This window comes from Phragmites australis, chromosome 18 (assembly GCF_958298935.1).
Source record: "Phragmites australis chromosome 18, lpPhrAust1.1, whole genome shotgun sequence".
NCBI lineage: Eukaryota > Viridiplantae > Streptophyta > Magnoliopsida > Poales > Poaceae > Phragmites > Phragmites australis.
The window spans coordinates 19,345,367-19,417,455 of record NC_084938.1 but is presented as its reverse complement, the minus strand read 5'-3'; the positions used below and the strand labels follow the sequence as shown (position 1 = coordinate 19,417,455).

The 72,089-nt window shown below is 45.2% G+C and overlaps 2 protein-coding genes, 1 long non-coding RNA gene and 1 other non-coding gene across 4 annotated transcripts; 1 reads left to right on the top strand and 3 right to left on the bottom strand.

The window, feature by feature from the left end:
- Window positions 1–10,873: 10,873 nt before the first annotated feature.
- Window positions 10,874–12,611, bottom strand: LOC133898598 (uncharacterized). Its single transcript, XM_062339297.1, has 5 exons — window positions 12,604–12,611; window positions 11,685–11,800; window positions 11,558–11,617; window positions 11,373–11,491; window positions 10,874–11,299 (listed from the first exon to the last, which is right to left on the bottom strand). The coding sequence occupies exons 1-5, from the start codon at window positions 12,609–12,611 to the stop codon at window positions 11,024–11,026; spliced, it is 579 nt and encodes a 192-aa protein (XP_062195281.1). The 3' UTR covers window positions 10,874–11,023.
- A 24,595-nt stretch (window positions 12,612–37,206) lies between these two features.
- LOC133898772 (uncharacterized) lies at window positions 37,207–39,071 on the bottom strand. Its single transcript, XR_009906265.1, has 2 exons — window positions 38,105–39,071; window positions 37,207–37,617 (listed from the first exon to the last, which is right to left on the bottom strand). It is a non-coding gene; the product is annotated as an uncharacterized LOC133898772 (long non-coding RNA).
- A 3,240-nt stretch (window positions 39,072–42,311) lies between these two features.
- On the top strand, window positions 42,312–43,298 carry LOC133898597 (MADS-box transcription factor 27-like). Its single transcript, XM_062339296.1, has 4 exons — window positions 42,312–42,425; window positions 42,522–42,563; window positions 42,642–42,725; window positions 42,843–43,298. Exons 1-4 carry the CDS (start codon window positions 42,312–42,314, stop codon window positions 42,993–42,995), a joined length of 393 nt encoding a protein of 130 aa, XP_062195280.1. The 3' UTR covers window positions 42,996–43,298.
- Window positions 43,299–64,306: 21,008 nt separating this feature from the next.
- On the bottom strand, window positions 64,307–64,445 carry LOC133899828 (small nucleolar RNA Z247). The gene has a single exon (XR_009906438.1). It is a non-coding gene; the product is annotated as a small nucleolar RNA Z247 (small nucleolar RNA).
- Window positions 64,446–72,089: the final 7,644 nt, after the last annotated feature.

Genomic DNA, 72,089 nt, shown 5'->3' with positions numbered 1-72,089 from the left:
CTCTCGCGAAGTTGGCATCCATCTCCTCATCTGAATGACAACAAGAATGAGCACGGAAGGTACTCAGCAAGTCCAATACTACTTCAAGGGGTTAATAGATGTATAAATAATAATTCAAGAATAAGGCTTTAAGGTTTAGTTTTAAGCGTAAAGTAGTTTCATGCAGATATCTAGTTATATTCTCTACTATTAATTTTGGAACAGTTTAAAAAAGGTAACAAGGTATATCTAGGGTTTTCAATCCTGGAAGAAGCTATACCTCACTCTTTAGTCCCTATCAATGTGTCTGGTGTACCTTCAGTACCACTCAACTCTTGACAGATCAAGTTAGCAACCTCATCATACAGACATCTAGTTCACACACACACACATACTCATCAACGATACACACACCCCTGAATCTAACCAAGTGAGGTCATTGCTTTGCATGTCCATGACTTTAGACATGACTATTCAAATAAATTTACACTCTACAGAGGTTGTACACTGTACCCATACGATATACCCAGCCTCCAACCTTTGCAAGCGGAGGAGTGAATAATACTGAGACACTTCAATCCCATTCCCTTGCTAGACTATACTACGAGACATCCCAAGTGCTACAGGTCTCGTGCTGGGTGCCAAGGTATAACCTGGACCTTCGTAAAGAGTCTGGTTCAATGAACACCTCGCAAAGCACCCGACAGATGCTTAAGTTGTCATTGCTCTCCTAGCCTTCTAGTAAAATGTCTAGATTGGTCAGGAGATAGAAAAGTCAATTCTTGCCCATAACATGATGCATGGTTACACCAGGGTAGCTTAGCATGAAAACGTAATGATTCAATGCTTTATATGGTCGGGGCAGACATCTTCATCATTGGAAACGAATACCACATAAGTAACTCAAGCCCCCCAAGAGCATCCTCACCGGAGGACTACTCTACTTGCCCCCGCGAAATTAGTTTTCACCCAATTTACACATCACCTCCATATTCCACATGAGTATCAAGGATTCCATAATTACCAAAGATTCATGACATATGAGTTGAATTGATATTCAGTGAAGTGACATCTCCGAAGAAATATATTCCATAAGCGACATGTCTAAAGAGATGTATTCCATCCTAAGCAACCTAGATATCAAGGCATTATCCAACGTTAATATAGATAGCATCATATAATCCTAGGGTGACATGGATTTACGATAATGATATTTAAGGCATGGAATTGTCCAATAGGATTTAACTACTGCAAGCAGTTGAAATTGCACAATATACAAAACATGCGATAATAAGTCAATTTTTAAGTTGATCAATTAGAGTATTGAAAACATGGGTTTAAAATGATCAAGGAAATAGAACTTGCCTTCTCTGAAGTCTTCCTCTAGTTCTTGATCGAATTTAGGATTCTCTGGTTCCTCCACTAATTCCTCTGGTTTTGTAAAATGTGATTTATGATTAATGACCGCCTAAGCTAGAAGAATCGAATAACACCAAATGAAAAACCATATGAGTTCTAATGGATATCACACTATGATATAAAGATAGATCTCAAAATTAGATGAATTTAGGTGAAAGAATCACCAGAATCAGAGTCAGAACGGAGAAGTTACGACTAATGGAAGATCAAACCTAAAATTACATCAAGAAATTCTGAAATGTTACTATTCATAGGTGGGCCCACTTAACAGTACTAGTGGGTTCCACCTAACAATGCTCTTTGGGGCCCACTGTATAGTGCTTTAGTGGGGCCCACTGTATAGTGCTTTAGTGGGGCCCACTGAACAGTGCATGGGCTGGATCTAGGCCATGGGCCTGCGGTGGATTGTTCCGATCCGCCCCACTGGAGAAAATGGCCTCGGGCTGATTGGCTAATGGGCTAAGGCCAGAGGCCGACCCATGGGACGAATTGGCATCGGGCCTCCGAGTTGGGCTAGCAGGTCGATCCGTTAGTGGGCCGAGCTATTGTTTGCTCGGGTGGTCGCGCTGCTGTGGCCAGACGCCCAGACAGCACACGTGCGTGTCTCATCGGATGACATAGAGTAGAGGAGCCAGCAATGAGGGCTCACAACGAAGCTTCGTCAAAAGGCTCACCAGAGTTGTGTTCCGACCGGAGGTTCAAGACAAGGTTTACGGGTCGGGCATCTACGGGCTGGGGCGAACTTGTTCTAGCGATCATCGACAGTAGGCGGCGGCAGGAGATGGTCTTGGTAGCGGTAACAAAAATGGATAGCGCCTCCCTTACTGTTGCATGCTCTGAGCACGTGCAAGCCTACTTCCATGCCCACATGTACTAACACGTCATAAAGGATGGCTTGATAGAGGGGGATTGGGCGTCTTCGGCAAGAAGCTCGATGCCATGGCACTCACGGGTCACCAGCCAAGGATAACCGCACGATGGCGGGCTCCATCATCCCTAGCATGCTACAAGGAATGGGAAGGAGCAGGATAGGGAGGCTCACTGGGGTCTGCGGGGAAGGGAGGGCGACCGGCTATATGAAGCTTCAGGCGGTGGCATCAGCAGGCTTGGCTCTGTGAGCCCATGCTCCTCTCGGCTCTAGACGTCACCCACAGCTCCTTCACGCTCCTAGTGACGAGCTTCACGGCGATGGCTAGCAGATTGAAGAGGCGGTGTGACATGAGATGGTGGCTCTGTTGGACTTAATCCTTGTCATGGGCCACGGGGACTCGATTGAAGTCTAGAGTCTTGGTCGTAACTTGCAAGGTTTGATCGTGCGGTATGCACGGGAGTAGTTAGAGTTCGAGTCGGAGTTGGATCATGGGATAGCATGATTCATGTTAGGACTCGAAGTTAGCAGGTCGCTATAAATATGAGTTGTAATGTTAAATTTTTTTTAAGCAAGACACAGAATTGTGCAAGTCACAGGTTAATAGAGTCAAAAATTCCTCCAGAGAGCCTCACATTTTGTTCTTGTTGATCTTCGTTCTCGCCGAGTAGTAAGCGACTCAACAAGAGTTGCTGGGCGTTGCTAGTCGATTGGCGTGATCGAGAGCAGCACGTATGCGGCTGTTAGCCAGACTAGTCATGGTCGATAACGTTCGACTGGTTGCTTGAGGTGGTCGTGACTCACGGTCAAACTAGTCATGGTTGAATGCAAGCTGGTCGAGTGAGTCGCATGGTCGAAGCCAGCATGAAGCCTGCTCGAGTCCTGTGCTCGGATCCTGGTCGAAGCCAGCATTTGGTATCAGAGCCGTAGGGCACAACACTAACTTGTGAAGATGTCGATCATCCCTCAGGGCGAGGCCGAGTGGGAGAGCGGCGGTGGGTCGTTCCTGTACCCGCAGTTGATGACAACAAACTACACAAGCTGGGTGATTCATTTGCAGGCGATGATGGAAGATCAAGGAGTCTGGGAGGCAGTCGAGTTGGCGGTCAGTGAGGCCGTCGATGAGAAGAAGGACAAGAAGGCGAAGTTGCATCTCTTCTAAGTGCTCCCAGAGGATCTCCTGATGCAGGTGGCAAGGAAGAAAACTGCGAAGGAGGTCTGGGATTGTCTCAAGACAAGGTTCGTCAGCGCGGATCGCGTCAAGAACGCGCGGCTTCTAACGTTGAAGAGCGACTTCAACGCCATGTGCATGCAGGAGGGAGAGAGCCTGGACCATTACGTTGGAAGGCTCAACAGCATGTCCGTCAGGTACGCAAACCTAGGGGAGACGCTCGATGACACTGCATTGGTCAAAAAAAATTTCGACACTGTGCCGGATCGATTCCCGAGTGTGATCGCCGGGATCGAGCAATTCTACGACCTCGACAAGATGCCATTCAAGGAAGCCATGGGGCGGCTTAAGGTGTTTGAAGAATGTGCTCGCCCGCATGCATTCGATGGCAATAGCATCGACGACAGCTAGCTCATGTTGACTCGGGCCGAGTGGCAAACGCGACAGAAGAAGGATGGTGGCAACTCCTCATCAAGCAACAAGGGCAAATCCCACCTTGCTGCAGATAGCAGCAACCGCGGCCGGGGTGGTCTTGGACGTGGCAGAGGCCGTGGTAGAGGTGGTCGCGGCGGGATGTCGCACAATGACGAGGAGAGCGGCTCGGGCGGCGGTCGCCGCAACAAGAGCCACATCAAGTGCTACAACTGCTACAAGATGGGGCACTACGCGAATGAGTGCAAGGCACTGAAGAAGAAGGAAGAGGAGACACATCTCACTCGTGCTGACGACACCGAGCCGACCCTACTCCTCATGGTGTCAGAAGAGCCAGCACAAGAACAACAGCACCAACAGGGAGCCGTGCTGCTGAATGAGGAGAAGTTGAAACCAGAACTTCGTGACACCACGGAAGGAGGCTCCAGCTCTGAGGTCTGGTACCTTGACAATGGAGCCAATAATCACATGATCGGTGATAAAGGGAAGTTCAGAGAACTGGACGAAGGTGTCACTGGTAAGGTGAAGTTCGGGGATGGATCCATGCTGCAGATCATGGGCTTAGGGTCTGTCGTGTTCAGCTGCAAGAACAGTGACCAGTGGCTGTTGCGGGAGGTCTACTACATTCCAAGACTGTGCAGCAATATCATCAGCCTTGGACAACTTACCGAAGTTGGACACAAGGTGATCATGGATGCTAAACATCTATGTGTGTATGATAATAGTCCTGCACAACTCCTCATGAAGGTGAGGCGAACTCCAAATCGCCTCTACAAGATCGAACTGCATCAAGCGGCGCTGGTGTGTCTCTTAGCCAGCCTTGAAGACCCGGCGTGACTCTGGCATGCTAGGCTCGGTCATGTCAACTTCACTACTATGAAGCTGCTCCTCGACAAGGGGATGGCGGCAAGAGTGTCGCCTATCACGCACCCAAACCAGCTATGTCAAGGATGTTTGGTGGTGAAACAGGCGAGACAGCCATTTTCGGTAGCGGCAAATTTTAGGGCAAAGAAGCCACTCGAGCTGCTACATGCTGACCTCTACGGGCCGATCACACCTTCGACTCTTGCCTGTAATAGTTACTTTATGTTAATTGTTGATGATTACTCATGGTGGATGTGGGTGTTCATGATTAAGTCAAAGGACCAAGCTTGCTCCATGTTCAGAAAGTTCAAGTTGCAAGCCGAGAACACAATAGGCAATGGCATCAAGACGTTGAGGACTGATTGCGGTGGGGAATTCCTCTCTGCTGAGTTCACCCAGTTATGCGAGGAGGCCAGGATCAAACGGCACCTCACCGCGCCATACACACCACAACAAAATGGTGTGGTGGAGTGGAGGAATAGGACCGTGATGGCGATGGCGAGGTCCCTCCTTAAGAGCATGAATGTGCATGGAAGGTTTTGGGGGGAGGCGATGCGGCACGCGGTGTATCTGCTGAACCGCTTGCCGATGAAGGCGCTGGACGAACACACCCTGTTCGAGGCTTGGAACGAAAGGAAGCCACATTTGGCGCACCTTCGTGTGTTCGGCTGTACTGCACACGCGAAGGTGACAACGCCACTTTTGAAGAAGCTCGATGACCGAAGCCATCCGATGGTGTATCTTGGCGTCGAGGACAGCTGCAAGGCGCATCGTCTCTTTGATCCAAAGCACTGGAAAATTCATGTAAGTCGTGATGTTAAATTCAATGAAAGCAAGGAGTGGAGCTGGTGTACAAGTACAGGTGACAGGGAGCCATCTGATTTCGATGTCGAGGAGGCAATTAGCACTGAGCTGGCGGTGGGCGGCTCTATGCCACTCATGGGTGGTTCAGCAAGTCTGCCTGTACCCACGGCACATGGTGATCTAGCTCCTTCATCGACTGCGCTGGTCAGTGAGGTGACGTCGAAAGGACCAGCAACCAGGACACGCGCTGCGGCACGCACGGCAGTCGCCTCTCAAATAACCCCCACCAATCTAGTGGTGCTACAGACACCTGAATTGCCGGTGGATGATCGGGCCACACCGCTATCGAGCGGGAGCAACAGCACAGATGAAGGGCATGTTTGATACAGGCACATTGACGACATCATGATAGATGCTCCAAGGGTGGATCTCGATGAAGATTTGGAAGCAGAGGTCATGCTCGTGGAGACGGAGGAGCCATCCTCCTATTGCGAGGGTTTTGTAGGTCTGGGAGGACACCGTGGCTAAGGAGATCGAGTCCATAGAGGAGAATAATACATGGACTCTCACAGCGCTGCCGGCTTGTCACAAGCCGATTGGGCTCAAATGGGTTTACAAACTGAAAAGGAACTCAGATGAATATGTGATCAAGCACAAGGCAAGGCTGGTCACGAAAGGATATGTGCAGTGGCAAGGAATCGATTTTGAAGAAGTGTTTGCACCGGTGGCTAGGCTGGACACTGTACGCGTCATCCTTGCTGTAGCAACCAACCGAGGTTGGCAGGTTCAACATCTTGATGTCAAGTCGGCATTCTTAAATGGTGAACTCGAAGAAGAAGTATATGTGACCCAGCCGGAGGGTTTTGTAGTAAAGAACAAAGAGCATCTTGTGCTCAAACTCAGAAAGGCGATGTATGGACTCTATCAAGCACCACAGGCCTGGAATATCCGACTTGATAGAAGCTTAAAACAACTTGGATTTGTGACGTGTGCTCAAGATCATGCCGTATACACGAGAGGAACAAGCCGACATGGAGTTATTGTTGGAGTATATGTTGATGATCTCATTGTGACAGGAGAAAATCCAGAAGAGATCATGGGATTCAAGCAGCAGATGATGAGTGAGTTTGATATGACCAATCTCGGATTGCTCAATTACTATCTCAGGATTGAGGTAGTGCAAGAAGATGGGCGAATTACAATCAAGCAAACAACATATACGAAGAAGGTCCTTGGTCAATTCGGTATGCTGGATTGCAATCCCACAAAATTCCCCATGGAACAAAGGGCGTAGCTGCATAAGGATCCAGATGGACAATCGATGGATACAACCGAGTATCAATGCATCATTGGTTGTCTAAGGTATTTGCTCCATACAAGACCTGACCTTTCATTTGATGTCGGGGTGGCAAGCAGATTTATGGAGAAGCCCTCAGTGATCTATTACAAGGCAGTAAAGAAGATTCTTCGGTATTTGAAGGGCACCGTGTATTATGGTATTGTGTATACCAGAGGAGGAGAAACATAGGTGATCATCGGCTACACAGATAGTGATCTGGTCGGTGACATAGATGACAGGAAGAGTACTGGAGGTATGGCTTTCTACATTAATGATAGCTTGGTGTCATGGAACTCATAGAAGCAAAAAATGGTTTGCTTTGTCTTCCTGTGAGGCTGAGTTCATGGTGGCAGCATGCCAAGCACTGTGGCTTAGAAGTCTGTTGGGGGAGCTGACAGGAGAAGAGCCCAAAGCAGTCAGATTATTTGTTGATGATAAATCAACGATTGCTTTGATGAAGAATCCTGTGTTTCATGGCCGTAGTAAACACATTGACACCAAGTTTCATTTCATCCATGAGTTCGTTGAAGAAGGCCAGATTGAGGTAGATTTCATCTACACGGAGGAGCAGTGAACTGATGCTCTAACAAAGGCAATGCCGGCGGTGAAGCTGGCGGTCATGCGATATCTATTGGGAGTTCGTGATCTTGACCCACGAATGGTTAGGGGGGAGTATGTTGGACTTAATCCTTGTCGTGGGCCTCAGGGACTTGATTGAAGGTTCGATCGTGCGGTGTGCACGAGAGTAGTTAGAGTTCGAGTCAAAGTCAGATCGTGGGATGACACGATTCGTGTTAGGATTCGGAGTTAGCAGGTCGCTATAAATATGAGTTGTAATCTCTAATTTTTTTTGTAAGCAAGACACAGAGTCGTGCAAGTCACAAGTTAATAGAGTCGAAAATTCCTCGAGAGAGCCTCACGTTTTGTTCCTGTTGATCTTCGTTCTCGCCGAGTAGTATGTGACTCAAGAGTTGTTGGGCGTTGCTGGTCGATTAGCATGATCAAGAGCAGCACGTATACGACGGTTAGCCAGACTAGTCGTTGTTGAGCACGTTCGAATGGTCGCTCGAGGTGGTCGTTACTCGCGGTCAGACTGGTCGTGGTCGAACGCAAGCTGATCGAGTGAGTCGCATGGTCGAAACCAGCATCAAGCCTGCTCGAGTCCTATGCTCGGATCCTGGTCAAAGCCAACAGGCTCAACGAGGTGGTGGCAGGTTCGGGAAGAAAGGAATAAGGGAGGGTGGTCTTCCTATTTATAGAGTGGGAGATGGGAAGCAATAGATGGCGACACTGACTTGTGCTCCCGGTGAACAAAAAGGCGAGCAGGGCGGCGCCCATCGAAATTTTCATGGTGCATGGCCACATGGCCGCTCGCCACCCGCGTGTGGTGGACGCAAAAGTCATGGGAGTGTCAGTGGGCTGCCTCGGGCGGTGCTTACAATAGATGTGAGAGGGGAGAGAGCGGAGAGAGGGGCAATGAAATCACTAGCTTTGAATGCAGGGAACGTGGCGATGGTGACTATGAATAGAGAGGGGGTGAGTTGGAGGAGGGGGAAGCATCTGGGCAGTGGGGTCCTTATGCTGGTAGGAGAGGAGAGGGAGGAGAGAGCACACGGCTGGGCTGGTTCGGCCACACGGGCTCGTGCGCGCGTGTCATGGCACACAACGCGGAGGAAGAGAGGGGGAGGTCGGCTGGGTTGGCTTCGTTGGCTGGGCTGCGCAGAGGAGAAAGAAGAAGAGGGCGGCTTGGGAAAAAGAAATAGGATTAGCTATTTAGAAAAAGGTTTGGTATTAATTCAAATAGAACTATTATAATTTGGACTTGGATTTAGATTTGAAATTGAAGCCCTAATTTTTTGGGAGAGGTTTGAACTCAAAGGATTTGAATCGATTTGGATTTTAGCTGAATCGAATCTAAGGATTAGATTTGAGTTTGATAGATATTCAAATTCAAATATTCACTCAAAGAACCATAAACACAAATAAATTAAAGATGCATATGGTCATCTTATTGTAGGGATTAATTTAGAATTTAATTTGGCGCACTTTTGAATACTTAGCCAATCAACGGTTGCCACCCGATGGCGGATGTGGCTGACTGCCATCATTGGGCAGGAGGTCGACTCGGGTGGGACTCATCACTGTGCAAGGGACTACTTGAATGGATCCCTCCGCTAGGCAGGCCAGGCCGCCACTGGGAGGCCAGTCTTGGAGAAGCCGGTCGCTACCAATCGAAGGGCGGGTGCCGGCCGAATGTCGCCAATGTGATCAGCCTGGCCAGACCGTCGTCGCCTGGTGGCAAACACGGGACGGGGCTGGGGGGTCACCGGGCTAAGGCAGGTGGGCCACTACCACTCTGTGGAGCCTCTCGGGCTGATGCGTCACCGTGGAAGACACCACTGCTGGGAGTTTTTTTTATTATATTTTTTTGAGTTTAAATTTAAATAAATAGATTCCCGGAGAAAAGATTTGCAAAAGTAGGCGCCCACCGCCCTCTCAGAGGGCTGCAGCCCTCTCAGAGGGCGGGTACGAGTGCTAACTGCCCCCTGAGAGGGCGGTAGGCCTAACCACCCCCTCAGAGGGCGGCAAGAGGGGCTAACCGCCCTCTCAGGGGGCGGTTAGGCCCTGGGGGGGCGGTTAGCCCCTAGCCGCCCTCTGAGAGGGCGGTTAGGGGCTTTTTTCATGTAAAATTATTTTTTTTTCCATTTTATCCTATAAAAATGTATTATTTTTTAATTGAAGGAAAAAAAAAGAAGGGGTGTAAGGAAATTAAATTTGTAATAACGGGAGGAAAAAATCAGTAATTAGTAGTTGCAGCATTTTACGTGGGTATGCGGTGCGAACGAGGACAAACATAGTATTGAATACATGGTGAAAACATTACAATACACTGTAACCGCGACGAGACGATGAGGAAACAAAGGTGGCATGTACGGTTCGCACTAAGACCTTATTAGTGCGCCGATCCTAATCATAACATGCCTTAGGGAAGGAAAGTATGTCAGGTTACATTAGGTACTCTCTACTGCGTGCATCTAGGATACTTTCCCTTTCGGAGGGCATCAGGACCTGCCGCCTTAGCACGGCGGGCTCTCTCCCGCTTCCTTTCCCTCTCAGCCTCTCAAGCCTGAGCCACGGTACGGTCGTGCACCGCCTTCCTCATGCGCTCTTCTTCCTCCCGCTTGAGACGAAGTTCCTCTTGCTGTTGCTCGTACTCCCGACGTGCGTACGCTTCCCTTCTCCACCTCATGTTCATGTCGACCCACAGCTTCTGTGAGTCATTTTGCTCATTGTCGAGCCACTGAATAAAATCACAGAGCGGTGGAGGGGACTGAACAAATGGAACAAGATGAGCGGTTAGTAAAAGAGGGTGCGTAATCGGAAGAGATGAGGCGGACATCTGTTACCGTACCGGTCGATAACCAGTTGTTGCATTGCGAGGCTTGTCATACTCGTAGTTGGCACACATGAAGAAGCGTAGTCCATAGGTGTATGAGATGTCCTGCGACTCGTGGAGCTTACAAAGGTCACCACAGAAGCACATTGGTGGTTCGAGACCTTCAGGTACGGTAGTCCCCCAATGTTTCTTTGGTGGGTTTGATGGAGCTGAGGAAGACATTGCACTTGAGATATTTGAGAAATGAGCGATGCTTCTCCGTAAGGAGGTTTGGCTACTTATAGTTGGGGGAGGCAGGAGCATTGAATTCGCTCTTAAAGAAAGGAATTAGGGCATGGGCGTAGCTGGCGGGAGGAGCATCGGATTCCATATTGAAGAATAGGACAGTTTTGTCGTTGCCCATGGTCAGAGATTCCACGTTTATTGGTACCCGTGTTGTCATTTACTAATTTGAAAAAGCTGGGTAGTGTTGTCACATCTTGTTTAAAGCCTGCGGCAGGAGGCATGTGTTGTCAAGTCATGGTTAAAGTTTAGTGGTGTGGTCACTTGTTCATTGAACGTGTCTGAATATGCAATGCATTTACGAAATGCTAAGTCGACCATACAAAGTGAACGTGTCTTAATACATATGAGCACATCACGAAGCGAATACGCATATGTTAGTTACAAAAAATGTAAAATGCTACTCATGCCTCCCTCGTTGCCGTCGTCCGTGCGCCCCATCGTGGTCCCGATGCCGCTGGTTAACCCTCACGTGACCCCTGGAGTAGGTGAGGGGGTCAGGTGGGCCGACGTGTCTGCTAGGCCTAGTAGGGACCACCGGTGTCGAGGGCTCGTCATGCGTGGGCTGGGTCCGAAGCGGTGCACTGGAAACCTGGGACCGCTAAAGGACGTCGTAGTCAGGTGTGCCCCCGAAGAAGTCACGGACGATGTCGTATGCGGTGTCGGGGCCAGCCTCATCCTCCTGACTAGGGTAGGAGGACTGTGAAGGCTCGGCAGGCGTCCATGTGTACTGGCTGGAGGGGCCTGTGAACAAATAATCACGTTAGATACGAACAATATGGTATTGGAAGTAGTAGTAAAAAATGTATAATTGTACCTGCGTGGTACGACGGTGCAGCAGAAGAAGGCCACGCTGACGTGCCGTAGTACGTTGCGGGGGGGGGGGGGTAGGGTGTGGGGCCGCCGAAGACGGACCGGCCTCGTCACCGAAGTAATCTGAGCAAAGTTGTAACTTATTTTGCTGAAAGTACTAGAAATTAGGAAGAAGGGTTCCCGGAGTACCTGACTGTGGACGTACAGGGCTCAATCTGCGAGGCTGCGTCGAGACTTGTGCAGACGGACCTAATGAATGTTTAATAACAATAAGTAAAGGATATTGATCAACAATTTTCAAAAGTATAATTCGTACCATGTTGCTCGGACCCTCCAAGACGTGATAGAAGGGGTCGTGTGGGTGCCGACACTGAAGAACGTCGGTGCACGTCTGACGGCCGAGTCGTGCACCACTCGTCCTGTGAGGCGGCCCTGCTACATCTGTGGTAGATCGGCAGGAGGTGAGATTCAGGGCGCGCGTCGTCTTGTCGAAAACCCGTCTAATGAAGCTCGCAACATCCGACGCACTTAGGTGATGCCCTTGCCGGACGAGGTCCATGGCAGCAGCTGCATCCCTATTTACATCATAAATGATATCTGTCTGCGGATACGAACAATAGTGAACAATTAAAGTATACGTTTATGTTCATTCAATATGTAGTACGGACTTCAACAAATGACTTACTGCTAAAGCGGCTTCCTCGTCCCAATGCACCGGGTATGTCTCTGTTGTCGATGCGACGTGGCCCCAGACATCATCAGGGGTGTAGGTGGCACGAGTCCGCGTACGAGGTACGTACCACCGTAGGTACTCCCTAAAGTTTCCCTCAGTGTGGGGACGCGCCTCATCAACGACGTCCTGTAGCGCTTGGGCCCATGTTGCCACGTAAGGGGCCAAGCAGTCCGCCCAGAGGTGGCCAGCTGGCTGGCCTTTCCGCGTGTACCTGCATTGAAACCACGGTAAATGTAAGGCAAACTGAAACAAAGGTTGCTCAAACTAAAATTTATCAAATGTACCTGTGGACGTGCAAGGGGACTGTACGGATGGGGACGAGCGGGAATGCCTGGTGACGGCCAAACTGCCGCATGACGCGCTGCGGTGAGTACTCTTCGACGTAGATGTCGAAGACAAGGGGCGCCTTGGTAAGCCAGTACTCCTCGTCACGGGTGCACAAGGGTGACAATCCCGACCCTGCACGTGTATGAACGGCCCGAACGTTGTATGGCTCCCATACCACATCATTAGGACGTAGCCTGTCAAACTGGGTACGAAAATACTCGTACGCGCTGCGAGGCTGCTCGTGGGCCCAGTGTGGCTGAGTGACAAACATCAATACAGATATTTAGAGAGTAACATAGTACGAACGAAACTGTTAATGTAAATTATGTACCCGTCGACGACACCACAGCGAGGCCATTGTCGGCGCGTCCTCTTCCATCTCGCCGTACCACTCCTTTGGGTACGGGGAGCGATCCACCACCGGCCTACCTATGGCGAAATGCTCGTACGACCATAGCTGAAGAAGAAGTGGACACCCGGCAAAAGTGGCTAGCGCCTCCTTCTTCATGCATGCGTCGCAGAGCGCCTGATACGTCGCAGCAAGAACAGCTGATGCCCAGCTGAACTGCGGTACATCCTCTGCATGCGCGTCAGCTATCGACCGGGCGTACGGCACAAGGGTCCTCGTAACCAGGTGGCCTTGGCCACTAGTGAACATCACCCACCCAAACAACCAAAGGAGGTAGGCCTCCAAATGTCTCGAGACCGCGTATGCGTTGGCTTGTGGGTGGATGTACGTCGGCTGCATATATGACTGGTGTCAGAAATAATCATTATGACATAATTTGTTAGAAATCGATAGGTTGCATGTTACCATACCTGGAACTGTAGGATCCACTTCTTCGTTGGCCCTCGTGCATCGGCTAAGAACTCAGGCACGTACAAGGGTGCATCTGCCTTTCGCTCCACCGGCCCAAATCGCTGATGCATGTCGTTCATCCAGTCAGCCTGCATATCGATCACCCCAACCGCAGCTCCCGCGCAAGGAAGGCCTAAGAGGTAGGAGACGTCCTGCAGGGTCGGGGTCATCTCTCCGCACGGTAGGTGGAACGTATGTGTCTCCGGCCTCCAACGGTCGACCAGTGCTGCTATCAGCGACCGATCGAAGTAGAAATGACGGGCCGCAACCTCGGGGTCCTCCGTCGTTCGGGCCTCGACCAACCGGCAAAGCGGTAGGAGTCCCGCCGCTCCCAACCTATAAGTATTGCAGTACATCAATAATATGTAACAACAGCAGCGAAATGATATGTAACACCATCAGCTTTTCTAAGTACCTGTGGATCCAGCGCTCGTCTACCGTCAGCAGCTCTCTAGGGCCTCGTGGGCGAAACACTCCTAGGTCCGTCTGGTGCTCGGCGGATAAGAAGCTGCGATGCTTCTTGTCCACGGCAGGGTCCAAAAGCTCTGGGGTCGAAGGCTGAGCCATCTCTGCATTTGAAAGACATGTACATTAGTGCATTGAGAAATAAATACAAGAACAACAAACTTCGAATGCAAATTAACCGTACGCGAAATTAACACATATTAATTCAAAGTACAAAACTAGCTGACCTAGACAACAGGTGCATCACCGCCTGCACTTTTGGGACAATATTTGTAAGTGTGACCTACTTCATTGCACTGACTGCATCGCTGCATCCTAGGGCCAGCCTCGGATTCATCCATATCATTACGAATTCTCCGAGATTGTCTTCGGCCCGGTGCGTTCTTCATCTTTCCCAAATCAGGCACATATATTCTTGAAGGCCCTGGGTTACTTGTAAATGTGTCAACAATGCCGTAACCATACAGCTCCTGGTTCCAGGTGTTCAGTACTTGATCTTTCATGAAATATTGTGACACATATTGCCTTGGAAGCATATGGTGCTCCGCGCACGCAGCTATGACATGTGTACAAGGTTTGTGGAGTAATTGTGGCTTCTGACAACTACATATGCATGTCCCACTCCTTAGCACACACTCTTGAACATGCCGCTCACGTCTACCCCCCCTCCGACCCTTATCCCGACACAGGACACTAAACCTGTGCTCTGCTGTGCCCTCTTGATTTGCGCGATGCATGTGGGCCTTCCTATTTGCCTTCTCCATGTACTCACATAGCATCCGGCCATAAAGCATACGATTGTCCTCCATTGCAACCTTAGCAGCTGCAAACCGATCAATGAAGTACTTGCAGGTGCCACGCAAAATGCCTTCTACAATTCCAACTAGTGGTAGGGACCTCATTCCTCGCATGACCCAGTTATAAATCTCTGGAAGGTTTGTAGTCATTACTCCATACCTGGCACCACCACTGTCGTACAGCAGAGCCCATTTTTCATTGGGCTCATTGCGTATCCACTGTGAAAAGCTCCTAATAGATGAGCCAGATCTCCGTACAATCTGCGAAGTATCGGTTGGGAGCCGACCGAGAGCTATTGGTTCCTCACGGTTAGGTGCGGCCTCCGCAGTTTGTTTAAGAGTCAGTTCATCAAGTCTTGCCCATAATGCATTGAACTTACGTTGTTGGTTCTGACTGCACAACTTCTTGAAGAGCTTCATTAACTCTTTGTTTTTAAACTGTCTGTAGAAGTTCGCACCCATATGGCGCATGCACCACCTGCTTTTGAGATCTGGCCACTGTACTGGTACACCCCGTCGCACGCTACCGTATTGCATATCCAGCAAAGACTTCAACAATCCTGCATGTCTATCATGAATGAGACACACAGCTGGTTGGTCAAGAACAATTGCATGCTTCACCCGCTCTAGGAACCAATACCAGCTGTCCCTATTCTCACTCTCCACGAACGCAAACCCTAGTGGCAGCACTTGGTTGTTACCGTCGACCCCTATTGCAGACAATATCTGCCCTTTGTACTTCCTAGTTAGGAATGTTCCATCTAGGCATATGATGGGTCGGCAATATCTAAATGCTTTGATAGTTGCACCGAATGCAAAGAAAGCACGCTGCAACACTCTTTTTCCGTTGTACTCCACATCAGTAGAGGGGTAATGCTTGATATCATAGTAGCTGCCTGGATTTCTTGCACAAATTGTGGCTAATTGACGAGGTAGATTGTGATACGAATCTTCATATGTACCGAACCTAATCTCAATAGCCTTTTGTTTCGCCCTCCATGCCTTCGCATAATTTATTGTGTACTGGAACCTTTGCTCAATAGCACGGATTATTGATCGTGGCTCATACCTTAGGTTGTCCACAATCTCTCCGTACATAACATTTGCAATGAAAGCAGAAGACAGGTTCCGATGGGTGAACTCTATTTCCTCAATATGACAATTATGTTCCTTAACTATTGAGCATTGCCAGTAGTCTGCCCATTTCCCTCTAAATGCGTGCACCCGCCAAGGGCACTCAGGAACCAAGCACTTCACATCGTACTCTCTTTTACTTGATTTAACAACCTTGAATTGCCTACGAAGAGACAACGATCAGAATTTCATAGCATCAATAACTGCCTCTTTTGTAGGGTACATAGCACCCTGTGACACCTCATTCTCAAGGTATGGCCACGGTGTCTGGTCAGCCTCGCTAACCACCAACTTCGAAAATTCTTGATCCCGCCACTCCGCAGGAACTGCAGCATTACCCTCCTCATCAGAAGAATCCCCATCGGCAAGGCCTTCCTCCAACTCTTCATCCTCCAAATCCATATCTTCAATGATGCTAGAGATGTGCTCCCCTTCATCAGCTACACCCATCGGCTCCAGGTCTGGAACATCACCAACCTCCTCTCTGGACCCTACATTAGCCGCCTCTGACTCATCTTCCACTGCCTCACTTAGTCCTGCTACTGCTTCTTCAGAGTTCACCTTATTTTGATCTTTCAGGTACGCCGCAGCTAATAAAACAAGTGGCATGCCACGTTCACAGCATATATCTACATACTGCCTCCAAGTTGATGTGGCTTCGATGGGAACAAGCTCACCAAAGTATCCATGACTAGCACGGCTCAGAACACCTTTCAACTTCAGCTCATATTGCTGCGGATCCAGTTGGAAAAACCGCATGAGCCATTTGCACACCCCCACAATAGTCCTCTCATTAGCCTTACTAAGCCCCTTCATAACATGGCGAAATCCAGAGAGATCTACACCGTTGGGACCGTACATAATTTCATCCTCACCATAATATATCTGAAAAATTAATTTATCTCCCATTCCTGAAAACACCCGCAAACATAACACATGTTAAGACAACAAACTATATTTCTGATTATCAGATAAAATAGTTTTTAAATGCTACCCTAGGTTCGCAAATTATCATCTACTGTTGACTCATACGTCTGCATGTACAAGTAATATACTATAAACTATATACTACAAACAACATACTGAAAATAATATACTACAAAGAATATACTACAGGTAACAAATTGAAAATAATGTACTAAAAATAATATTCTATATTCAACTATTATCGTGCAATTTTCGAACTAAATTTAACAATTTTCTAAACCCTAGATCTAACTATCTAAAATCTATATCATATACTACTACTGCACTAATTAACAACAATAAAAAGGATAAAAAGATTGACCTGAAATTTTTTTCCAAATCCGCAGCCCAAATGCAGCAGGGCTTCGCCGATCTCTCTTCCTCCCCTCTCCTCTCCTCTCTTCTCCTCTCTCTTCTCAACTTTTCTTTTTTTCCGAATTTTCTGGTTTTTTCTCCAATTTTCGGGGTTTTTATAGACTCATGGCACAGGGGGGCCGGCGCGGGGCGGCGGGCGGGAGGAGCCCTTACCGCCCTCTCAGGAGGCGGTAAGGACCTCTACCCGCCCCCTGAGGGGACGGTAAGCAGTGGGGCCCGGGCGGAAAGGCCTACCGCCCTCTCAGGGGGCGGTTAGCACCCGTACCCGCCCTCTGAGAGGGCTGCAGCCCTCTGAGAGGGCGGTGGGCGGCTACTTTTACAAATCTTTTCGCCGGGAATCTATTTATTTAAATTTAAACTCGAAAAAATATATAAATAAAAAAACTCCCACTGCTGGAGGTTTTGGGCATCATCCATGCGTTGCCGCTATCATCGAAGGGGCACCGCCGTCGAGTGTGATGGGCTGGTAGATGGCGCTGTTGAGGGGCGCCACAAAGTGCCGATAACGTGTTGAAATGTAAACGAATAGAGATAATGGAACTTGATAGAATAGAGTCAGAATTGATTAATTCATTGCATTGTGTCTAAGTACATATATATACAAGATGAAATGGTACTGTTGGGGAGGTTCCTTTCTCCTAACGGACATGAACGAAAGGATGCCTATGTGGGAGACATCCCTTCCTAACAGGTATAAATTGATCATTTCTAAACAGTGTCGAACACATAGTGCATTGAGGCACTGTGCCAAGTATAAAATGTAAAGCGACCGAATAAGCAGTATTACCAAATGTTAAAAAACAAAAAAAAGAGTGTGTTGACCGGAAATGCAAAATAGTTGACTTCTAACTCATTGCTCTGATGAACGATAGGATACCAAGACTACGTGGACCTTATTGAGATGAATCTATTTTTGCTTTTTAAACGTCCGCTTCAGACACCCTATGATCTGTAACGAGTTTAATAAATCTATATCGTTGATTTAAAAAAGAAAAGAAAACAAGGATAAAATTGTGGATAGATCGGTCACTATCGGCGCACGCACGCTGATAGGTAACTCGCGCCCATTCCAACAACCCCTTCTCATTTCCTTTTTTTAGAAAGTTTTTTCCCTCCGTGTTTTTCTATTTTTGGTAAGCGTGGCTCAAAAATTTATTAAGAAAAAGTTTGGTTCAAAATTTTTAAGAAAAAAGTTAACGGAAAAAAGTTTAACTTAAAAGTTTTGAGAAAAAATTAGCCAAAAATTATTTTGAGAAAAAGTTTTGTGTAAAAAGTTTGATAGATAAGTTGTGGGCAACTTGCTGCGCTAACGCTCGTGCTTGGAACAGGATTTTCGATCACCACCCCGATCCATGCGAACCTCTCCTGAACAGATTGAAATCCTTTTTAACTTTAGTATAGTAAAATCAAAGAAAAATAGTAAAATATAAGATGATAAATAGTTTATTATATCTTCATTCTTAAATAAGATCTTGTCTTAAATACGTGCAGTTAAATGTTAAAATTATTAATCACTGATGTACACAAAACTATTATGATTTGATATATGAAAATAATAATAGTGAGCTTGTCATAAAAATATTTTAACATGATCTATTTTTATCAACTTTTATTTAAAATAGTTATAAAAAGTAATAATGAAATATATTTATTGAAGATTTATCAATGTTCTAAATAATAAGTAAAGAAAAAATGAAAATAGTATACCGATTTGAAGTCACTGACTTCACCGAAGTCAGAGGATCCCTTCCTCCCGAGCCGACTCGGCTCTAGCCGCTCGCCGCTTCCCTGCCGCTCGTCGCCTCCCCGCCGGCATCTGTGCCACCGCGCCGCCCCTCCCTACCGCGCACACCGCTCCTGTGCGCCACGCCGCCGTTTGCCGCACCGCTGCGCCGTCGTTCCAGCCGGCGCGCCGCCGCCTGCTACGCCGCGGCGGCCTGCAACCGCTGTTTGCCGCACCGCCGCGCCGCTGTTCCAGCCGACGCACAGCCGCCGCCTGCAGTGCAGCCGCGCCACCGCCCCTGTCGTCCAGCCACGCGAGCCACCACCTGCCGCGCTGCTCCCCTAGCCTCGCCGCCGTCCCGCCACCCAGCCGAGCCGCTGCCGACTGCAGACATACGCCCGCCGCTATACCGAGCCCACGGCACCACTGTCACCCATCGCTGTGTCGTCACGTCTCCACATCGTTCTGCCCCATGTGTCTGTGCTGGTGGGGTGCTGCCGCTGCTGCTACACGCCGTAAGCAGGATGCCTGTGCCGTGCTCCTGTGCTGCAGCTGATGCACGTGGTGGCGCTGCTAACTACCAGCTGCTGCTACAGCACTGAACCAAGAAAGAAGGAGAAGAGGGAAAAGATCCAAAGGTGCGGCCCTTCTGGAAATCTCTCGTAATGGAGGGGGTTGAAATGGATCCATTTCGATCCATTTGTTGTCGGTTTGGGTGTTCGTGATCTGAAAGGTGGGAGCTTTGATTGCGTTTTCTCGTGGAGCATTTGTGTTTGTGAGCAAGCAAGATGCTCCACTTAAGGCAGCCAACGAGGAGCTGAACTGCAGAGGTTCTTTTGGTTTTTCTCAATTTCATGGTCAGGATTTTACATAGCTCTGTGTTCCTTTGTCGATCTGATTCGATGGATAGCCTCCTCGACAAGTCCCTGAACCCCAACAAGCTTCTCAAGGAGCAATTCGTCCGCAACCTGATGGGGTCCTCCCTGCCGGAGATCGTGGCTGCACTCCACCATCGTGCCGGCCTTGGTGGTTTCTCAGGAAGAGTCTGATCTGCTCGGAGGCTTGAGAAATGCTGAAGATGTCATTCTGAAGCTGATGAATACTTTGTCCAATGGATCATTTTCATGGAGAAACCCTCCCGAGATAGTGTCTTGGAGTACCTCATTGCATGATTATAAGGTTCTCTACCCACCCTGGAAGAACAAAAAGGGGGCCCTGAAAGACAGTAGAACAACAGAGGATAATTGGGTTCCTCTAGGGAACATGTCTGCGAAATCCATTCTAAAAGAAAGGACTTTTAATCAAAGAAAGATCAAAAGTAGTACTACATCAAGCATCAGCAATGGAGGAAGCATGGAGGATGCCACCATGAATTCTGGTACATCAGGGAGGAGGATTGTGAATTCAATATTTGCATCAGAAGGCTCACTTGAAATTAGAGGTGGAACTGAAATTACTTTGGAAGCTTTAGCTGCCTACCTAAAATACCTGGAAGGCACAGGAAAAACTAGTTGGCAAGAGTTGCATGATAAAGTGCGCTTAGCTGAAACCTGGGATGGTGCCTCGTTCTACACCTTGTTGGTACTGCAGTTCAGCTTGGAATCATGTCCAGGAGGAGAGTTTACCATGAAGCTATTCAATATGAGAAAGATTAAAATGCTGTTTTCTTTATCACCATTTAGTTACTCAACGCCTACAGTTACAGTAGCAGTAGCAGTAGATGCTATCTGTTCCATGGAGTGGAGGTAGTGCCCCCAATCGTGATTATACGGTTATCAGTACTCATCAGTAAAAGGCAAGTAACATAGGAGTATGGCTAATGTTAAGTTTATATTCATGTTTTATATCCTTTTAGCTTAATTAAAATAAAGTATACCTTATTAAGATGAACAACTTAGTTTATGTTGGTACTCACTTTTGGTACTACTTGATGGTCGATGTTTCACTCATTAGGATGCACTTATGCTTGTGTTAATTAATTATCGATCCCATTATGCAGATGGATGTCGTGAAATGAAGTATGTTTGCTGGCTGTTATTTATAATTTATTTCAGAATATATAGTTCATTCGTTTATTGGATATAATGTCATATGCATATATGCATCATGTTGGAATCATATCGTCTCATAAGCATTGTTCATGCTATCGTATAAGCATGACATTGATGATGATTACGACGTTATGGAAATGGCTTTTAAATTTCATTGTTCTATGACATATCCATATTATATGGAGAAAAAGGCGGTCACCATATTATATGGCTATGAATTTAACTGTTGGGGGAAATAGACCAGCCTGCGGACAATGGTTAAGGATCGCTATCAAAGGTCTCTTCAGAGCCTTCGATCTTCGGACTCTCAGCAGGAGGCTTGGCCTCCGGAGGCTGTGGACTCCTTCGTGCCCACCCCTCCGGTGCCTATGTGGCCTTCTCGAAGCTCGAAGATGCAGTAGGTCTCCACGGAGATAATATTGGGGAAGAAAGGACACCCCATACAACCGATCTAACATGAAGTGATAAGCAATTAATGCCGGTGCAAGTGGTGCTTATCCTAATACTCCAGGAGGTCATCATGACACCCCTAGCAGTGCGACGTCAGACCGCAATTGGCGACCAGCTCACCCCCAGGGTTGCTTGTACCGCAATAGTTGCTATGATAGATATTTATCTTGTATGTAGGGTTAAAAATAGTTATCCAAGATAAAGCCACGTAATTTGGCCAGGTCCTAGATATTTATACATGGTGATAACGTGTACATCAAGCTACGTACAACCCTATAAATGGAGAGCCATGGTCATCTGGGGGAGGAGGACAGATACACACAAACATAAGGACGCATAGTGATACCCCCCCCTAGACCAATCTTTTCGACTATCAATACATTTTCGATGTCCCTTCCTCTCAAACTTCGTCTCCAAGCATGAGTCTCCTCCTTAGAAGAAACTCTTGCCGTACTTTTTAGCGCAAGACGATCTCTTGCACTAACAGAATACCGTCCATGAGGACTCAAACACAGAAGTGCTAAGAGAGGTCAGGACACCACCAGAAAAAACCACCAAAGTGTTAGCTCCAGTAGCCATATCCACCGTTGCAACCATGCAACCACATGTGTGTCTACCACATCCAGGCACACCATGTTCACCCGCCAGCCCTGCAGCCATGTGGGACGGTGTTCCTCCGGCCTCTGCCAACCCAGAACCTTAGGTCGGTACGGAGGCTCAAGACAGCGCGAAGGCCTTCCAGCATCTGCATGTCGAAGACCTCGTCACGCTAGGAGAGGTCACGACCGAGGCCGCAGCCAAGCAGGTAGGCTTCTAGTGGTTCTTGGCGGCCGAACCCAAGGGTATTCCCGCCTGGGCTTAGTCCCGAAGTATCTCTTTCGACAACACCTGGAATGCCCCGGGCGAGCTAACACCTTCGGAGGGTCTGTTCACCCAGTGTCCTCCTCGGGCCCCTCAGGCGAAAGAGGGTTCCGAAGAGGCGCAGGGCTCCTTAGTGCACAGATTCCGCTAGCGCCCCCGACGTAGCCCTCGTGATGCCAACCGTGCGTAGGGAACTTCAAGTCCACCCCGTCCAAGGAGGTGTAATCGGAGCCACTTCGGCTCCGAGAGCCGATTCACCGGACGGCCTCTTCGGACTCCCCAAGGGGAAAGAGGCCCCGGGGAAACCACAGGCTCCTGGGTGCATAGCCCTCGGCAACGACCTCGACGACAACTGCAAGCTCCGGTACCAGTGGAGGCATATAGGTGAATCCTGCATGGGCCAGGGCGCAGCCACAATATCAACAACTGCTGAACCCTCACGATCTTCCGGGAGGAATACCTCTGAAGACAAGCAGGATACCTGGCCACTGAGGGAGCCGACGATGGATGGCACAGGGGTTGTAAGCCTTGGGCAAGCTCCCGAGCAAATCTCTGGCCCTCCGACAATGCTCCGTTGCCACCAACTCTACCATCGATGGTACAATATCCCAACGACAAGGACTGAGTCGGAGAACACCATCGTTAGGCCCCGGACGGAGTGCCTCCGGAGCCAGGCAATGGATAAGGGCCGAGGGGGTCCCAGAGCGCCTCTCCCGGCCTAGCCTTTGGCTTTACCTCCGAATGCCGTTGCCAGGCTTCGGGCGGAGTGCCTCCGGAGCCAGGCAGCGGCTAAGGGCTGAGAGGGTCGAAGAGTGCCTCTCCCGGCCTAGCCTTCGGTTTCGCCTCTGAAGACCATCGCCAGGCTCCGGATGGAGTGCCTCCAAAGCCAGGCAGCGGCTAAGGGCTGAGGGGGTCGCAGAGTGCCTCTCCCAGCCTAGCCTTCGGCTTCGTCTCCGACACGCCATCGCCAGGTTCCAGATATATTGCCTCTGGAGCCGGGCAGAGGCTAAGGGCCGAGGGGTTCGCAGAGCGCCTCTCCCAGTCTAGCCTTCGGCTTCGCCTTCGACACACCGTCTCCAGGCTCCAGACAGATTGCCTCCGAAGCTGGGCAGCGGCTAAGGGCTAAAGGGGTCGAGGACCACTTCTCCTGGCCTAGCCATAGGCTTCAGGGCCTCCAAACCTCACAATAGAAGCCATATTCCGGCAAAGGTATGCCCACGATCACCTGTCAATAGTTTACCCAGTTGGTCTATCCTTCAAAACATGTTGGAAGTATTCAACCTTGCTGTTAGATGTTTTTGCAAGAGATAGCCACTAGGTAGAAATAGTAAACTTAGATTATATCCCTATTTAGCAGTAAGCAGTAGAACTTAAGTTATATCTTAGTTTGGACATGAGCTATGAATAGTAATCTGATCTAGCTATGCCTTATACTGCAATTAGCTACTTATTAACAACAGTAGACTGCCAAATTTAACTAGTACATAGCCATGCAAATACCTACACGCCTGCAGACGTAGCATGCCTAGGTCACCTGAAAGCCAAGACTGCCTAGGTGTCCTGGCAGGCATTGCATAGCCTCGGTAGTGTGGATATTGCATATCAAGGGATGTCCTTGATAATGAGGATGTGGTGCACTCGGGGAGCCACCTCGAGATGCATGACATGCTTATACACCGCGAGCGCAGCATGCCTAGGTCATCTGGAAGGCAGATTATGCCTAGGTTTTCTGGAAGGTATTGCACAGCTTCGGTCGTATAAATGCCACGTACCGAGGCACACCTCTCGGCAACGGAGTTGCGATGCACCCGGGGAGTATCATCGGGAGCACGACATGCCTACACACTACAGGCACAACATGCCTAGGTCATCTGGAAGGCAAGACCGCCTTGGTTTCCTAGAAGGTATTGCGTAGCTTCGATAGTGTGTAGGGCCTTCAGTATTAATACATGCCGAAGGGGGTGCAAAACTTCCACAAAAATAGAAATATCTTCCAAAAACCTCCGCAAGATGGAGAGTCTTCCAAAACCCCCCGCAAAACGGGGATATCTCCAAAAACCTCCGCACGACGGAGAGTCTTCCAAAACCCTCGCAAAACGGGGATGTCTTCCAAAAACCTCCGCAAGAAGGAGAGTCTTCCAAAACCCCTGCAAAACGGGGATGTCTTCCAAAAACCTTCGCAAGACGGAGAGTCTTCCAAAGCCCCCGCAAAACGGGGATGTCTTACAAAAACCTCCGCAAAAATGGAAATGCCTTGAAAACCTCCGCAAAACGGAGAGTCTTCCAAAACCTCCATAAACGGAGATGTCTTGAAAAACCTCCGTAAAACCGAAACGCCTTCCAAAACCTCCGTAAAATGGAGAGTCTTCCAAAACCTCCCTAAAATGGAGATGTCTTGAAAAACCTCCATAAAATAGAAATGTCTCCCAAAACCTCCATAAAATGGAGATGTCTTTCAAAACCTCCGCCAAACGGAGATCTCGAAAAAACAACCATGAGGCAAAAACATCTTGAAAACCTCCGCGCAAGGGGATCTTTTGAAAAACTCCATCTACGGAGATGTTCTAAAAACCTATATGATAAATCCTCCGGCATCTTGAAGGCAGTGCCTCCGTGTCGGAGAAGTAAATCCCTCCGGCATCTTGAAGGTAGTGCCTCCATGCCCGAGAAGTAAAACCCTCCAGCATCTTGAAGGCAGTGCCTCCGTGCCGGAGAAGTATATCCCTCCGCCATCTTTAAGGCCTGGCTGACCTATGTGGAAGAGAGGAAAAGACCGCTCCAATATCTTGAAGGCATTGCGTCCGTGCTAGACAGGCATATACCCTCCATTATCTTTAAGGTCTAGCTAACCTACGTGGTGAAGAGGCAAAGACCGCTACGGCATCTTGAAGGCATTGCCTCCGTGACGGACATGCATAGACGCTCCGTCATCTTTAAGGCCTGACTGACCTACGTGGCAGAGGGATAACCTCCCCAGCGTCTTGAAGGCCTAGCCTCCGCGCCAAAAAGGATTTATAACAAAGTCATGATCCTTCGGCATCTTGAAGACTAAAAGTCTCCGTGCCAAAATCTTATGACCCCTCCGGTATCTTAAAGGCATAACCTCCGTACTACATAGGCGTCATGCATCGAAACGTTAGTAAAATAGTTGCTTTATCCTGCTTGCACCTAATGCATCTCAGTACCCCTTGGATCTCGCACCCCGTGGCTGCTAACTGCCGCAGAATGCGAAGGGGCTGGGATAGGGGGCACAGGTGAAGCGTTTATGCGATAAAATTATAACGCCAAAAAACAAAGTTATCACAATGCAAGGTTATTCATACATGACATACAAAAGTTTGTATTCAGCTAGTCACTGTACATTGAATCTATGCCTAACAAACTTGCTAACCTGTTGCGCCTCCCTGAAGTACTACGGGATGTGGAGGGCGCTTGGCCGCCATGCCTCCCAGAAGTACCACGGGATCTGGAGGATTGACCCCGGTAACGGCGCATGGAGGGTCGACGCAAATCCCCTCCATGCAAAGACCTACTGCCAAAGATAGAGCCGCTCGAGCTCGGGAAGATAAAGGTTCCATTGGGAAGGAATATGAGTCAAAGGCCGAAAAATCCAGCCCTTCCTCCTCCGGTGGGGACACCGCAGTCTATACCTCCTCCACCTTCACTCTAGTCAGAATAGGCTCAAGGATTTCTAAAGACACCCTTCCATCAGAATCTCGAGGGAGGACAAAACGTTTAAGGAAGTGTGGGTCGGCAACCTCCTGGCTGTTCGGGTTGCACACCAGTCGTCCTTTTCAACAAAATACACATCCGAAGCAGACACAGGGGGGTCCTCCGGCTCGACCTTGATCAAGACATCGGCGGCCACCTTCGGATCCACACACCCTTCGGAATCGCGAGGCATGACGAAGCCACTCCACTACCGGACAGACGGAGTAGCCCCAGATGCTTCGGACGCACTTGGTCCCTCCCTAGAGGCACCGTCTCAGGCACGAGCAAGGTCCCCTTAGGCCTCGGGTCACCACACCTATATGCACAGATCGGACTCCAGTTAGCCTCAAGGCACGAGCATTCCAGAACAACACAAGCAAACCCACAAGGAGACAAGCATGGATCTATTTGGCAAGCAAAAGTCCAAATACATGAAGCAGAAGAGGGTAGTCAACATAGTAAGACTCTGACCCCCTTTGGAAAGGAAAGAAAAGCAAAAACAACAGCTTGCGTAGAGCTACACCTCTGGAGGTAGTTTTTGCAGAGCATCCACGCGCGAAGACTGCTCCCGCGGAGTAACGACTTGAAGCAAAGAACCTTCAGAAGGCGGCGATGTACCTATAGGCCCCTGATGAAGAACCTGACCTCCCGATGAAGAACTTGGGCGAGGACCCCCCGTGGCGCCTAGAGTCACCTGACCTGCCATGTAGCATGGCGTCATGTTCTGGCCATGCGTTGCCCACAAATTCTGGTGAAAGTTCTCCAAAGCCAGTTCGAATCTCCACCGGAGGTGCCTCTAACCGGAAGCCCTCGATCATGGGGTCCGGCATTTGCTGCTCCAATGCTTCAAATGGGCCAACCCCCGATTGGTACAGCAGGGTTAGCTGGAGCACCGCGGCCATGCATACACTAGACCTCGCGTAGGTCTCCGCAGTTTTAACCATCACCTTCGCAACAGACCGAAGTCAGAATAGCGGCAGAATCAATGCCTCCGAGTCGGAGGGTAGTTGCGGACACCTAGCCCCAAGCCTTCTCATAGCATCAGAGGTGATCCGGGTAACCTCCGACGCACATGCAGCTAACTGTTGGCACTCCAAACGCTGTACCCGGAGGAGTGCCTCCGGAGCTAGGCAGCGGCTAAAGGTCAAGGAGGTCGCAGACATCCCTTCCGGCCTAGCATCGGCCTCGCCCTCAACACACCACCGCCAGGCTCCGGACAAGATACCTCCGGAGCCGGGCAGCGGCTAAGGACCCGAAGGATCGAGGACCACCTCCGGAGCTTGTCCCCAAAGTTCCAGATGGACTGCTTTACATCGGAACTTCCGGTGTAAGTCGGAACATCCGATATTTATATCGGAATATCCGATATTTGGTTTTCACTATGTTGTTCTATTTTAATATTTGAAAAAGTACCTATTCACCCCCCCTCTAGACCGGTATCTCAATCCTTTAGTCTGTAGCTAGGCATTGCGGGAAACTTAGAGAAGAAGAAGTCTATGCCAGGGTACAAGAAGCAACTACCGAAGAAGTCTAAGCCCTCTAGTAAGGACCCAATCATTGAGAAAAGTGACATAGGGGTAGCTTGGACTAAGGCTAACCCAAAATTCTTGCTTGGGAAGCCCTTGTTGACGACAAATCCACTTTGGAGGGTGGGACAACCTTGTGTTGAGTTACATAATTACTACCTACAAGGTTGTAGAGCAAAGAAGAGTTCCGGTATTGTCCAGTACCGGAATCATCACTTCTTGAATGGGGATGACTACTTCCTCATGGGCTTCAACAACTTATACGACCTCTTCAACTTTGATGGCATGGATATGGGGTTATTACGATGCTGGACATTGGAAGTCCTTTAAACTAGATGTTCATTAATTATTACCACTAATTTTCCAATCTAACTAACTTCTTATCTATAGACACATGGTGCAAGAATCGAAGAAGAAGGAGCCCTTCAGATTCCTTGACCCCCAAACGATGATGATCTCGGTGATGCAACAAGATAGAGAATCTGTTATGGGATATGTGACTAGGGCAATGAGCCACTTTTCGAGGAAGGACTACTTGATGGATGCCTAGAACAAAGGTGGCTATTGAATCTTACTAACCATTACCCCAAGTGGAACTTGGCTGATACCTCGATTCATCAAGACAAGTAGTAGGGCCTGGCGATGAATGGGGAGAACATGATTATACTTTGGTCAAAGGAATCCTCTATGAGTAAGTTCTTCATGACTTAGGTTACATATTGAATTTTTCAAACTTTTTCTTAGGATCGAATATGTGTAAAATACCCAATCAGAGGGGGGTGAGTGATTGCGGAACCAAATTCAAAGATTAACTCACCCAAATCAAAACTCGATTTAAACTCGGTATTCCACTCGAAATAGAATGCACAAGCTCTAGTAAAAATGATATAGAGAAATATCTACTGGTCGGATTACTCTCAATTTTGATCAGAAACTATATTCAAATACGAAACTAACCCCATAAGAATCAAGTAAATCGGATATGTGGATCAAAAGTTATTCCTAGTCGAAGCAGACTGTGTCAACCAGTATCGAGTAGATCAAAACTTAGTCGAGTAAACAAAAAGTTACTCGAGATCAAACCAAATCCACTCAAAATTTTCTCAGATCAAACACTAGATATTCTAGCAAGGTTTTGAATGGATTAAACCTAGACGAAACTTCATAGAAACATGAAATTAATTGAAAATCAAAATCGAGCATGCGGAATATATAGAACAGAGAGAAAATTCCGAATCAGCAACTCATCAAATTAAAAAAACTTGATTTTCATTGCATAGATTAGTTTACAAGATGCCTCTCCAAAGCATCCAACAAAGTTTTCTATGAAATCCCAAAACAGCTCTCTCTCGAGTTTCTCTATCTCTCTGCTACGTTGTGCTGCCACGTTCTACGCTCTGTTGCCCAATACAACAGATCTCTCTATTTATAGGGTAGCCACATGCACAGACATGATCGAATCGAACTACAACTCCTTGTTGTATTCAATCTGGTATCTATCCTCCTCTAATCACAAGAGGACAAATAACTTTCGCTAATTAAGCTAATTAGCCAACAACTATTACGTAATCATGTGTGCACATCTCCCATGCATAAATGTATATACGTAACCAACTCAGAGTCCGTCTCCGACAATAACTCTTATCTCAAGTCCAACCACCACACGACTCCCTCGTGCCTGCTCCAACTTGAACACAAATTAGTCTGCACGTCCTCTCACGATCAGATCACCTCCTACATCCATCGCGAAGCTTTGTTTCCATATGCATTATTTTCTCAGCTCGAACGCCCCGCATGACATCCTAGATCACCACGATCTCAGTTCCTTCTGAACCTAGTCGCCAAACCTCAGTTCCTCCCTGAACTTAGTTCATCAATCCGTCAACAACCACGTTCACCTTCGAGTAACACCTGCACATGAATCAAACAACAATCGAGTACGAGCACAAGCCCTTCCCGACTTGACTCAAGATCAGTTCACGCAACACTACGCAAACTTCAAGCAAAACCGACACGCTAACATAAGCATTCCCAACTAATGATAGCGCATCAAACCAACTATGCTATCCAAGCATATCTTAGCAACTCATGAACATCAACTAAATGTTATTATGCTAAATCACTTTGCTCTGCCAATTTCATCAATCAAACCAATTTTTCATCACATGATCTCACATTTTCCAAATATTGACTAGTCAATCCCTCTTTGCATGTAGGGCTTTCGACATGTGTAATCGCTCTAATCCAAAGTACGATCCAAAGGTGCCCTGCACACTGACATATAATATCCGATGATAAAATAATTTTGCTCACGCTAATTGCATACTTTTTTCATTACTATTTTTATTCAGCAGGAATTCAGCTTACCAGATGGCAACATCGATGAGTCTGCACTCTTCAACATTTGAGGACGGATCGCCTTGTTCATAATGACAAAAGTCATCTCTTCGAAAGGCGAGTTCCATTGTAGGGAGGCGGTATACTGACTTATGTAATTTATGGTTCTATTTTTGACTTGTGTAATTTGTAGTTATTTTTAGGTGATCTCGATATACATAATCATCCCATGTTCGACTTGTGGTTTGCCATTCGACTTATGTATATTATTACTTAAACTTGAGTGACCTCGATATTTTATCCTAATGTCGATATGGTGGATATGTTTGCTTGTGGATATGTTTACCGGTGGATATATATGTTTGCTGGTGGATATATTTAGAGGAGAAGATGGCTGCCAAATCGTGACTTTGCTTCAGGATGCACCTAGGAAATAAGAAAGACTCCCTAGGGGGGACTAGCACATTAGTGATGGGTGAAACGAGAACTCGTCACTAATGTAGGTCATCAATGACAGATCAAATTATAACATGTCGCTAATATAGGTAACTGGTGATGGACATCCTTCAGAACCCGTCACTAGATCCCATCAGAACATGTCACTAATGACAATCTTTAGTGATGTGTATTGTGTTTACCAATCACTAAAGACTGTCATTAGTGACGGGAGACCGACCACGAGAGGCTATAGGAGATGCACGTTAGTGATAGATCTTAATTGTGATCCGTTACTAATGACCATCATTAGTAATGGGTCGAGACTCATCGCTAATATGTTACCATTAGTGACGCGTTTGGAGTGACAAGTATATAACTCATCACTAATGACAGTTATCACCGGTCACTACTATGTTGGTATGATGTAGTGTAACTTGCTGTGGAGCGACAACACCAACGCAAGTTATAAGCTTCAGCACTCATTTTAGTAATCTTTGTATTAACTCAATGCGTCACTAGTTTGGCTCGTCATGCGGTTTAGAGCTGGCTAATCCACCTCAAATTTTCATCCTCAAAAATACTATTACAGCATCTCCTATCACTATTACAGCATCCCTTATTTTTTCCATCTCCAGTAGCTACTCTATTTTCTACCTTTTACTCCTTTTTTTCTCTCCGGACCCGCTGTCAGCCTCTATAAACAGTACTGCTACAGTGTTATAGGGTGCTACAATAGCTCCGCAGATTTGAAGGCCTATTTCCTCCCTCTTCAGTACTGTAGTACACTGTAGCGTACTGTAGCACCGGACACCGATTCTGCTGCAGTTGCTACAGTGCGTGAACAGTGCACCCCCGGAAAAAAACTGTACCAGCCGGATCTCTGCTGGAGATGACCTTAGTGCTCATAGTTTTTGTTGATATAGATGGTGACAACAATTACACATACGTGCGTGGCCTCCTAAGTCCTAACCCACACTTACGATTGTAGAGTTTGAAAATAATTTCGCAACCCCATAGAGTTTTGGCATTTTCGCACTAAGTAGTGCTCATAATTTACCACCATGTCGGAACTTGGTCGTGATAATATGATTCGTTAACTGTTATCCTGCATGAAGCCCAAATTTTTAGAGGGTTAAGTATTCTGTTGGAAAATACTCCTACCTATTACTCTACTACTCATGAATACAATGTAATGCATATCTTGGCCACGCAAGCCAAATCGTAGTGAAAAAGAAACAGCAGCGTAGTATTATTTCGAGCACAGATTTTGAATAGCAGTTGCATTCATACATTTGGCAATAAGTGAGAAACAAAAACAGTCGCAGCTAGTTTTTGTTGTCTTACGCATGCATCTGCCTTGGTGAAAATGTTTATTGCTCAGTGCCCATGGTTAGGCTTCGATCGGCACACTGGTTGGTCGGAGCGAACCCACATGGTGCTCCAACATAATTTTGCAAGATTAGTTGGGAATGGTGAGTTCACGTGCACACGCTGGGTGCACGCCAAGAGATCTCACCGAAATCTCTGCACATGCATGGTTGTCTCTCGCTAGACTCTCTTCTTTCTAAGTCCAAACAAAATGGTGGTTATACGGCTAGGTTATTCAGGTCGTTGTTTCCGTTTCAAGGGATTCCGATCCACAGTGGACGCATTTGTGCGAATTTATTTTTTTGGAAGGCATGGTCCGGTTGGTCTGATAATATTGTTTAAAATGTAAGCAGATGCTTCTTTTACACACATATGGTTCAATAGGAGGGACTCTATTTTTTATGAACTTACAGCCCATTTGTCAGAGCTCCAATTCTAATTTTTTTTACAGTAAGTTATATTTAGCTCTAGAAATTTATGAAGCTATAGAAGTGTATATGGGAGATATTTGGATGAGTCATCTTGTTTACATCCTAAAATAAAAATATATATTTAAATCACTTTATATTCACCTATAAACACCAGATTCGATGTGAATTTAGGAAACAAAGCTCTGCTACATAGGGTCTTATACCAGTTATTTGGATGTTTCTGAAATGTAAGATAGATGTAAAGTTAATACAGGAGTTTTAGATGAATACAGAATATGTATGTAGATACAGAGTCCATGCAGTCATAGAGATACCATACTCATTTTGTAAATATTAGAAGCTGAGATAATAACCATATTTGTCATAACCTTGTTACGATGATAATATATAATAACACAATTAATGTTCCATACGAACCATTGACATTAAGCAAATAGCCTTTTTTTTTCTATTTCATAGTTGAGAGTTGAACCATTCAATTTTGACAACAACGAAATTCTTTAGATGGGACAACCCTGACAAACACATATCCCCGGTTGGTAAATTTACTAAAGGTTGAAAATTTGCTCTTTCGTCAAATTCAAGTGGTTTTGAGGATTTTCTTACAAGTTAAGGCAGTAAATACTATTTCAATGATTTTCTTATTTATAGAATGGTTGAATATTTATTAAAATTCATAAACAGTTCATCAACCCAATATGTCACTTCACATAGATAAATCCACCATCATTCTACCAAATGCTCTAGTTTAGTTAGCCACCACGAATTGGGCTTGTACAAACATTGACTTGGCTGTACGCAAAACGACATTGACTTAGTTTAGTTAGCAATAACTTCTTGTATGTACGCAAAACGACATGGACGGCATCTCTATCTCCATGATACATATCTCAAGGAATATGATATATATAGTTCTGGATACCATTTCAAGGAATACAATATAGACGACTACAATGTCGCTGCTAATATGTAATACTATGCGGTAGGCCAAATTTTTTTTAAAAAAAAAACTTCCTTTGCCTACAAGAATAAAAAATAACTAATAATTTGTAAATAAAGTTTTGTAAAACTTATAAAATATCACGGATTAATAAACGATTAGCATTTGGAGACTTGCCACATTAGCCAACTTTGAGAAGGCACTTGGAGGAAGCGGAAAAGAAGCACATACCGTGCAAGGACACGTGCGGGGACGTGAAGAAATTACATACATTTTCTGAACTGGACAGTCAGGCAGCCAGCCAGCAGGCCCAGCACAAGAGTTTAGCCGAACCCAACTTTCTAGAAAGGCAAACAAGCATCGTTTTGCTAGCTGACTCGTAGGATCTGTTAGCATATATAGTGAACACATCTGAATTCTTTGGAGCTGTGCAAACAGTGCCTTCGTACTACAAATTAACAATTAAAAATGAAGAATATATATATATATATATATATATATATATATATATATATATATATATATATATATATAAAGTATGGCAGTTGGCAGACATAAGAAAAATATGCGGCGTTCTTGCAGAGATTGATGCTGCTATTACAAATTAAAGGGTGAGATGAGGAATACCGATGCTACAGATCGAAGCAGTTGGTCAGAGTGCATGGAAACCTTTAGCGTTGAGTCTGTAAGAGGGACATGCATGTACGTCTAGTACACCCCCTCAATTAAAGTAAATTTTGTAAAACTACATTACGATTGTCGAAGCTATCATAAAACTATAATTTTATAAAACTATTTTATATAACTACATTTTTCTATCCTTTTTATCATAAAACTATACATACTTTGTAAAAATTATCAGAAAACTACATTTTTATGTGACCTTATAGAAGAACTATACCATTTTATATGTTTTCGCGTTCGTTTCCAATGAGTGTTTGTTGGTGTCATCCCTAAAAAAATTTATTATTATTCAACCCTTATGTATGAATAATTAAGTAAAAATAAAAAATAAATACGCTGATGTATAAAGTTTCTATGTTGGAGCTTGCTAATTAAATAAAATATAAAAAATATAATTGTATCTTGCTACATACCTAAATATCATGGTGAAATTTTCTAATTCATTAAAAATTAAAATAAATATGCTCATATCTAAAGTTTCCATATTGGAGCATACTAATTAATTAAAATATAAAAAATATAATTGGAACTTGCTACATATCTAAATGTCATGGATAATTTTTCTAATTCATTAAAAATCAACCATAAATATGCTCATACCTAAAGTTTCTATATTGGAGCTTGTTAATTAATTAAAATATAAAAAATATAATTGGAATTTGTTATATACCTTAATTTTATGGCTAATTTTTCTAATTCATTAAAAATAAAAAATAAATATCCTCATACATATAGCTAATGTAAATCAATAATAAAGATAATTTCCACCATAAGCTACTAATTGAAGCTTACATATCATAAATGAGGTATAATTGCATCTACATTGTCTTCAAACATCATGGTCATAGGTTTATCTCCATCATTTCAAAATCTAGAGCAATTTAGCAAATAAAATTCAACTAGAAATGGATTGGTGATAATGTTACATACCTTGGAGCAAAAATGACCGCCACCGAGCAAGAAAACAGAGCTTCTCTCTGTTGTGCTTGGACTTGGGGAAGAAGATGGCCACTTTTATATAGCCGAGACATCACTGCCGGCTCAAATCACCAGCCGGTAGTGATGCCCTTATATCATTGTCGATTGGTGTCTTCAGCCGGCATGATGATGGAACTGGGCATCACTGCAGGCTCAAACCATCGGCCAGCAGTGATGACCCTTATCACTGCTGGTTCATAAGTCACGATGATTGATTCCGACGTATGAACCGACAGTGCTACCCCATCACTGTCAGACTATTAGGAATAAGTAGTGATGGGCGGGTATATAAGACTGGTTCTATAGTAATGCTCTATGCCAAAACATTGTAGGGGACTCTCAAATATGCCCGGGATTAGGGGGCTCAAGCCCCCCCCCCCTCTCCTATGGATCTGCCACTACTCTCGTAGGATGGTAAGAAAGCTCTTATGTGTATATAGAGATGGCAAAGCAGGAAGAGGAAGCCAAGACTCACTTTGGCCTCAAGTACTATCTGCAACACACTCCCAAAACTAGGGATGGCAATTGGACCCGTGGGTCCGGATACCCATGGTGTCTGCACCTGATGGATCTGGGTTCAGATTTAGATTTTCACCCAACGGGATTGGCGGATCGGGTACTCAAAATGGGTCGGGTCAGGTTCGGGTTTTCAATTTCACCTGCGGGTGCCCACGGGTCCACCGTCAGCCCAGCTCGCCCATTAGTCAGCCTTGGGCCTCCTGACTTCCCCACCCAGCCTACCTATCCTTGAGTCCCCGACACCCTCATGCAGTCACGCCTGGCCACTCTGCCCGTCCGCCGCCATCGTGTCCGGTCGCCCCGCTCAGCCTCCCCGATCGCCAGCGCACCGTTTGACCTCCTCGTCACCTAGCCTCCCCTCTCGGCCACTGCCTGATCCCGCCTCCATGGCGTCCCCGCCCAGATTTAGTGGATCTGCCACCGACGGTGTCAATCTCCTCGACCAGACGACTCCTCCTACCGGCGACCTCCTCAAAGGCGGCTCGACAACGGTCTACTCGATGGCAACCAGCACGAGCCATCTCGGCGGCGAGAGCCAGCTGGCGTTGCCCGGCGGCTAGCCTGAACAGCCCGCCCAGCAGTGACTGGTGCAGCCCGAACGACAGTCAACGCATCCTAGCCTCTGCCCCCTCGGCGCCACCCCTCAGCTTGTGCCCCTCCGCGGCTCCGCGCGCTCCTCTGTTAATAAGACCCGACAGGTCCCCATCGGATTTTGGGTCCACGTTGGGTTCGGGTGTGAGGGCACGTTTTAACCCGATTAGTACTTTGGATGTGGGTCGGATTTCAGGTCGGGTGTGGTTTTGCTCCACCTGACCCCGACCTGACCCGTTGACATTCCTACCCAAAGCCAGTAATTAATCTTACTTCCAAGTGGTAATATATTCTACAATGAAAATATGTTGGTTGCCTAAGAACTCTGAAATGCATCCAACATGCCTAAGAACTTCTAAAATGGAGATCACCTTTTTATGTGGTGGTGGAGACGTGAGGGTATGACTCCGTTCACCGGGGTTCTAGTTCTAGTCCCACAATTTACATACATAGGTGCTTTCAATGGTATTACTTATAGGTGTGTGAGAAGGGTGTACTCATGGTTACGTGTGTGGTGTGTGCGTATATGTCATGTTGCAATCGCAAAAGAAAAACTTCTAAAACAATAAAGTTCCCCGTTTTATTTTATCAAAGAAGTCCACGCACAACCTCATAAACAATTGTATTGTGTCTTCTTCTTTTTTGCGAATTATTGTATTGTGTCTTCTGTATCCCTTAAACTACAAAACAAGCACTTCTCCTTCGACCTTACACGATGGACAAAACAGCCGTCTAAGATAGTTTGTTGAAAATAACTTCCAGCGTGTGCTTTGCTAATACCCTTGCAATAGTACTGGTTGCTAAAACGGTACAGACTTCCAGAGTGTGCTTTGCTAATAAAAAAAATAAAAAAATTGAGACGATTATCTCTACTCACAGGGGTATTCCGGATAGGCTTTATTTATTTTGTTGAGAAGATTAGCTCAAATAACTTAGCTCGGAATTCTAAATGAATACAGGAAAATAGAAAAGGAACTAATTTACAAAATTATTCTCTTGATTGTCAAGGGGGAGAAATGATATTGAATGTCTTTCCTATGTTAGTTTTCTCTTTCTTTTTAATCCTTAAATTGAAGACCCAATTAAATGAAGGATATTGACTCCATGTCTTCAGTTCTCTTCATCCACAGATAACTTTAAACAGAGTATTTAAGTCTTTGTTTGAACGTTGAATTGTCATAAAAAAATCCTGTTCCAGATCTCATGCCTTAATAACGACAAGCTTACAAGTGCAGTGTTTCTCTCGGATTCTTGGTCACCATGATCATCGTTTGTACATCACTGCAGCATTTTTACTTCCTCCTAACATTCTAATGAAGAAGATTTTTTGTCAACCAGCATGAAATCTGTCATTGAAAGATACAGCGAGGTCAAAGAGGATCACAATCAGACCATGAACGCGAGTGCCGAGGCTAAGGTACTTCGTGAATACAATTCACATCCTCGTATGCTCTTTCCAGCAGTCTAGACATTGCATGCACGGAAGGATAGGTGCTACCTGGTCAATATTAATTTCCTCCGCTAGAAATTGCGGGTGAAAGTCGCACCAAATTTCCTCCGCCAGAAGAGAGAACTTGACTGCTAACTTACTATATTTCTGCAATGACATGCTGGTAACTTCAAGAACATTAGCAGGAGGGTAACATTTCTAAGTTTAGATCACAAGCATTCTGGGTACAAACATGTCCTAATAATACAAGTACAAAATCAACCCAGATAGTTCACGGTTTTCCAGGTTTAGGAGTAAGATAGTAATAAACAGCTCCACTCTGGGAGCCGAGAAAACATAGAACACGTCCACGCGCACATGGTACACAGTGGTCAAAACAGTGCTGACCATTTTGTCTGCAGTACACAGATACATCTAAAAAGAAGCTGCAACACAAACTTGCATCGCAGACCCAAAGGTCGAATAGAAGGCGCTTGAGGTAGTCCCAGATTTTGATGATCCCATAGGTTAGAGTAATCAAGATTGTTGCGGTCATCTGCATAGGAATAAAAAGAGATGTTAGTGACTCATACTTGTCAGTACAGTCCGAGTTACGACAAGCCATTTGTAAGCAGAAACAGAAGGTAGCATTAAAATCATGTAAAATAACAAAGAGCTACAGAAAGAGCAGAAAGAGATGAGTTACAGAACACCATATGACCATAACACATAGCTCCAACATTTAAGTTATGTGCACTAGTTCGGATGTGAATGTGTTGGCCAAATTCTATTACATGAGCTGCAAATGGGAGGACATGGATAGCACTTTGCAACAGTCCTGTGGGCCCATATATCCACTCTATCCAAAGAAAGTCCAAAATATGTAAATGCAAGTTCCATCCATTTTACCCGATGATAGCATATTAGCATATTTCATACATCCTTCTCATCAGTTGTTGGCATGTATACGTTTGGACAAATACACTAAATTGAACAATGGGCACACGGGCAATCAAATATCACTGAACCGAGAAGCAACATACCTGCACCATGACAAACATGAACTGCCCTGCTGAAGCAATGGTTATGGAGTGTTGATACTCTCATAGTCACGACACTCTTCAGCATTCAGGACCTTTCTTTCTTATGTTGCTCAAGGCCACGTTAGCATAGCTGACCAAGAAAACATAGCACTGGCTTTCATCATTGAATCAAACAATTTTGTGAGGATAAATTCATTATGCAACATGCTCTGAAGCAAGTAGTCTGCAAAATTTGTTTGTGGTGTCCGTGAAGATGTGATGTAGAGTTAAACAGGTATCTTTCTTCCCCTCATGTAGTGGAACAAACAAGTTTTACTGTAACATTCCTGATTATGCATGGGCTGTCCAAAGACCAGGAAACAAAGGAAGAAATCAATAGCTAATTGTTCGAAAAAAGAAATAAATAGCTAATAACAAAATACTCAAATGCACATGTCAAGATTATTCTAATGATTACTGCAACAAATCTGAATAGGATGGCAACATTCAGGCCCCTGATTTTGAGCACAATTCCTTGGACCACACAGGCATTTTCAGCTGGTAGATATAAAATACAGAAATAAGCTTGCATCTCTTCTCTAGAAACAAACCCTAATTTTGAGGAAAATTCCTTAGATCGCTCATGTAATCATTCAGTCGCATATCATGGATTTTCTGTAGAAATGAACTCTTAACATGTTAATTAGACTAAACTGGACAACAAATCATGACTTAACATTCTTAGATGAACGTGGCTCTGATCAGAACATTTCTGGGCTACATAACTTATCTACATTTTTTATTGCCCTGGAGGCAATACATAATATCTAACTCTACTCTGAGAAAGATGGAAATATTCAGTTTATTACTCAAATCAAATGCTTGTTTAAACAGGCATGCTAAAAAAATGAAGAACACAATGAAATAACCTTCAGAGAAAACAGGAGTAAATAGAGAGCATTTGGTTTCTGACAAATAAAGCACAATGACATACCACGAATGGCAATAGCAATATCCCTTAGCATAATCAATCCATGAAGGGAACAGAAAAGGTTTCAACACCTGGAGACTATGTCTATTTTCCATACTTGCTAGGTAACTAAAGCTGTCATATATCACCTTCAGTGTGGCAGATGAACCTGATCACTGGACCCAAAAAGAGCACTCATCTACACAGAACATCTATAGTTGATTAAAAAATTATATGGAATTGCCAGAATGGTATTCAAAGACAATCGATGGTGATGTTGATGTGAATTCTCCTTGTAAACTTCTGAAGTGAATCTAACTTGAAGGTTCTTTAAGTTACACTGAACAATGAAAATACCTCAGAAGTTGCAACCTACTGATTCCGGTGCAAATGAACTCCAATAAGAACCCTTAACGTTATTATTCATTAAGCCAAAAACTGCATCCATTGTTCCAGACATAAAAAATAATACTATATTACGCCATAAAAACAATAAGCAATCCAATCTTACGTAAAAAAAATTAGACACCATATGGAAACGAAGATAACTAATTAGTTATCAAAGCACACATAACTTCAGGTGGAGCGTATGGTACCAAGCATAGCTAACAGCCAAAGTTCTGTTACAGCCAAGGCTCTTTTAACAACTCTAGAAGGTAATTCATCCCTGAGGGCACTCAAGTAACAGAGCTCCAAGGAAAGAACCAGTGGCATAGCTCCGAAAGAAGAGCTATCAAACCAGGGACAGTCCAACCAACCGCCATTCGAGCCAACAACAATTGATAAAATAATATTGATCCAAGTTTCCCTTTTTTCATGCTGCAACCGTTTCATTTAGGCCAAATCTGCCAACAATATATTCTTGCAATTTTTGGCATGCATAGAAATAAACTGATCTCGGAAACTAAAAGGAGGACTTATGATTAATAAGTTACGAAAGTTAGTATCAAGTATTGTTCTCAATTTAAGGGCTAGCATGAATTACAGAGATAGGATAGGAAAATAACTGTGATTTATCTTTGTGGTTTTACATGTGTGGCCCTATAGGTACCAAGGCATATGGTAGCTAAACATATGTTTCCTAAAAGGTAGATTTGTTGTAGGCCTGTAAGGCAACTTAAGACACCACTGTCTTGTGTAAGCATAGGCCAAATCATAAGCAATAAAAAAACTGATGGGCACATCCTGTCTTTATTTATGATCTAGGAACTTTACCAAACAAGTGAATAACACTGATAACAGGTCACCACTCTGCTTTTCATTCAACTAAAACTAGAATGAAAAGAAAGGTTTGAGAATGCCCAGATCTTCTGTAGATGACTAAAATGCCACTATACAATGAGGTTGCTGCTATGAAGCATCACCAGTTGTATCCATAGAACTTTTTTTTACCCATATCTGTGAACACTGGAACAAACACCTTTTCTGTCCAAGTTTTTTTTTTTTTTTACCCTCCGGACCTTGTATTACTGGCAGTGGATCCTTGACTAACTCTTGTCAACCACTCCCTCCAATCAGAAATAGTAGGCCTATTTCTTTTTGAAAAAGTCAAACTTTGTGTACTTTGACTAACATTTAATCAAATTATAAAAATTTCTAGTGTATAAAAATTATACAACTAGATTTACAATTCAAAATGATTTCATACTATATAGGTTTTGTAGCTATAAATGATATGTTTTGTGAGAAAAACTTAGTCAAAATCTAACTTCGAAGACTGAGCTAAAAGAAATATACCTACTATTTCTGAACGGAAGGAGTAGAAGTCAGGGAGAAAGTGGTCGTAAATCAGCTAGTTTTAAGTGATAACATCAGACCACAAGCGCCAGCTATGATAAATCCTTTTCATTTGTTTTCAAAATTATACTCCAAATAGCATCAGTACCTGATCTATTATGAATGTTTTTTAAACCAGCAGACTGCCTCAAATATGTTGAGGGCATCTACTTAAGCACAAATATCAGGTTTAATTTGTTCCAGTTTCTATTCTTATAGTATGCTGAGGGTGCGTCATTCCACCATTCAAGTTCATGTTAAATTATACTAAGTAACATTTTATTATGTTTATGCACAGGATAATATCAAAGTGAACACATGTTGGATGGAAAATATTAAATGCAACATGTTTGAAGGGATGATGAGTACTCACATCACAATATTTTAGAGATAAAAATTTCAGTTCACTCAATGGGAGTGACAAACGATGTACAAGGAGCACCACTGCTTTCAATACTTTGATTGTACAGCCGCACAGACAGTTGTCAGTTTGTCACAGTAGCCAAAGACTTGACTGTAACTGGTTTCAAACCATAAAGCATTTTCAAACCAAACATAGCCTCATAAGAGCAGCTAACTCACACTAATGATGTTTTACATTGTGTATACATAGCCTTGTAGTGTCTGATTGCATGTTATATCTTTCTTTCTCGAATTCCATATGCTAAAGTACAGAACATATGGCTGCAAAAATCTTCATCTATATTAATTGAAAGGTTTCTCATCTTACTAGTTTTGGCAAAGGGAGGCAGGAAGCTTGAGGCAGCAACTGCATAACTTGCAAGAGCATCATCGGTATGGTTCTCAACCAACCTATAATAAATGCAAGAGATATATGAATGGAAATCAGTATCAGACTAAAAAAGGACATGGCAGTGAATCTTGATTTTTTTTCTTCTAGTATGCCAACGCTAATGATCATTGGAGAACCATTTGGTCAAGTTCTTGAAAAACACCATTAGAAAAGAAAGTAAGTTTCTACTTTATGCTCAGATATGGAATCAATGGGAACAAATTCTCAGCACATTATGAACAATTATCATAAGCAACTGAATGATGGTTCTAAAGCATCTATTATACCCAAGAGGCTAAAATTATCAATAACAAAGTTTGACTTTACAGGTCCATAGCTAAACTATCCAAACTGAGATGTATAATATTGTTATTAAGTTAAACAATAAAAGGAAAAGAAACCCAAGTTTTGCTTACTGTTTAACCAATCACCATTCTTAATTTGAATGCACTCTGGGCGGTGTTCACTGCTTTAAATTTCTAGTTTAACCTTGACCTACAAACTGTTGTGATTCGTTTGACTCTCTAAAAAATGATGTCCAAAAAGTAGGTCTTAGTTCCAAATGAATAAAAGTGCACATAAAAACTGAGACAGTTTACAAGTGCAAGAACTTTATTGCTTGTTTTCTCAATAAACTAGAAATACAATAATAAGTGCATTTTTAGAAAAATATATTAAGTGTGCATAAAATGCGTAAATGCAGGCAGTTGTTGGGTCAGCAGCTTTCTGGCTTGGATGCAAAAGATTTGCAAAATTTAGAGAATAAGCTGGAGAGGAGCCTAAGAAACATTCGTCTAAAGAAGGTTACATCAAAACTTGTTGAGATTCCATTACAATATAGGCTAGTTCTTTTACAGAATGGGTATCGATGACTACTTTGACTAACTTTCACTCTACAGGACCAACTTATGATTGATCAAATCCAAGAATTAAACAGGAAGGTCTGTTGGCACAACTTATTTAGCATTACTAATTTATTCTAGTGAATTCCTTACACAAACTTCTAATTGGAATTATAGGGAGGCCTCATGCACCAGGAAAATATAGAACTATACAATAAAGTCAATCTTGTTCATCAAGAGAACATTGAATTACAGAAAAAGGTATGTGTATCCGGAAACATTTTGGCAACCAAAATGCAGCTTATACAGTTCAACCTAATGTTTTTTTTCATTTGTCTGATATATGTGAACGGCAAAAATATCATATTCGTTTCTCAGGTATATGGACCAAGAGTAAATGAGCATCCAACAGGTACTACCATTCGATACAGTATCCTGACTACAGAGAATGAAAATGTTCCAGTTAATCTTGGGCTAAGTCAACCTCATAATGTGGAAAAGGAGAAGTCAGGAACACCAACTCTGGGATGAGTTCTTATCCAAATTCAAATAAAATTCAGATTCAGAAAAGCACATGAGTTTTGATTACTGAAAGTGCATCAGACTTCAATTGCTGTGAGGATGGACAAAAATAAGAGCGCATCAACTGATAACCTTAGGTTAACACTACAAGGCGTACCAGCTACAGTTTAAGCATTAAAGCTTCGAGATGCCACAATTTCTGTATGAACAAGAGCATTGATTATGCTTCAGCTTTCCATATTCAATGTCTGGAACCCATTCAGGAACAGCAGAGTTTATGTCATGTATAATATTGTTCTGAACAATGCAGCACTTTGTGAATTGTGATTTCCAAAGATGATGCAGCAGAGAAATCTGGTTACATGTTAAATATACATAAGAACATGTATTGATAGGAATTTACAAAAACAATTACTCTTGGAATGCAAAAGAGAAAAAGAAACGCATGCAAAGGACTTGCGCATTAAATAGTACACGAGAGTTTTGGTAGTACAACGATCTTAAACTGCACCAGAACAACCCAAAGTCCAATACAGACTAAAAATGAACAAAAAAAATGCACCCAGTATACACTCAATTTTGCACTTTGCCTCAAAATTTAGTGCTGCTTAGTGAGGTTAGGAGAGGTTAGGTGGAATCCACATGCACAGGAGGCACTGCTTAGTGAGTATCTGTCACAAATCCACAAAACTTTGCCATACAGTTTGCTTCAACCCTAACAATCGCAGGACGCACTGTGACTACATGTTAAATCATCCTCACTATCCAGTGTATATTAATTCCCTCTGAATGTTAACGAAATTCTCAATTTGCCACTGAAAAAATCATGGTCCTTCCATGCCACCAATTTAGTTTTTTCATCCCCTGTGTGTCACTGCCGTCACCTCCGTTATGACGACAATGGCACATAGGAAAAGGAAACAATTAAGTGATGGCATGGAAGGGACCATAATTTTTTCAGTGGTAAATCAAGAATTTCGTTAACATTCAGTGGCACACAAGGAATTATCTCTATATTCTTTAGTTTTGTTAGTATAGCTTACAGAATGAAGACAGAGCAAGCGACACCAGTTCCTTGGGAACATACACAACTAATATTCTACCTCCAAGTACTTTTAAGCTCGTACATTTCAAGATTATACTGAACTAAAAAGGGATCTTCTTCTAGGTGCAATGCTTCAAAACAAGAAAACACCATGCATACTTGAAAATTAATTGCTTAGAACATAGCTCAAAAACCAAGCCTACTGTTGTATAATCAATTGCAGCAAGAGCCATATAGTAACCAATAGGGGCGCTCAACAAAGACATGGTTCCAATCAGTAAAAATCCGGTTTGACAAATAACAAGATGATAAATAATCTTTTTCATGATATATCATGAAAACTTACAAGTTCTTGCAAGTTATGCAGTTGCCACCTCCAGCTTGCTGCCACCAAATGCATATCTGATCAAAATAATACAAGGTTAGGTCAGTTATATAACAAATCATACATAAGTACATGTAGCGTCTTCTTATGCTTTGCAATGATGCCGTGACTTTTTCTCAAAAATGCATATATTAATTGTGTCTGCTATCAAATTAAATAGCAAATCATACAGAAGTACTTTTTCTCAAAATAACAAATCATACAGAAGTATTCTTTCTCAAAATAACAACATTTGTGTCTGCTATCAAATTAAATTCAAAGATCAATGCCATATTGAGGATATGAGAACAACGCAAATGCATATATTAAGAAAAGGGATTACATCATCCAAATAGCTACAACAAAAGACAATGAAACAATTCAATACAAACAAACACTGTTTACATAACTCTTGATTTTATAGGGCAAGATGGTCATATGATTGTAATAATCCATTCACATCTACATTATGGTGCATGTCGATAAAGCGTGTGATAATGAACCAGGCTTACTAAAGATCTACAAGCAAACAAATTTGAAAAATACAAGTCATTCTTAAGCACTTCCTGTTGGCCAGCTTAGTGACACAACCGGAGAAAAAACAAGAAGCCCACAGGGCACAGGTAGCACGTGCAGCAGCATGCAACCAGCATAGCAGTACAGCACATGCAAAGGGGTACTGCCATCAATGGTTGTTGGCAGCCATGAGGCGCAGGATCAGCTTCCAATAGCCACAAGTCTAGGCGAATGATGAAATAGTGGCTCAATTGTGCATTAAGGGGTGCCATTTGAGTATTCAATTATTTAAGATAAAGGCAAAAAAAGTGTTTAAACTAAAATTTGTTAAATTTCATCAGCCAGAAAACAGAAATAAGGCTTGTTTGGATGGTGCCCGTGCCAGCCCCACCACAACACGGGCTCGCCAAAAAATTGGTGGACAAATTCGCCACCGCTATTTCTCACACGTGTTGGCATGAAAATGACCGTGCAAGCCTGGGTGAGTCAAATCTTGACGTCCATTCAAACGGCTCGCCCGCACATGGTCAACGCCAATTTTTTGGAAGGACGGCTTGGGGCTTCAATCCAAACGCGCCCTAAATACCCACACTATTTCACAGCAAAGCTGTGTAACCAAAACAGATTGTAGTCCAGTGTCTAAATATCGTTATATCAATCGTATCCACTAAAAGTTACTGCTATGACATGTCATTTCAATATACCAGACATGAGCCGATACGGACCGGCACATGGCCAATGATTTATTGATCATTGGTTTGATATTGCCAAAATGTTCTTGACAGGGAAAACATTACATGTATTTGGGGTTACAACTAGTTCAAATTGTGGAATTAATAAATAATCTCTAAATATATTATGCACTTTCTTGCATTGTAATAAGGAAAATTTTAACATGATCCGCTAATGCATTTTTCTTTAATTGTTTCAAGGGTCTGATAACTATCACAATTATATTACAACTTCAAACTTTTTAAATTACTAACAATCCAGACCCTGTGCATTGCAACCGGTGTTACCTGGACACGGACACAGGTGTCAGAATCCGACTCGGACTCGAGTGTCCGATTCGGCAAAGAAAATTTGGACACGCGAAATACAACTCGGAATCCGACACGGGTATCGGAATCCAACTTGGATTCGGGGTGTCCGATTCCGGCGATTCGGCAAATAAATTTGGACACGGGTGCCAAGTAACACTGATTGCAACGGATGTCAAATAGACAATTATTACGTCACAAACACTAAAGGTTGACCTATTCAGCATTCACAAATAACCATCCTCAAATCTAGCAATTATATTTAAAACCTCTAATTGATCATCAAGCCACAGAGATTAATATATAAACCACGTAAATATAACTACGCCCAGATGATCCCTCCACAGAGGATTCTCTATGGCACATACACATGCATCAGATTTGACGATGGTAGAGCCTACCACCGTCAAGAAAATCCTTTTAGTAGTAAAGATACACATACTCAAACTAAATCAAAATTAAATATGTACGTGAAAGCCAATGCAGGTATATATCGTACAATATTCAATAAACTAGAGCCAAACGATATGAACCAATATCCACTATTTAGGAGCCTGATTATAATTAGCAATTGTGGGTTCCTATGAAACATCTAATGTTTCCGTAATGTTCATAAGTGTTCGCCAGCAGTGCCCTATGGGCCTCTACATGACAGGAAAGTACAACGTACTCCAGACAATGTATGTCACAATCAAGAGGATGGCTTCAAATGTAAATCCTATCATAGTTTTCTTATATCAATTTTTAGTATAGAAACAAGCACTCAATATTTGTAACCAACATGTTCTGAAAAGAGAGAAAAGAATGTGGATGGACATAAAATGGATAAAGTTCATCAGAAGTTCAGAACATTAGAGTCAACCAATATTCCTAAGCTTAACAGGAATAACGATGGCCCTTTTTATATTCCATGTGCTTCAGGAAAATCTTCATCCTAAACCACAATATTCTACTTAGAAAAAGAAAACTAAAGACCCAATACTTGATTAATCTAAGTGAAACAATCAAACAAGTAAATCCTCGAGTTTGAAGGATTTTCTTCAGCGAATGTTGCAATCTCAAGAGTGCACAGACAGAATCTTCCAAGTGCCAACATATATATACCTATGCGCAAATCCTACTGTCTCGGAGGGCTAACACTGGACCAACAACAGACACATAGTACTAGAATGCAGTGCAATCATCTGTGCGTAAACCGGAAACTTACCAATACCTTTCAGGAACCAAAAACTGCTGCATAGGCACAGCAAATGAGACGTCACTTGGCTCTAACAAACAAAATGACCTAAAATTTTACTGAACAAGGAGTCAAATGAGCAGCGAACATTATCTCCTTCCTCAGAAAGCAGCGGGTCGTCAAATCATGCAATTTCATTACACCAAATCGATTTATCACATCCATCTAGAATAACATCTTGACTCAGCCCACCCCCCACCCCCGAGCACCAAAACCATAAGGCCGACCTATTTCTCTCGATCCATCGCACCGTTGGGCATCAACGGAACGTTATGATTTTCACAGCAGGACCCGAAGCCAGGCGACCTGGCATCACCGATTACACCGGAGCGTCCGTCCTAAGAGCAGAATTGAACGGATCGAGGAAGCAAGAGAAAGGCTGCGCGGGCTCACCTGGATGGATCGGCCCCTCGCCCCGTGGCGAGGCCGCTCCACGCGCTCACTCCACTAAACCCTAGGTTAGGTCGGCAGATGGGGTGGAGGATGGGGAGGGGGGCGAGTATATAGGCAGCCGCGGCGGGTGGAGGAGAGGGCGGAATGAATATTTGCTTGGCAGGAGCGCCGGTCGGGCCCCTGCTCCCCGACCCCAAACCTGAAGCTCGAGTGCGGGTCAGATCGCCGACTGGCGACTTGAAAGTTGAAATGCCACCTGATTTTTTTTCTGAAAAAACAATTCTCATGTTCATTGGATTTACTCATTAAGAATTTTAGGTGAATTTGGATTTTATTAGAACCAAATAAGTCAACTTTCTAGAGTGTTTACCTCTACTACTTAAAAAAAAATCTAGTTGGCGGTGATGTTATGGCTGCTCTTCCTCCATTCTTACATATGAGGTCAAGATGTGGCTATATTGTTAAAGGACGGGTAGGTTATACTAGCGTAAAATAATAAATTTCTACTACATTCAATCAAAAAATCATATGAGTATGGGATCATTGATCATTACCACTAGACGTGCAGTGTAGCGTAAGAAGAATTGGAGCAGACCGATCTAATATCATGCGCGTCGATGTAGAGGAAGTATCTCTGATAAGCTATCTGCAAACTCCGACAAGCTTCAACGTCGCGCATTATCATCGTTGATCCGATTAGCACAGCAATAGCAGAAACACCTGTAGGTATCCACACGTCCTATGGTGGAATGTTGATCGTTAGTATGCTAGCACTACACATACAACTAGGTTTCGAGAGGTCAGGTGGAGAGGATGAGGCTAGAGTTTCGAAGTGGCTCAACCATACGCACCCCTTCCCACGTCTCCCCTTATATAAGTCCTTTTGCGAGCTCCCACATTGAAATCTCATTATGACTCTAGTCTCTCATAAATACAATCCATTTAAACCTTCTTACGGATCAAATCCACATGTCCTTTTTCGACCCATTAAATGTGTGACATATTAGGTTCATGTATAAACATCTACGACTTGGAAACTATCAGGACCCCGACCTCATGTTCCCATGTACCTCTTGTACCAGTCTCTAAATCAAGTAGCTGATACGCACATAATTCAACAGAACAATATCAAATACATATTTCAAATAAAATAATTATCTGAAAGGGACAAAAGATGGTCTCATGGACTAGAATCCACTGTGAATCGGCCAGGCAGAAGAGCCTACAGCGGAGCGGAGCGGAGCGAAACAAACAATGCAATCCAATTCCGCAAGTAACTCGGGTGCGGACGCGACCTTAGACTCTTCTCTTTAACTTCATTTTGGTTGAGATTGATCTCCATCTCAATAATCTGAAAACAACAAGACTGAGTACGGAAGGTACTCAACAAGTCTTATACTACTTTAAGGGGTTGATAGATGCATAAAAAATAATACAAGAACAATGCTTTACGGTTTAGTTTTAAGCGTAAAGTAGTGTTATGCAGGTATCTGGTTATATATTCTCTACTGATAGCTTTTGAAACAGATTAAATAAGGCAACAAGGTATATTTGGAGGTTTTCAATCCTAGGAGGGGCTACACATCACTCCGTAGTCCCTATCACATGTCTGGTGTACCTCTAGTACCACACAACCCATGGCAGATTGAGCCAGTAACCTCATTATACGGATATTTAATTCACACACTCACTCATCAAAGACACACACGCCCCGAATCTATTCAATATGATTACTTCTTTCGCATGTCAATGATTGTGGACACGGCAATTCGAATATGCATACACTCTGCAGAGGTTCTACACTGTACTCACATGATATATTCAGCCCCCCCCCCTCCAACCGTTGCAAGCAGAGGAGCAAATCATACCGAGACACTTCAATCACTTTTCTTGCCAGACTTTTCTATGTGATCCATCAAGCACCAGAGACATTGTACTAAATGTCAGTTCCATTTTTAAGCTCTTGCCATTCCTTGCAACATTCAAACAAAGGGCCAGATAGTCACTTTGTTCATGCGCTACTCTCAGCCTCCTAATATGATGCCCAACTCGGTCCGGTGAAAGAAAAGTCAAGTCATGTACATTCAGGATATATGGTTGCATTGGGTGTCTTAGAATGATAGTGCAATAATTCGGTGCTTATACGACTGAGGCAAACATCTTCATTGACAATAAATACCACCAGGTAACTCAAGCCCCCAAGAGCATCCTCTCCAGAGGACTACTCTACCTGCCTCTTGCCAGAAATAGTTTTCACCCATTTTTACACACCACCTATTATATTCCACACAACATCAAGGATTCCATAATCACCAAAGAATCATGGCATATGAGTTGAAATGTTTAAATAGTGAAGTGACATCTCTGAAGAGATGTATTCCAAGGCGACATCTCTGAAGAGACGTATTCAATCCAAAGTATGCTAGATATCAAGGCGTCGTCCGATGTTAATATAGATAATGACAAGTAATCCTAAGGTGATATGTATTTTGGATGATGATATTTAAGACATGACGACTGTTTGATAGGATTTAACTACTACAAGAGTTTAAATAGCACAATACACAACACATGCGATAATAAAATCATATTTTAAATTGATCAATTAGATTATTGAAAATATGTGTTCAATATGATCAAGGAGATAGGACTTGTCTTCATATATGTCAATTCATGATTGGTCTTGTCGTTCGGGTTTCCCGGGTTCTTCATCGTCGAACCTCGTCTTCAATTCCTTCCTCATGTCCTTGCTTAGATTCTCAGCTTCGAGCCTACGCGGATTAACAACGAAAAGCGCACAACGACTAAGCAAATGAACACTAGAATAAAATCAAAGGAACACCAAAGAGAAAAAAGAACTACTGAGGAAAACGATGAAAGTTAACCTAGCAGAAGATGATCAGCAACTCTTAGCTAAGCAAAGCTAACATATGAAGTCTAGCTGGGTTATCTAGTGAAGCTAGGTTAAATTGTTAACCCTGCCGATTCGGAGTTGGCAGACTATGCCTCTGTAAGGAACCGTCCAAATATTATTCCAATTAATCATTAGGACGATCATCTACTTAACCACAACCACAATAATTAACTGGAATACCATCCCGGTAGTCCCGGCATGTGTTTTGTGCCCAAGATCAGAACACATATCTTTTCAACATATAGCATCACAACGAAGCTTAAGAAAGAGCGATTAATTAAATTCTATTACAAGTTCTTAAGCATTCGATCATTTACAATAATTTACAACAAAAGATTAGAGAAACTACGCAGCGAAAAAGTAACACTTATCAACGCCAAAAGCTAGGTGAAGCCATATGCCCTTAGGCTCCACCAAAAAGCACGCCACACGAGTAGACAGATCTACTCTATCCTGTCGCCAGCATCGGCAGACATGAAGTAGCCGATAACTAACCTTTCCTCGTTTGCAAACTTAAAAGAGCAGCGTGAGTATGAAGGTACTCGCAAGACTTAATCCATATTGGGTACATATAATAACCCGACTCCAAGGATTATGCAATTGAGCTATTAGCAGGGAGTAGGCCATAAGATTAAGTAAATTTACATGCATAAGCAAACTTAATACCTATGTGTGAGCAACTAGACTTAACCACATATATCTTTCTACCATGTAACCAACGACAAAAACATAAAGGTAACTGGAACCATAACTGTCGGTGAATCAGGAACCAGGGGTCCCCGAATCCTGAGGCCAGGCCAGCAATCCGCCACGTGGCGCTATCCCGCGGGGTCACCTCTGCGAGGTAAAAAAGACTAAGTCCTGGGAGAGGGCGCTCGGGGCCACAGTCAGTGGTCCCCGAGTACTCAGGTTCCTCGATGATCTATGAAGACCAAGTACCGGGAGGGGTGTGCTCGGGGCTGCGAGCAGTAGCCCCCCGGGCACCCGAGTACCCCGAGGGCCCACTAAAGGAAGTTCCGGGAGAGAGTGCTCGGGGCTGCGCGCAGCGGCCCCCGAGTACTCGGTCCCCCGAGGATCCGTACAAGCATGCCCGGGAGAGAGTGCTCGAGGAGGTGAACAGTAGCCCCCGAGCACTCGGTTACCCGAGGACCGAGGAAGGGCATTCTCGGGAGAGAGTGCTCGGGGAGGTGAACAGTGACCCCTGAGCACTCGGTTCCCCAACGACCCAGGAAGCCCTCTGACAGTGGCCCCCACAGGGGTCCAGCGATGAGGTGTCAGCCAGTCAAAGGCCCAAGGCCGCATTTAAGAGCGCGCGTGGCCTGTCACCTCCAACTGCTCCCGCCACGCTCGGTGTCAGTTCCTGCCATATTCTGGCAAAAGGGCGTGGGGACATTAAATGCACGGGTTCCATCCCGTGCCATCCGGCACGCCTCAGGATAACGTCGCAAGGGCCGAGGAGTTTCGTCTGCCGCGCTACTGTGGCAGGAGAACAAGACAGGGTGGGCACGCCGGGCCGCTCTGCGGCTGCCCGGTGGGCCCTCTCCACGGCGCCCGTTGCCAGTGCCATTATGGCGACATATGACCGGGCGCGGGGCGCGTTTTCAACCCCCGGTCACTTCGCACAGAGGCTATGATGACGCCCTTTCCATTTATGGTGCCTTGGAACTCGTGCCCTCCCATTCGGGGCACGCTACTGCCGGCGGATATTTAAAGTAGCCGGCAGCACGGACAAAGACAGGCTCTCGACAAGTTGGAAAATCCCTGAAGAAGTGAATATCTCTCGGCAAGCTCTGCCCGGTTGAAGCAGTTAAGGAAGTATAGAAGATCGAGGAAGCCAACAAATACACACAGATCGAAGAACAAGGAGCCCCAGGCTCTAGGATAGACAAACATTCTTGTAACCAGCAACATCCTTGAGGGACTTTCTCAGGGCATTTATAGTATCCATACAGGAGTAGGGTGTTACGCCTCCGTGCGGCCCGAACCTGTCTAAACCCCCAGTGCATTTACTTCATTCCGCGCTAGATCATTCCACCCCGCCAGCCATCGTATTCATATCCATTTATTTCTCCGGCAAACATATTCAGAATCATTCCCTCAGCCGAATCTCTAAAAAGGGGTCCCTTAGGATCCCTGCGACAGGAGTTAACCCTCCGACAATAACAGTCCTAGCTGTGAACATAACCATCTCAACCATGACCCAACATATCCTACATTCCCAAAGTAGGAACTCTACGATTGATGCAAATAGATAGAAAGCATGCACATGACCGAGAGCACAGCAACTCGAATTGTTTGTACACCCTACAGGGGTACTCCTGGACCCACATGACACGAGACCATCACCCACACAACCCGTCAGTTGCGACTGATGATTCACGTACCAACCGTTCACGTACCAACCACCCTGAATCTTTGTTCTCATGTCGAGTAATGTGAAGGCCACCTAGATCCCGAGCGTACGACGACTTAGCGGACAAAATCTCAGGCGCCCCTAATAGCATTCTCGCTCACACATCGACTCATGAGTCAAATGAACACGGCAATTTATGGTATTTGGCTTACCTGTCCCATATCCAGATATGTGGTAAGTACAGGAAGTGCTTAAACCAACTACAACAACGGTTGATGCTTAACTAATGCAAGTTATCTATGGCATCCAGGTTTACACCGAGGAACTCCTCCGGTGAAGAAAATGCCCATAGCATCGCCCACATCTCGCCTCATTCTCACATCTCATACATCCCAACATTATAATCAATATCATTGTGGACAATAAGTAAGCTCTAAGCTCATGAACAATGGTTGCACCATCACTCGACTTCTACCGAGAACCTATGCATTGCTAAGCATTCCGAATAACTCTTAAGTTAGACATCAATAATATTATCAAGGCTACAAGGATATGGATCATCAATAACTCAAGGTAGAGGTAATGCAAACCAATATAGGTTCTACCCATATAAACCTGACATCAACATCGCTTAACATGCAAACATACATACGCGATAACTTATCAATTTAGACTCCATTCAATTCAAATAAAGGGTGCAATATGCTTAGATGCTTGCCTTGCTGCTCCAAGTGCTTCGCTCATGATCAGAACTGATCCGACGTCAATCTCGACCACGAAGAATGGCGGCGCATCACTCTCTAAACAAAATACGAATGCATTGAATAAATAATCAAATGATGGAAAAGTGTGCATATGATGCATGCTTCAACAATAGTAAAGCACCGTATTTCAAAAATATTTGCAAAAGACCACCAAAAGATTAGGGTTTTAAAGTTTGAAACCTCGGACAAGGTAACCTGAGTACATATAGCCGTAAGTGGATGGTGGTTAGACCAATGTTGAAGTGGCGGTCAGATCGTTGGCATGCAGAAGGTTTTGGCCTTGGCGGTGAGATCGACAGTATGTCGGCGATCAAACCGACAGTATGTCAGTGGTCAGACCGGCCCTAACGGCGGTCTAACTCCTGTATAGGGGTTTGAGCTCCGATGTTCAGGTCCTAACTGGCAGTCAGACTGACCCTAGCGGCGGTCAGACCACCAGACCATGCCGACAGCGCCTTTACGGGGTCACCAGTGAGTACTCTAGCGAAACCTTTGACGACGAAGGGCACCACAATACTCCACAAAACTAGGGGAACATTTTACGTGGTCGTTCGGACGACATGCATGGTCCAAACACATAAAACCCCCAAAATGAGATCTAGATCTAGCTTTCACTAGGGTTTCGTGGCAAAAATCATAGCAGTGATGGCCTAGGGCTACGAAACGACGGGAAAATGGTAGGGCAATATTTAGCTCAGTATAGAGGAACTTCCTAGTGGATTGGAATCCTCCGGGAGAGTTTCAATTCCTAGATCGGGCTCCCAGAGCGGTGTTGGAGCTCGAGGTGGGTGTAACATCCTGAGTTGAACATGTTTATTTAGTTGCAAATTTAGCTCCAAATTAAATCTTTTTAGGGTTTATCAATCTAACTAAGGTTAAGAAGATAAGTATGTGGATGTATATATATACCTTCATGTACATTAGATGTGCTAAGTTGAATAAGTGTTCCAAATAGCACTAGAGTCAATTCCAAGTAATCTCTGCATTAGGTTGGTTCATATGCTTTGATTGAGATTCTTATGGTTCTCTTTGTGGTGGTTTGAAATAGAATCTCTCTCAATTTCAAAACCTACTCTTAGATTCTGTTCATCTCAAATCCAATTCAAATTCAAATTCCCAGATTGAAATCATCTTTAAAAAGTCTCGAGATCCAAAGATCAGATATTCTAAATGAAGTTGATCTAAATTCAAAATCAAATTCAAATTCAAATACCTCAATTTGAATTTAAACTTTATTCTTGTCCAAATTAATTCTTTTTCCTCTTCTCGAGCTGAATTCACCTTTTTCTCTCTTTCGGCCCAGCAGCTGGCCCAACTCCTTCTTTTCTTCCTCCCGCGCGCAGCCCAGCTAGGCGACCCACCAGCTGTTCTCCCTACCGTGTGCCGCGCTCGGCCCACGCATGCCTGCGCTGGCTAGCCCACATGCGCGCTTGCACCGTCTTCTCCCTTCTCCCTCCTCCACCTCACGCTCGCGCCACACCGGTCGCCGCTCCGCTTCGAGAAAGATCTCCCAACCGACTCCCCGTTCTTCGCTCTCTCTCGCGCGCACATCCTCGCTCCTCCCATGCCCTGCACGCACGACTTCCGCAACCCCCGCCCATGTTTGGCCAGCGTAGACGGCCCATACCCCGAAGAAAAAGGTGGGCACCGGCCACCACCTCATCACCGATGTCCCCGTGACGCCAGCACACGCACCGCCTCTCTCTGCCTCTCCCTTCCCTCTATAAATAGCATGCCCAGTCTCTCTCTCCCCTTCCCTATTTTGCCATCCACGCCACCACTATCGTCGCCATTACCGCTGTCGTGACCTCGTCGCCATCCTTGTACCGCCGTCCAATCGCCAGAAGCCCGACAGGAGCCTGCCCGAGTCAGTAGCCAAGCGGCCCCACCACCGCCCCTTCGACAAATCACCGGCCGCCGCCCCGCCCGTCGCCGTTCCTGCGCTCGGTGAGCCTCCCGGTTCCCTCTTGCGTCTATGAAGGTAGCGTGTAGGTGTCCCCGGGGCTCCCTCGTAGTTTATCGCCACGCGCTGCCATGTGGCTGGCTCCACCGCCGTCGCCATTATCGTCATCGGCATGTTTCTTCTCCATAAGTTCAGTCGATCGTCGCGCCGTGGTACCTAGAGGCGCTAGGCCTCTCTTCTGTGTAGGTTGGCCCCTCCCCATGTAGGGGAGGTGCTGCCTAGTTCTAGCCGCGTCGTTGCCCTTCTTCGGTCGCCGTCTGGTAGAGCTCTCACCGCCGGCCGCCGGCGACATGCTCCCTGCCGCATCCGTCGTACCGCATATAAGCCCGGTGTCAACTTCTCGTCACGAAACCATGTCGAAATCCCAATGCTGGCGAGCTTCCCAGTGCGCGCCACCATGAATGCCTCTCTGCCGGCCGTTCCTTCCCCTCCCCTCCGCCGCTCGCATTGCGTCAGCGCGCCCGCGCGCTTGCGCCGACCGGCCAACGTGGCTCGGCCTGGCCGACCCAACCGCTAACGGGCCGTGCCCCATGGGCCGGCCCAACTCTGGCCCAGCTTCCTTAGCCCAGTAACCACCAGCCCAAGACCCAAGTGGGCTAACACTGTGCGACCCACTACTGTGTATACCAAGCCCGGCTCAGGCCCATTTAGGCTCGGATCTGGCCCATTCATCCCAAACCTGTACTATTCATGTGGGTCCCACCAGTCACTGTTCATGTGAGATCAGGTTACTGTTCAGTGGGCCCTACCCGTGGGCCCCACCTATGAACAGTGCCATTTTGTATTTTCTCGATTTAAATTCTGATTAAATCTTCCGGGAGCCATAACTTCTCCGTTCTAGCTTCGATTTCGGCGATTCTTTCATCGAAATTCATTTAAAATCGAGATCTACTCATATTTCACATTATGGTATCCATTAGGGCTCATTTGGCTTTCCATTTGGTGTTAATTTATTTTTCTTTAGCATCGTCGTGTTTTATCGTAGTCACGATTTCAGGGCAACTAGAGTTCTGCGAGTGCTACGTAGGAAGCATCAAGAGCGAGGAGGATCCGGATTACAATCAAGACTTCAAAGAAAATTCCAGAGAAGACAAGTCCTATCTCCTTGATTACGCTGTTACAAAACTACTTGTAATAGTTACACCTATCAAACACATGCCGTGACTTGAATGTTATCATCCAAAATACATATCACCCTAGGATTACCTGTCGTTATCTATATTAACATTGGATGACGCCATGATATCTAGCATGCTTAGGATTGAATACGTCTCCTCGAAAATGTCACTTTTAAAATACTTCTCCTCAGAGACAAGATTTACTGTTATCAATGACAACTCATATACTATGAATTCTTGATGGTTGTGAATTCCGTGTTGGTTGTGAAATCCTTGATGTCATGTGGGATATGTTTGGTGATGTGTAAAAATGGGTGAAAACTATTTTGGTGCGGGTAGTTAGAGTGGTTCTTCGGGGAGGATGCTCTTGGGGGCTTGAGTTACATGATGGTATTCATTGCCCATGAAGATTTCTGGCCCGGCCATTTAAGGATCGAGTCATTTCGCAGCATGCCTTAGCGACCCCATGCAACCATGCTTCCTGTATGGGCAGGACTTGACTTTTCTTCACCAGACTAAGTTGGGCATCATACCAGGTGGCTGAGAGTAATGAGCAGCCAGGGGTCCATCTGTCCTGCTGTTTGGAGGTTTCAGGGACCGACTTAGGCTTAAAAAGGGATGCTGGCCTTCGGAACATGCAGCTCTGGGACTTGGCGTGTCTCGTGGAAAAGGCCGGCAGGAAAAGTGTTTGGAGAGTCTCGGTATGATTCTCTCCTCCGCTTGCAACTATTGGAGGCTGAGCATATCGCATGTGTAAAATTGTACAACCTCCGTAGAGTGTAAATCTATTCAAATAGCCGTGTCCACGGTCATGGACGTGCGAAGGCAGAATCTTTTTGACTAGACTTTGGGTGGGTGCATCTTGATGAGTGAGTGTATGGACTAGATGTCCGTGTGATGATGTTCCTGGCTCAATCCGCTAGAAGCTGTGTGGTACTAGAGGTACACCAGATATGATAATAGGGACTGCGGAGTGAGGTGTAGCCCCTCCCAGGACCGAAAAACCCCAGATATAGCTCGTCACTGGTTTTTGAACTACTTAAAATATTTTGAAGTCGATCATAGTTGATACAATTGGATATCTGCATAAACTACTTTATGCTTAAATCTAAACCGTAAAGCTTTATCCTTGAATAAACCCTTTATGTATTTATCAACACCTTGAAGGAGTATAGGGCTTGCTGAGTACCTTCTGTACTCACTCTTGCTGTCAGTCAGATGAAGAAACCAATGCCGACTTCGCCGGAGGTGAAGCCGGGGATGAAGAGTAGTCTCTGAAGTCGTGTTCGCACCGTCGCTGCTTGTGGCTTGGGCTTTTGCTTCCGTTATATGTTTTGATGGCCGCTAGGCCAGACTTGTAATATTCGGTATGGATTGTAAGCCTTTTGTACCCAGAACCTTACTATTTACATACGAAGTTTGACTATGATACTACAACTGTTATACTGTGTGTATCAGCTACGTAATCCAGGGACTGATACAGGAGGCATAGGAGATCCCGGTAAGGGGGGTCTTACAGTGAGAGAACTCCCGAGGAGACGATTCTAGCGGGGAAAAGAGGAGGGAAAAGTTAAGAAAGCCTTGGGAAGCTCGGACAAGTCTTCACCAATGATCTCTGGCCTTCAAACATGATTGATGAACCTCACCTTTCTCTCTAGGGTTTGGGGGGAGTGAGAGAGGGAAAATGATAGAGAGAGCGAGAGAGAAAGACCGATCGATCCTCTTAAGTGAGCCTTTGCACTTTTGGCGGTCAGACCACGAGAGCGGTCTTGTGCTGAAAACTTGATTCTATTCCTTAATTTTTACTCTTCTTTATCTCCAAAGCGTTTAGGGTTTTCCTACAGAGCTCTAAACTAGCTCCAAGTACTTTTGAAACATGCTTAACTCAATTTAACAACTAAATACATATAAACATAATGTCATGTTGATTATGCATTGTTAATTACGTAATTAACGTGTTGGGACGTGACAGTCTCATCCAAATTGTCCGGTGTCGGAGCTTCATCGTCGGATGTAGGTGTGGGAGTGGGTGGAGTGGTGTCACACTTGGTTTTAACGGCCAAAACCAGATGTGGCTTATGTGTGTTCAGGATGTTTAACACACATAAGGACGTCACAGGTGAAGTAACAAAAGCAATACTTTTATAGAATAATCGTTAAACTCTTACAACAATTGACATATATTGTCTTCTATGAAGATATCTGCAGTGGAATAGAAGCACTGGTGCCCAAAAACACTGCAGCAACCGACCGGGAGACACGCGCCTAGAACATCACAACTGTAAACTTCTTAGGAAGCGTTGAACCCTCCCGGGCCGCTGTACGTGTTAATATATAGCAGGAAAAGCCCCCGCCGTGGAACAAATACATAACAAACTTAGGAGATTGCAGAAGATTACAACAGATTTCAGGAGATACTATCCTATCTCTAAGCATATCTTCTAACAGCCCCCCTCAATCATAACTTGCACAAGTTAAGATTGCACCTGAAATCTTCCAACTGTCGAGTAGAAAGAGGCTTTGTGAATCCATTAGCTATTTGATCTTTAGAAGATACAAACCGAATGTCCAGAACTTTGCGCGCTACACGTTCACGCACAAAATGATAGTCCACCTCAATATGTTTGGTTCTTGCATGAAATACTGGATTAGCTGATAAATATGTTGCACCAATATTATCACACCAAAGACATGCTGCTGAAGGATGAGGAATACCAAGTTCTTGTAATAGTGCCTGTACCCACATTATTTCAGCAGTTGCATTTGCTAGAGATTTATACTCTGCTTCTGTACTTGATCTTGATACTGTGGCTTGTTTTCTGGCACTCCATGACACAAGGTTAGAGCCAAGAAACACTGCAAAGCCACCAGTGGATCTTCTGTCATCTGGACATCCAGCCCAATCTGCATCAGAGAATACACTAACTAGCATAGATGAAGACCTTCCAAGGTTTAAACCAATGCCTAAAGTGCCTCTGAGGTATCTCAAAATTCTTTTCACTGCAGTCCAATGTAGAGTAGTGGGTGCATGCAAGAACTGACATACTTTATTTACAGAGAAAGAAATATCAGGTCTTGTTAAAGTTAAATATTGAAGTGCTCCAACCAAACTTATATACTGTGTAGCATCAACAGGACCTAGAGGATTTCCTTCTCTGGCAAAAAGTTTTTCTGTAGTAGACAGAGGTGTGCATGCTGGTTTACAATTATACATACCTGCACGTCTTAATATATCTGAAGTATACTTCTCTTGAGTTAATAACAGACCATCGTGTGCTTTCTTTACTTCTATACCCAAGAAATAATGGAGGTTACCAAGATCCTTGAGAGCAAAATCTTTCTCCAAATTACGAAGCAAGGTCATTGTAGCATCCTGAGATGAACTGACAACAATAATATCATCAACATATACCAATACAAAAATAGTGACATTGCCTTTGTTGAAGAAGAATAATGAAGTATCAGCCTTTGAAGCAATAAAACTAAGATCCTGTAACCTCATACTCAATCTAGAATACCATGCTCTAGGGGCTTGTTTCAAACCATATAAAGCCTTATCTAACTTACATACATAATGTGGTTTGGACTTGTCCTCAAAACCTGGTGGTTGTTTCATATAAACTTCTTCCTCCAGAACGCCATGAAGAAACGCATTCTGTACATCCAATTGGCGAATATTCCAACCTTTTGACACTGAAATAGACAAAATAATACGGATAGTACCAGCTTTGACTACAGGACTGAAAGTGTCCTCATAGTCAATACCATATCGTTGCTTAAATCCTTTAGCAACTAATCGAGCCTTGTATCTATCAATTGTACCATCTGCCTTTCTTTTAACTTTATAGACCCACTTACAATCTATGATGTTTCTTCCTTTGCAAGGCGGAACTAAGTGCCATGTATTATTTTTCATAAGAGCAGAAAATTCATTTTTCATAGCCTCCTTCCAGTCTTTACTACTAAAAGCCTCTTGTATACTTTGTGGCTCACCAGTAGCAGTTAAAAGCCCATACCTAACAGTACCATCAGTATAAATTTTTGGTTTTGTAATACCTTTCCTTAGTCTGGTTACCGGTCCAGACTGTACTGGCTCTGGTGACGGAGAAGAGTCTGCACTGAGTTGGACTCCTTGTTCGAAATTGATGACATCAGCTTGAGGCACAGTACCGGCAACATCACCTGGAGAAGTACGCCCAGGGGAGTGCGCACCGCCGCCAGCCAATGAGCTGTGCCCGGGAGAAAAATCATCTAGATTGGTGCTGCTGCCACCGTCGGTTCCAGAAGAATATGCATCTGCTCCAGGAGAGATCCCACCGGGACTTGTGCTGCTGCCGCTATGCACAACGGGATTAGCACCTGAATTAATGCTGCTGTCACCATGCATGTCCATGCCATGCACGTCCAGAAGCAAATCTTCATTGTTTAACACTGCATCTTCACAGGAAATATTAGCAGGATTATTAAACATAGATTGATCACCTATTGTTACACCCCCTTGTTCAATATTTGATGGATTTTGGAGGCCAACAGGAAGTAAAGAGATTTCTGAACGGAGAAGAGCACCGGCATTATGATGAAGGCGAGCAAACGGGAAAATATTTTCATCAAAAACAACATCCCTAGAGATATAAACACGCCCTTCCAATATATCTAGACATTTGAACCCCTTGTGGAGAGGACTATACCCAAGGAAAGCACATTGCTTAGAACGAAATTGAAGCTTTCGAGAGTTATATGGTCGGAGATTTGGCCAACATGCACAACCAAAAATGCGAAGAGAATTATAATCCGGTTTTTCATGAAATAAACGTTCCAAAGGAGTAGAGTATTGTATGACTTTGCTGGGAAGACGATTGATCAAATAGGTGGCTGTTATGAAAGCTTCATCCCAGAATTTCAATGGCATAGAAGCATGAGCAAGGAGAGCTAGACCAACCTCAACTATATGACGATGCTTCCTTTCTGCCGAGCCATTCTGCTGATGAGCATAAGGACATGAAACATGATGTGAGATACCAATCTTCTAAAAGAAATTATTTATCCTTTGATATTCACCTCCCCAGTCTGTTTGCATAGTTATGATCTTTCTACCAAAGAGTCTTTCTACAAGATTCTGAAATTCATGAAATTTTTGAAAAACTTCAGATTTTTCTTTAAGCAAGTAAATCCATGTAAACTTGCTGTAATCATCAATAAAGCTAACATAATACTTCTTTCGTCCAACAGAACTGGGTGCAGGGCCCCAAACATCTGAAAATACAAGTTCTAAAGGAAAACTTGAGACACTTGTAGAATTAGGATAAGGCAATTGATGGCTCTTGGCCTTCTGACATGCATCACACACAGACTCTTTATTCGACTCATCTAAACATGAGAGATTATTTATACTAATGACTTGTTGGACGATAGATGATGATGGATAACCTAAACGACTGTGCCATCTTGTAGACGAAGGTTTGATAGCACCACAGACTTGATGATTTTGACTAGATGGTGAGAGAGGCGGCAACGGGTAGAGGCCACCCTTACTCTTGCCGTGAAGAAGGGTTTTCTTCGTTGCCTGATCCTTAATCAAAAAGAAATTTGGATGAAATTCAAAGAAAACTCTATTATCAGTAGCAAGGCTGTCGGAGGATTAACTCCTGTCGTAGGGATCCCGAAAGACCCTTTTTTAGAGATTTGGCCGGGGGGATGATCCTGAATAAGTTCGTCGGAGAAATAAATGGGAGTGAAAGTAAATGCAACGGCCGGTGGTTGGAGGATGATGATCCAGTGCAAAGAAAAGTAAATGCACCAGAAATTTAGACAGGTTCGGGCCGCGCAGAGGCGTAATACCCTACTTCTGTGTGGATGTAATAACTGTCCTGAGGAAGTCCCTCAAGGATGTTGCTGGTTACAAGAATACTGTGTCTAACTAAGAGTTTGAAGCTCCTTGTTCTTGGGCAGGGATTACGGTTTGATTCTTGGTCGGACTCTCTTTTGGTCTGTTCTTCGTTGGTTGGCGGGTGGCTCCCTCTCCCCCCTTCTCTTCTATGTGCCGACTCTTTTTATGCATTCGTCGGCTGCGACGTGCCCCGAACGGGAAGGAGGGGGCACAAGTTCCAGGACGCCATGACTGGGAAAGGCGTCATCATTTTCTCTGTGCGAAGTGACCAGGGAGGTGGAAAACGCGGCGCACGCCCGGTCACTTGTCACCATAAACGCCCTGGCAACGGGCGCCGTTGAGAGGGCCCACCGGGCAGCCACAGAGCTACCCGGCGTGCCCGCCCTGTCTTGTTCTTCTGCCATGGCAGGGCGGCAGGCGGAATGCCTTGATCCTGGCGATGTTATCCCGAGACACACCGGATGACACGGGACGGGACCCGTGCAATTAATAGCCCCACGCCTCTCTGCCAAAATGTGGCAGGAACTGACACTGCGGTGGGAGCAGTTGGGAATGTCAGGCCGCGCACGCTCATTAAATGCGGCCTCAGGCCTCTGACTGATTGACACCTCATCAGCGGGCCCCTCGGGGGCCTTTCTGGGTCGTCGGGGCGCCGAGTGCTCGGGGGTACTGTTCACCTCCCCGAGCACTCTCTCCCGAGCACTCTTGCACAAACCTTCGGAGAACCGAGTGCTCGGGGGCTGCCACGTGCAGCCCCGAGCACTCCCTCCCGAGTACTTTTGCACAGGTCCTTCGGGGAACAGAGAGCTCGGGGGATGCCACGTGCAGCCCCGAGCACTCTCTCCCGAGCACTTTCCCACTGACCCTCGGGAAACCGAGCGCTCGGGGGTTGCCGCACGCAGTCCCCGAGCACTCTCTCCCGGAACTTAGCTCTTCTGGTCGTCGGGGGACTAGGGTGCTCGGGGGTGATCGGGCACCTCCCCGAGCACTTTCTTCCCGGTACTTAGACTCTGCGGATCATCGGGGAACTAGGGTGCTCGGGGACCAGGGACTATGGCCCCGAGCATCTTCTCACGGAACTTAGACTTTCCTCACCTCGCAGGAGGGACCTCGCGGGATGATGACACGTGGCGGACGGCTGGCCTGGCCTCGGGACTCAGGGACCCCCGGTTCCTGATACACCGACAAAGGCGATGAACAGAAATAAGATTTTTGTTGGCTTTAGGGACATGAAGAACATTATTTAGATGTAAACGGCGACTAGGGGTATGAACAATAGCATGACCAATATGATTAATATTCATACCTGCACCACTGGCTATATGGACTTGATCATTGCCGGTATACTTGTCTCTCACAGTCAGTTTGTCAAGATTGCTTGTGATATGATCTGTTGCCCCTGTATCGGTGTACCAATTTGTATCAACACCGTACGAAGTGGTGGCTGCAGCAGCACTCCTTTCTTCTCCTATAAAAGAGGTGTCAAACCTTTTGTAACACTTGATGACAGTGTGACCGATCTTGTTACATAATTGGCAGATCGGCCGATTGGAGTTGTTGGAGTAGCCACCGCCATTGTTGCTTGATCGATTGTTGAAGTAGTCGCTTCGGCCGCGGCTATTGCCACGACCACGGCCGCCACACCCACGACCATCACGTCCACCACGCCCTCTCGACGCGGAGTTGACAAAGGATTGTGAACCGCCATGAAGGAGGTCCATGCGCATCTCAAAAGAGAGCATCTGCGCATAGAGTTCTTCCACTGTGATGGGCTCCACCCGAGCCGCAATAGCCGAGACCAGTGGGTTGTAGTCGATGTCGAGGCCAGCAAGGATGTAGGAGACCAATTCTTCATCATCAAGTTTCTTCCCCGCAGATGTCAACTCATCTGCTAAGGACTTCATCTTGCCGAAGTACTCCGCAATAGACATGGCACCTTTCTGAGTCGTTGATAGCACCATGCGAGTGTTGATGGCTCGCGCTTGAGACTGCGAAGCAAAAATTCCTTCAATCGCTCTCCACACAGCAGCGGCCGTCGGCATGGTGGCGACCTGTGTGAGGATATCACGCGATACCGAAGACAACAGAAAACTCAAAACTTGTTGTTCCTGAGCCATCCATCGTTCAAGCGCAGGATTCGAAATCTTCTCAGTATCCTTGTCGCCCTTGGTGACCTCCTGCGTCGCAGCAGGAGCAACGGCGCTGCCGTCGATGAAGCCAGCCATCTGCGCGCCGCGCAGAGCCGCGAGAACATGCGCCTTCCAGATGGAGTGGTTCGATTTCGTGAGCTTCTCAGTGACCGATTGGCCAAGGAGAGGAGAGCCAGACGAGTAGGAAGACACCATGGAGGATCCGGACGGGAGAGCTGCCGCCGCCATGGATGAGGAGGAAGAACCCTAAGCTCTGATTACCATGTAAACTTCTTAGGAAGCGTTGAACCCTCCCGGGCCGCTGTACGTGTTAATATATAGCAGGAAAAGCCCCCGCCGTGGCACAAATACATAACAAACTTAGGAGATTGCAGAAGATTACAACAGATTTCAGGAGATACTATCCTATCTCTAAGCATATCTTCTAACAACAACCTCTTCTTGATAGTTTTCAACATCTCCACTCACTGAGCAGCAGCACACATATCGCATGACATAGGGAAAAATAGCAAGTGTGAGCACATGACGTGCTCAGCAAGTGCGGGAAAGATAATGATATGCAGGCTTATATTAAGAATAGGCTAACACATGGTATATTTGCGTAAATACGAGTAATGAAAACATATTTGGACTAAAAAAACATTAAACAATTATTAAGTGAATGTAACTCATACAGTGCAACACCTAGCATACAAGGTTCCCCACCTTACATATCATAACCGTCTAGTACTCCCTGTATTATAACCAAAACCACAACCAAACCCATAACCACAACCCATAACCACGACCCACTAATCATGTGAGGATCCAAGTCTCTCATAACCGTGTCGTGATTTCCATGTTGCCGTGTAGAGGTTGATATATCAGATTTTACACTCTGCAGAGGTTGTCCAGCTTTCCCCACAAGTCGTGATTTCCATGTTGCCGTGTTAGCTAGACACTTAACACACGCCAGTGGTGTGTCGCCCCAAAAGTCACTTCAAATTCGTTACAAAGTTTCATCCAGTATGTGCATGCTCGCTAGGTTTCACCACCGTCAAAGTGACATTCACATCACCCAGAAGCCCCTTTTGCGCCTTGTAGCTCCAGAAAGATTTCACTCTTCCCTTCCACTACACATCTCATACCACTAACCAAATGGTTCTAGCCTTTGCCGTCCCCACACATCCACTCTTCCGTTTGGCACCCACAAAAACCGAAATCCACTAATTAATAGGCTAGGCCTATCCCATACTAGGTCTCGTGGTTGGTACGATATTTCTTGGGTTGTCACTCCATGAACTGGTCCTTAGTTAAGTTACTTGAGAAAACACTAAAAGAATATCATAACCATAACCACTATCACCAACATCCCTATACTCAAGGCCTAAGGTTTCATGTTGCTAGACCATTAACAAATTAACCACCAATGTTGTATATGTTCATTAGTCAAGATTATGACACTTCCCAATATCCCAAAAGCATGACTAAGCAATCTACCCACCAAAGATACATAATCATAAACCATCTAGGTTCTAAGGGATGATAAGGGAAAATCTAGGGAAAACCCTAACATATGTGACTACCCATCTGTCGGTGTATCAGGAACCGGGGGTCCCCGAATCCCGAGGCCAGGCCAGCAATCCGCCACATGGCGCCATCCCGCGGAGTCTCCTCCGCAAGGTAAAAAAGATTAAGTCCCGGGAGAGGGCGCTCGGGGCCACAGTCGGTGGTCCCCGAGTACCCCAGTTCCCCGATGATCCACGAAGTCTAAGTGCCGGGAAGAAAGTACTCGGGAAGGTGTGCGGTGACCCCCGAGCACCCGAGTCCCCCGACGACCAGGAAGGCTAAGTACCGGGAGAAGTATGCACGGGGCCACGAGCGTTGCTCCCTGGGTGCCCAAGTATCCCGAGGACCCACGAAGGAAGTTCCGGGAGAGAGTGCTCGGGGCTGTGTGCAGCAGCCCCCGAGCACTCGGTCCCTCGAGGATCCGTACAAGTGTGCCCGGGAGGGAGTGCTCGGGGAGGTGAACAGTACCCCCGAGCACTCGGTTCCCCGAGGATCAAGAAAGGGCATTCTCAGGAGAGAGTGCTCGGGGAGGTGTACAGTGACCCCCGAGCACTCCGTTCCCCAACGACCCAGAGAGCCCCCTGACAGTGGCCCCTGAGGGGCCCACTGATGAGGTGTCAGCCAGTCAAAGGCCCAAGGCCGCATTTAAAGAGCGCGCGTGGCCTGTCACCTCCAACTGCTCCCGCCACGCTCGATGTCAGTTCCTGCCACGTTCTGGCAGAAGGGTGTGGGGTCATTGAATGCATGAGTCCCATCCCGTGCCATCCGGCCCATCTCGGGATAACGTCGTAAGGGCCGAGGCGTTCCGTCTGCCGCGCTGCTGTGGCAGGGGAACAAGACAGGGCAGGCACGCCGGGCGGCTCTGCGGTTGCCGGTGGGCCCTCTCCACGGCGCCCGTTGTCAGTGCATTTATGGTGACGGACGACCGGGCGTGGGACGCATTTTCCACCCCCGGTCACTTCGCCCAGAGGTAATTATGACGCCCTTTCCATTTATGGTGTCTCGGAACTTATGCCCCCCCTCCCGTTCGGGGCACGATGTTGCCGGCGGGTATTTAAAGTAGCCGGTGGCACAGAAGAAAGCAAGTGTGGAAGAGAAAGAAGGAGGAAACAATTGCTCACAAGCAGAGAAGAGAAGATCGAGAGCACCCAAAGCCGGCGGCTACACACAGACCGAAGAACAAGGAGCCCTAGGCTCTAAGATAGATAAACATTCTTGTAACTAGCAACATCCTTGAGGGACTTTCTCAGGGCATTTATAGTATCTATACAGGAGTAGGGTGTTACGCCCCTGTGCGGCCCGAACCTGTCTAAACGTCGGTGCATTTACTCCGTTTCGCATTAGCTCATTCCACCCCACCGGCCATCGCATTCACACCCATTTATTTCTCCGGTGAACATATTCAGGATCATCCCCCCGGCCGAATCTCTAAAAAGGGGTCCCTCGGGATCCTTGCGACAGGAGTTAATCCTCCGACACCGTCATATTGACACACACTGCATGCAATTTTGTAAAGCAAAACATTTAAAAACAGAGGTTCAAGATGATCAAGGAAACTTACCTTTTACCCAATGCTGCTCAGTGTTATCAAAATCTTGGTCTTGAAGTCCTTCGAACTGCTCCGGAACGTTATTGGCTAATCGCGAGAACTACCGACAAACAACACAAAGGAAAACACTAAGAACAACATACCAAACATTATTAAAACACTATGGTTGGATAGGTATGATTTTAGAAACATTTAGATGCAAGAATCGCCTAAATCAGAGGTAAGATGAAAAGATAATGAGCTTTCGGGAGATGGATTAGACTGAAAAGAAAGATAGTTTACAAGAGTTATCTTCCTATGGGAAAAGTGTTTATTGTGTAATAATTGCACTAGGCTTAACAATGTCATAATGCATGGTTGAAGAAGTGTAGGGCAGACTAGACTTCGCTGACTAAACTAAGGAGAATGATATGGCGTTGACTTGGTATACTATGCAAGTACCATCTTGGATTAAAGAAGGGATACGCGGAGATCTAGTCTCGACCACCTATGACGGATTAAAAGGGCCAAAGGTTGCGTTTCTAGGTTAAGGATACTACCGGTAAGTCTGCATAGTGACGGTGGTTCGGGTTTCGTCGGAGATAGCGATCGGGCACGTGGTCATTGACATCGATGTCGGGCTTCAGTGGTGTTTCAATGAAACGAGGGAAGCATGGCGTAGAATGCGGAAAGACTAACTCAACGGTATGTTTGGTTTTAAAAGGGGTCATCCGAGGTAGCGGCAAAACAGCGATGATTGCTTCTAGGTTTGGTGGTGACCGCGAACTGATGTAGGAACGAAGACGCTCGTGTTTCAAGAGATTGGCTATGAAATTTGAGAATCTGTTTGAATAGAGATGTTCATATATCCCGAGAACACAATGCTACAGCATAGTTTTGGGTAGATCATCCACTGAGATGAAGAACGATCAGCAGAGATGAGACCAGTGATGGTTGCGACATGCTGTGGTTGGCAATAACATCCTGGTCGTGTCGCTGCACAAACGGGGATGGGCTCCTAGGGTCACGTAGAAGAATTGATGTGACACGCCGTGACACAGTTGGTGCATACATACAGCTTTCAGATTGACAGGGAACACGAATGCAAATCCGGTGCGCGCGCAGAACGTGTCCAGAAAACGGACAGCAGGTATGTCGACCGTGATTACGGTGGTTTGGCTACTCTACTGGCTGACCTGGTTAGTGAGGGTGTGGGTAACATCATGGGATATGCACCGGTGAAAGGGCTTGGTGATTTGACCTTTGGTCGGTCGGGAACATCGATGCCAATCCGCTATAGCGTGGCTGTCCGCGACGACGACAACCGTGGCGGCGTAGATAGGGCTTTGGCCGAGGCTAGGGCTTGGCTAGGGACTTATTATGGTGCTAAAATAGTAGTAAGGGAGGATAAGAAGGGGTACTCACCTTGCTTTGGTGGTCGAGGAAGGAGGATTCACGGAGAAGACGATGAGGTAGCGCATCACGGGCGGTGGCGATGGCGGCTCCGGCGAACAGCGGTGCACAGACATGGTAGCAGCAAATTCTATGGTTTGGTGATGTGAAATAGATGTAGGAGAGGGAGAGCAACTCATATTTATAGGGCTAGGGGCGGCTGGTTAAGGTGGAATCCAAGCCGAACACGAATCGGATTCGAGTTCGAGTCGGGTATGGTTTCCTTTTTCCTAGCTCTCTATTCCGAGGATGATATCTCTATCCTCCGGACTTCAAATTGGACGTTTCTGGACTCTAAATTGTACTAATCAAAAAGGTATACAATTTTGGTATTCATTGGAACTTCTGAAAACACCATCTTAATTTCCAAAAATGCACCACAAAATAATCTATTAGAACTCGGACTTATCTGCGCAGTACTAATTTCGGAGGACATAACTCCTAGCTCCATTATCCAAAAGGGGACTTCCATAGGTTCAAATTGAAGTTCTTGATGAGACCTACAACTTTTGTATTGTCAAGATTTGCATTTGATGCCGTTTTGAACTCCGAAACTTCATGGAAAGATGAGGTTGTTCAGGACTCCGCAAAAATTTACAGATTTCATGGATCTGTTGTTGGGCCATCTAGAAGACTTGGCTAAGGGTTTGGACTTGAGAAAGATTGAGCCCAAAGACACTTTAGGTATATCTAGGGTTTAGAAAAGAAACTTTTGCAATGAAATTTGAATAGAGTTTGAATTTGAATTGAGCTTGGAGTGAATTTAAGAGAAACGAAAAATGAGGTTGAACAAGAATAGGAGTAGATAAGGAATTTGAATTTAGATTTGGGTAAAATTTGAGAAAGAGGAGAGATTTACTTTAAATAAGGATTTGGATAAGATTTGAATTGAACTAGAGAAGGATCAGGTATAATCAAGGATTGAATAGATGATGAATTCAAAGATTTTGAATTCCAACCATTAAGATCCTTAACTTATTCACTACTGAGTTTTATAAAAACCTTTTCAAAATCTTTTTCACTCAAAACGCCAAAGAGAAAAAAAAGAACTCTAATGCATTTACCCGGCTCCTAACAAAATTCAACATGCAATGCATACAAAATAATAACCTATATTGATTGATTGATTAAGAAAATAGGTTTTAAACCTATACTACTGTTGAAACTATTCAATAATCTTGGAAAATTTTAAAAAGTTGTAAATTCAGAAAATCAGGGTGTTACAAGTGGCCGGAGATGGTGGTGGAGTTTTCATGGTAGACGTCGCAACGGAGGTGGAGAAAGAGAGGGGGGAGGAGAGAGAGAGAGAGAGAGAGAGAGAGAGAGAGAGAGAGAGAGAGAGAGAGAGAGAGAGAGAGAGAGAGAGAGAGAGAGAGAGAGAGAGAGAGAGAGAGAGAGGGGGGGGGTGGGTTGTGAGTGATTAGGTCGGGGAGTTAAATTTATTAGGCTTTTGGGAGAAGCTGAACTGGCAGAGCGTCAAAGTTGTACCGGTAGTGGGATATCACTATTGGTTTGTAACAAGAACCGACAGTGATAATCACTATCACTGCTGCTTATTGATGGAACTACTTTTTATGTGCTGGTTGAGCTTATGAACCAACAATGATACTTTTTTATCACTGTCAGTTCTTGATAGCTCGTGTTTTATGTGTTGTTTGAGCTTATGAATCGATAGTGATGGTTTATTATTGCCATTTATAATTGAATCGATAATAATAATAGGGCATGGATGACTCTTTTTGTAGTAGTGTAACTCTAGATAGCAACTAGCTATATTTTTGGAGATGCTATAACTTAACACAGCAAAGATATGGTGTTCCACCAGTCCACTAGCATGTGAACTTGTCAGTGCTCAACTTGCTCACAAGGTTTGAAGTGAAACACTGGACCACAAGGTTCGAAGGAAAACACTGAACCTAGTGGTATCACATTTAGATTCCTTAATGGTCTTTGCTCCTCTATGACAAGTTCCAATATCTATATAACCTAATTCGCGTAAGAAAACTCATCCCAGAATGAGCCATGTCACCACCACAATCGGATCAAAGGGCACAATGTCGTGAGCTGTCGGATGGAAGGGCACAATGTTGTCTCCCAATTCTCCTCCTTCAGATTCTTCTGCCTGCATCGTATAGAGGATTGTCCGTTTTGTCTCGATGCTCTTCTCCTCAACGCCACCACCGACCCTGCCTATAGAGGCCCCCAAACCCGGAGCCCCTGACCACCGTGACCCTGCCCTTGCCTGCTGCCACCTTCCCCTCGCCATTAACCTTTCCCTCTTGCTCACCCTCCCAACTAGCCACACCTTTCTACGATGTCGCACCACCCTCTCCCTGCTTAGCTTTACCGGTGCCATGAGGCTCCACATCCTCTTCCTCTCCCTCCTCCTAGATGGTAGCCTCACCTTCCTCATCCACAACGATGGAAGCTACCCAACCTCCTCCTCGATCCCCATGGCTTTTGCTGCGTTGTGTGACTACCTCAACGTGACTATCCTGCTTGCCAACCTCTAGCGAGTTATGTAGTGGGAAGGGAGCACACAAATTTTGTTTGTTGTTATCTAGCTTTGCATGACAAATATCTTCTTTAGATCAGCCAGTGATTGATTGTGTCGATATCTTTCACAACTAAATCATTCACAAGATAAAGGCGATAAGCCAATAAATATCAAATAATTATTCCAATGCCAAGCCCCATAAACACACTACCTACCATCTACCAATCATTGTCGATAGGATCTTGCATAGCATGATTCTCTCTTTTCTCCATACTAGTAACCAGGCACGTGTTTCCATGCTAACAACCAGGCACATGTTCTAGACACGTGAAAA

Coding starts and splice junctions, on each gene's coding strand:
- LOC133898597 (XM_062339296.1), top strand. CDS start 42,312: ATGCGTAAATGCAGGCAGTTGTTGGGTCAGCAGCTTTCTGGCTTGGAT. Junction 42,564..42,641: donor TCCAAGAATTAAACAGGAAG/GTCTGTTGGCAC, acceptor TTGGAATTATAG/GGAGGCCTCATGCACCAGGA. Junction 42,726..42,842: donor ACATTGAATTACAGAAAAAG/GTATGTGTATCC, acceptor TTCGTTTCTCAG/GTATATGGACCAAGAGTAAA.
- LOC133898598 (XM_062339297.1), bottom strand. Junction 11,618..11,684: donor TGGAGGGTCCGAGCAACATG/GTACGAATTATA, acceptor AACATTCATTAG/GTCCGTCTGCACAAGTCTCG. Junction 11,300..11,372: donor TGCACCGTCGTACCACGCAG/GTACAATTATAC, acceptor ATTTGTTCACAG/GCCCCTCCAGCCAGTACACA.